This window comes from Ciconia boyciana, chromosome 2 (assembly GCF_034638445.1).
Source record: "Ciconia boyciana chromosome 2, ASM3463844v1, whole genome shotgun sequence".
NCBI lineage: Eukaryota > Metazoa > Chordata > Aves > Ciconiiformes > Ciconiidae > Ciconia > Ciconia boyciana.
Window position 1 is genome coordinate 137,576,777 of NC_132935.1, and position 72,089 is coordinate 137,648,865.

Consider the following 72,089-nt stretch of genomic DNA (forward strand, 5'->3'; position numbering starts at 1 on the left):
TTGTCAGTTGATTTTAACTATTAAACATAATGAGCAAATTATACTCCTAAGAGTATAAGAGTATGGAGGATGTCAGCTATATCTTCAGCATCTTTTTCCAACGTAAATGATGCTACGATTAAGCAGAAGTGGGCTCACAAAGCTGGCCACCAGCTCAGCATGATTCCCCCTCCATCAAGCCCTTTGTCCCACAGTGTATGGGCCGGACAGCTGCTAACAGTGTGGAGTAGACGAGGTGCAATGTAGATCAGCAGTGTACCTAGAAGCAATGCTGACCTCTGGCGTGAAAAGGGTAGGTGCTGTGTGAGCCTAGAATATATTTATAACTGTTTATCACCACAGAAAAGTACCTCTAGAAATCAGGCCCTAGCTCTTCTATATGCAGAAATTGCTTGTACTGATATAAATTCACATGATGGCTGATTTCACACAAATGCCCACTGAAGTTCAATGCTTGGTCATCAGCATATTTGGAAATACATATGTGCAAGTGTTCATGTGGATAAATGGCCAGTTAAGGAGAGAGAGGCAGATGGTATATATATAAGTGTACACTCTCACACTTGCACCACTCCCATATGTATGTTGAATTCTTCCTACAGAAATTCACCATATAAGAAGACGGTTTGGGATTGAGTAAGATTTTATGTATGCTAGAATAATAACTCACCTGTTCGGATTTTTTTTTTTTTTTTTGCTAAAACCCTGCTCTCATTGAAGCCTATCTTTTGGAAGGCTTCCTACAGAACTGATAAATAAAAAGCCTTAACATATTTCTAGGTGCTATATATTGCTATGTGCTAGTGTGCTGAAGAACAGCAATTGCTACTGAGCAGGATTTTGTGGCATTTTATGTGACTTTTTAATTCACTTTTTAATATAAGAAAATACTTAAACTTTCTGCTTAGTGAAAGAAAACGAAGGAAAATCCTCCTTTCAAAGCTGTTCTGAAATGGATTTTTCTTTTGTTTTGGGAGAGAGGGGTGAACTCACACCATAATTGTGTGAAGATTCTTCTTTATCCTTCTTTCTTTTTATGGGTGTCTAAAGAAAAACAGTGAAACAGCTATTTATCCTAGGGGCTCCTTGTTTCAAAGGAACCAACCTCATTTTCTGAAAATGGATCTGCTTTCTTTGCTTTCACTTAGCTAGGCATGACACAGTAGGAGGGGAAAGCTAGTTTAAGGAATTTCCTCTTACACCCATGAGTGCCAGGTGTAATCACAATTTGTGTTGTCCTTCAGAGGTAAGTTTAGACAAGCTCCAGCAATGAGCATGGATAGTTTTCTTTCACCTGCAAAAAGTCATTTTATGCATATGTTTTTCCACACAGAAATAAAAAACCAAAACCTTATGGTGACAGTGTTGATGTGAACGGGAGTTAGCTGAACAAATACCTTTGGGATGCCTTGGGCCAAGTGCCCAAACAGTGCAAAGCTTGATCCCAAGAAGAGAGCAGCAAAGCCAGCATAATGAGAAGGTATTCACTTGGGCTCATGTCAAAAATTCTAGGACTAGTTATTAGTTAAAACACGACATTGCTGTTTCTTGACAGACTGCAAGGTGTGTGCAGAACTGGTTTTATGCCTGTCACTTTGTGCTGCATTCATCTTTTACAAGGGTGCAGTGCCTACTTAGCAAATTCAGTGTGAAAGAGGAGGGCAGGATCCTGTGCCAAGTCATTAGAGGATAAGGAAGAAAAAGAGAGACTGTAAGAGGTGATTTCTCATTTTTCTGTTTCAGGAAGGGTTTATATGGTGTGAACATCTAAGACCCTGACTCACACTCAGTGTATCACAACAATGATCTGCCACAGATTTCAATGATCCCAGCTTGAATTTTACAATAAATTTCAGGAAGTTCCATTTATAGCAGGTGAGGATTTTTAAAACTGTTTAAATTGTCTTGACAAGCCAAAGGTTGGTGAATGTGTGCCACAATAATAAAAAAAAAAACATCAAAGACAAAACATTTTCCAAAATATACCTTCATAAAGACAGTATAAAGCCATCTACTCATTCCATGGTTTTCTGATAAAATCTTGGGTCCATCTATCCATCCTACCTTACCTTCCTCCAATGAGCTGAAGTTTTACCCATATAAATATTTCTATGTATCTCAAGGATAAAAAGATCCACTTACAAAAATTCAGACATATCTAATAGTTACCTTGGAAAAGAATTGTTTATTTAAAATCACTGGATGAAATAACATACAGTGAAGTTTAATAGACATTTTGTAGTGTATGTTATTCAAACTTTTTTTAATTTCACCTGATTGTGCAAGGGAAACTCTCTTAATGCCCAAATGCATTTCACCATTGAAGTTAGATTATGAGGATATACAAAGGGAGGAAGAAAGTTTTTCCTTGCCATTTACACTAGAGGATGCAAACAAAATGTAGTACAGGTTATATTTTTTCTTGCAAGGGACAAATTTGTTAAATTAGGACATGTAAAACCACATGAAGTATCTACTTTCCCCACAAAGTTATTTTCAGGTTATAGGTTTCCTTGTGCTAATAAAAAAACCATAACCCATAGGGGTATTGTTGCCAACTCTGACATTCATGTTTAGGGGTTCCTATTAATTTCTGATTTATTCTTTTAATATCAAAGCTTTGCTTTTGCCATCCAGATAAAAACCATTATGACTCGATGATCCTTATGGATCCCTTCCAGCTTGAGATATTCTATGATTCTATGACTGCTAAAACAAATAAACCTGTAGGCTACATCATCAAGACTGGCATATATGACCTTTGAACTTTAAGAGCAAATGTTAGGGCATACTGACAGGAAAATCAAAACCAAAAATCAAATACACCCTTAATATAGTGTTCCTGGAGAACAGGAGGCAGAGGAGTTCAGGGAATTGCAACAGGTAGCATGTAAATAGAAAGGAAATCTAGGGTAATGCAGCATGAAAGGGGTGCCAAATATGATGTAAAATGGGGAGAAAGACAGGAAGCGGTAAACAGACAACACAAAAATGTTGTAAACTGCAGAGGGAGAAAGTTAAAAAGAGAGCTATTCTCTGTTGTTGGAGAAGAAAATGGTAGAATGGTCATCAGAATTCAGGGGATAAAAGAAAAGGTATATCCTTTCATGAAATGAACAGAATTATTCTGTATAGCCTAGATGGAAATTTAAATCTGAAATAGTTATGCTCAAATCTGGGACATGAAAGAAAGGGACTGGCAGACAGAATAAACACAGAAATCAGGTCAGGAGAAGCTGTGATCTATTATTTCTACATTTCCCATTATAAGCCATGGCTTTGGACGATTTTCATAGCTGTTGATTCTGAAGGAGGGAAATGGCCAATTGAGAAGTGGGTGTTTTCTTTGGAACATGTTTAATCAACCCACCACACACCTAAATATTTAAAAGCTAAGTACATGAGATAAAAATCATAATATTTACATTGCATAACCTAAAGAAACAAGGACCATAAGCAAATGGTTGAAGTGATTATAGAATGAATCAGGTAGCTGAATCAGAGACCAAGCTTTCCAGTTGCAGCCCAAAGGTGGAATTCACTATAACAAGTTCTGAATCAAATTTGTTAATATTGAGGATCTAAATGCAGACCTTCCAGACAGCTTTTCTCAGACTTACAAATAGGAGGGCAGAAAGAGTAAAACACACACCCTAACTCCAAATTCCAACCATAGCCCAAAGGAAAAGATGCCAGGAGATGCCTATTTGAAATTATATTCACCTTACATATCTTTAAAGGTTTAAAAATCAGGCATCTAGTCTAAACCACAAGGGACAAGGGAGACTGGCAATATCTAATGTACGAGTGGATGCACCACCCTTCTGTGCCCCAACCCCTTATCAGGATAAGGTATTATCACACCTTGTGTGCTCTGTTTCCACAGAAAGCATACCCAAGTGTGGGGAAGAAAACGGAGAGACAGCATGGTCTGACCAGATGACCTATTTAGGCAACCAGGAGATCCAGAGCCCAGCCCACTTCAGACCAACATCAATCTCTGTTTAGGCACTGCTACAATTGACTCCAAATGGCAATTCTGACCATCTTTAGGTTGATAGCTCTCTGCAGGTTTCTCCAACAACAACAGAGGCAGTCTATGTGACTAACTTTGATCAAGTTTCTAATATTTAGGTATGTAAAATTTGATAGACCTTATCTAGTTTTATTAGGGAACTGTCAGAAGTAGCTTAAATTAGCACTTGTGGTTCAGTTAGGTGTTTGAGCTGTAGATGTCTATAATACATGGATGGGCAACATCCCCCCAAAAACCTATAGACAGAAATAAGTTCCTGACTCAGCTATATCTATTTGAATCTATCAATCAGCACTGATGCTCCACCTCTTTCTAACCTTTATATACGACATCATGCAAGCAAATCAGAGCATCCACTGTGGGCATAAAGTTTTTGTTACAATATTACAAGACAAGCTATATTCTTAACACAGGCAATGCCAGTTGTTTACCACTGTGCCTAATTTTACAGACTTACCCAATGGAGACCAGAGTTTATGCCATCTTCATTCTCAAAAGATGGCACTTAATCCAGGCTATACAGTGTTCCTCTATAAAAAATAGATTATTGAATACTGATATTTTCTGATACAAAGAAAGAGAGATGTTGAAAAATAAAAGCTAGACTTGGAGTTTAGACTAATACCACTTAGAAATGAATCATAACATAAACAAGCCTGGATTTTGGAAAAATATCAGGGCTTTGCTTTTAGTAGTCTTTTGCAATTGGTGAAATTTTTTCACCAAGAGATTATGACTATGTGGAAGTCTTTATCTTTATTTACTTCTTTACCACAACATTAACAACTCTTAATGCAAGGTGTCATAAACAATCAGTCGTATTCTGTGCCGAATAGCTGTATTAAAGATTATTCTAAATTGATCTTTATGGATTGTCCTGACTATGTGGGTGATCCACTACTTAAAAATTCAGGAATTCTGGAAGAACTAGCTGATAACATTTTGCTTTTTCTTTCTTCCAACCACCCAAAAGCATAACAAAGCATCACCATGAGGTTATTTGAAGTGCTAGAGAACAGCTAGGCTGAAGTACTCTGTTTTACACAGAAGCTAAAACAAACATAAAATGCTTCATTTTCTCAGCTGAAACTCTCTGTCGGTCTAACTTGTTTTACATTATGCAAATATTTAAAAGATTAGAAATTTTTAAAGGAAATGCAACTTAATAGGACAAAATAAATTGTTATAATATCCTCTGTATCATTTTCTCAGGCACATTTACAAAACAGATATTAAAGAATGCTTGAACATCTTCAAGGAAATGGGAAAATACAAACCTAACACTCTAACACATACCTATCTTCTTCTAACACAGAGATCAAAAGGAACAGAGTCAGAAACAGCAGTATTTTATGTAAGTCTTCTCATCACAATGTTCAACCTTGCGTGGCAGCAGTAATGGCGCTTCTATTTTTTTTTATTCACTTTAAGTCATTACTAACAATTCGTCTGTAAACCAAAGGCATTGGAATAGCTATCGTGGAATGCTAAAAGCACTTCCAGTGTTGGGCTTCAAGTCCTGCTACTGATTTTGGTAGACCCAGATTAGTTTTTGATGGACAAGTAAATATACTGGTGCATACCTGCTACTGCTAAATGTGTCTGTTCTGGGTCTACCATTAACTGTTAGAATTAAAAGCATTTTAATAAATTAAATTGTCACTGAATATGGTCACATCAAAACATCTGTAGGAAAATTAATGGATTTGTCAAATGAGCTTGAACAGTCAGGAATCTTAATGTTATTCCAAAGACCAATACTGCAAAGAGCTTTATTTCACCACCTTTCACAAGTACTACATCCCTGTCCCCATCATATATCCAAGCACTCCTTGTTTGTCCCAATGTATGTTTATGAAACTAGTTTCGGTGTCAGGAAATGTAATAGTATATTACACAGCAGTGATTGAAGGTACTAATCTGTGATCTGTGGAGTTGTATGATGCAGCACCAAAGACACCAAAATGAATGAGGAAGGTAAACAGCCTTATCACCCAAAGATCAACGGTGCAGCTAAATTAGTCACCCACTGGGACTGTCTCTCCATAAAGTAGGAGACAAGCAGCACATCCTCTGGCAAAATATTTGAACTCATTTCCCACTCTGCCAACCATTCTCTATTCACACCCTCTCTTAACTTAGCCTATTCAGGAAGTAAAGTCTTTTAAAGTAAATTCAAATCTTGTCCTCCATCATGAGTTAAGAGAAATAAAGTAACGTCATCACAATTTTAAGGTGTGGTACACAGTTTTAGAGAGGCCAAAGTTTCTTGGAGAAGATCAAAAGCTCTATGCATTGCAAGTATATCAAAATTAAACAGCTTTCTTATTTTTCCCTCTAAAACACAAAAAATCCCTATAGCTACACTGGGTAATATGACTAGTATTCTTAAGTTGAAACCAATGCTAAAACAGTGATAGTGTTTTGGACTACTATAATTAACATGTATGGGCAAGATAGGAAATTTTTACTTTCATTGCACTGGCTCAAATTAATACCATAGAAATATTTGAATCAATCTCAGAAAAAAGGTATCTAGCTAGTTCTTATCTCTCTGGCTCTGGGTTTTTGTGTTTTTACTCCAGTTGTGCTTATTATAAGGTAGCTGATTATTCTTCTTTGGTTCTTACATTGGTGACAAAGCTTCCCTATCAAAAGCCATCTTCTCCTATGATTTATAAGCATATTTCTATGAATTTTTAACCTTACAAATTACCACCATACAAAAAAAATAGGTAACAATTATCACCATTTTTAGGCAGGTATATACTGTTAAAAAAAATTGGAAAAGAGAAAAAATATTATTATTATTCCACTGAAACATTACTAGTTTGTTGCTGTCACTCTGCAAGACGTGCAATAGCTTATCTGTACTGCCTTTAGCAGCTGTGATCATGCTCAAGTCTAAGTCTGCAAAGCCAGTTGTGTCCATATTGCCTGGGGAGACAGAACTTGAAAAGGAGTTATCCTTCCTCCCTTCACCCCTGCCCTCCTTTCTGTGACTGAGGTTCCTTGCTAGGAATGCCAATACATTTCACACTACAGCCACCACATAGGAAAAATGAAGAATAAAGTCATGATGTAGCATGATTGTATAGATGTTGCTGAAGACAATCGCATACATCAAATGTGTCTGAAGAAAAGCTGTGGAGTTATCAGAATGTAATAGGAATGCATAGTTACTATTCTACTGTGGCATTACCCATATTTTTGAGGTATATTTAGTGCATCCTCTCAGGGACTCTAAAATACACGCATCACAAAGATGTCACTGTTAGAAGAATACAACATTCTAAATGTTGGCATGCTGAGCTGCATACTTTGTTCTCTGTCATTAGGGTATGACTGCTGAATAAATACAGACGTTTCAGTTGCAGCTGCTTCCCTTTTCTAATCTCTTTTGCTAAGATTAAATGCTTTTAAACAAAGCATTCCTGCCTATGTTGGATTAAAAGGTAACATATCCATTTTGTTTGCTTTACTGTGAAAGCTTTGAGGTCCAGAGGTCACAACTGGACAGTATCATGAGGATTTCTACAATACCAGCTATCTTTCATTTCCTTAGGAAGTTTGGAAGAAGAAAGAATGGATGGATATAATGGGTGTTCATGAACAAGTTGCAAAGTTTTTCACATCAATTGTATATAATAGAACCATAGAATTGCTTGAATTAAATGTCTAAAAGTTGTCAATACTGTACCTCGCATTCAGCTGATCTAAGTCAATGCAGATTAATTGAAGTCAGTGGTCATGCTTTGATTTTCACTGGTTGAAGTCTTGCTTCAAATTGCAGTAGGGTGTGTGGGCGGTTATATCTGTAATAGGATAAGTGGGTTATCGCAAAAATAGCTTAGGTAGCTGTACCTTCTGTGTCTCCAGCAGATCATTTGGCATACTAGCAGGAAGAAGAGCTTGAGGCCAATTCCATCATAGTAATTTATTTTATCAAAGTCTTTGAGTCAGCATGTGCAAACAGTAATTAGGTTAGGTCCATTGCCCAAGAAAAATAATAAAAAAACAAGATAAACATAAAGAGGAATTTCTTAACCATAATAAACAGATAGGGAATACAGTGGCAGACCAACTTAAACATCTCCATAAAGCTCCCAACTTATTGTTAGGAGTCTCAAGCAAGACCTGCAGCCCCCAGTTGATCCAGCAGAAAAACATCACCTGTTGCTCAGCAGAGAGCCAAAGGACCCCTCCCACAGTGATATCAGAGTGCTTTGACTGTTTTAGTCCAGGAAGTTAGCTAGACTTCAGTGGGCCTTTGAATTCCACCTGCTCAGCAATTCACCCTTTGTGAATTTGTTCTGCTCTACTAAGGATGTTCATTCATAGAGCTTTTGAGAAGGGATCAATACAGATTGGGACCTTTAGATTTTGATCATAATTTTGCACGTAAGTTGTGCCATTGCACATGAGGGATCTTTCAACCTAATTGAAATAGTTTTTTTCAGCTGCTTGCATGCCCTGGATCAGACTTCAACTAATAACATTCATTAAAAATCCAACAGTACAGAGCCAGTTTATACAAACTAAAGATCTGGTGGGTAGCACTTTGGGAGCTAGGCAAAAAATTGTGGAGCAAGAGAATTCTAGTCTTCCTTGAACATTTATAACTACTGTATGAGCTCTTATTTGCTGTTCAGGCTTGTCTTGTTATTTTCAAGTAGGAAATGATAATGGGCATTTTCTTGTCAGCAAATAACTATCATTATCAGAAAAAAATGCTGCTAAACACAGGTGCTTTTGTATCCTATCCTTTTGAATGTTGGTAGCTTAGAAGATCAGAACTCTGGAAGATGACATGGATTTATGCTGTACTAGGCTATACTATAGTGCAAAATAAGACATAGAAGTGCACGCTTACAAACAGCCTCATGATGACAAAGTTTGGCATTCACTCCATACATGTGCAAAGGCTTTCCAAGATGCAGTACAATAAAAAGTCGGAACTTGTGGAGTCTAATAGCAAAATGACATGCTAGGATAGTACTTGAACTTCTGTCCACTTCAGAAGCTTAAAGTTTTTTAATAGACTCCTCTTCCATAGCACCAACACTCAGATTCCATGTAACACAGGCCTTCCTAATTATATTGGAAGATTTAATGAGATCAGTAATAAGATTTAATATAGCTGATAACAGAGGTATTTCATATTTGATCAGAAAGAATATTTAATAGAGAACCTCACAGAGGGCAATAGAAATTACATTCAGCTCTTATACATAACCAGAATAAAATAAAGGACTGGTAAAAACTCAAAAGCTAAATAGAGTGATGAATACTGCAAACATTATCTGCTCAGATAAGAAACAGATATGAGAACACAAATTACTTCAGAGCTGGATTTAACAAAACACAAACTATTTTGTACTGCTCCAGCAAAATAGAGGGGGCAAGGAGGGGAAGAAAGAAAGATCTCAATGCAAACTTATTTTTTTTTTTTTAGCCAACCCCTCTTTCTGGTCCATTAACAAATTTTGTCAACTTTGTTAGCAGCTCCTTCTCAGAGTGGAAATTAAGAAAAAGGAAAAATAATTTAAAAAAAATATTCTCACTGTCAGTACCTTTTTCTCCATGTTTGTACTTGTATTAGGTAGACCTAATAGTTAACCTTCAGACGTTGCTGTGAGCTTGTTACATGCTAAGCAAGAGAGATGCATTGTGAAAGCTCTCTTTGATCTTACTGCCAGGAGTTGAGAATCATTCTGTTGAGCAAAATGTATGTACAGAGAAAAAAACAGCCATTATTTTCAAGTGATGACTCTAAGCAGAAGTACTGTGAATATCTTGGAAAACAGGCAAGCCACATTACAAAACATGGCTGGGGACTGAGCAATGGGGAGAAGCTCCTAAACATAGACTTAAAGAAAAAACTCCCAGTTGTTATGTTTTGCAAACCAGCAGGACTTTGCACTTGCCCACATACACAAGCCACCAAAACATTTGTTCTGGATAGGTTCAGCTGTTTTTCAAAGATAAGAATAATTTTTTTTCTCTAAATAGGTAAAAATTAGTCTGCTTTCAGAAGACAGCACTGATTTTTTTTTCTCCTCTCTCTCCTACATGCTTTGCAATTGTACAAAGAAAATGGTTCTGTAAAAAAAAAATCATGATGGGTGGGGGAAGAAACATGCATTTGCAACTGACAATACCTTTCTAGCAGAAATCTACTTCACCTAAGATATGTTTTTAAACAGTAAAATATTCTAGCAATCTTTGCATAAGGAAAGAATAGTGGAATTAGAAGTACTTGAAAGTCTCCATTAACCTGTTTTTATTTCAGGCCGACTGGACCTTATAGTTTTTCAGCTTGGTAGTCAACACAAAGCATAATATAAATTTGTTCTATTGTTTAGCAATACATTCAAAAATAAGACTACATTTCAAATGTTTTATGCACATACAAGGCCAAGAAAATTCCCACAGAACAGTACCAACATTGCTGGGTTTGATGTACTAAAGGGAGCTGTATATTGCTAAAATTCTGGCAGAGAGAAACTGCAGAGAGAAACCCAGTTTTCCTCCTCTTTATAGGACTTAGCCTTCTGGCTATTGCTGAAACAGCTCTGACTTCATTGACTCATCCCTGGACGGGTAAGGGAATATAATCTTACCGGTTTTGAAGTAATGTTTTGCTTTTTGAAACAAATCTCAAATCTCTGAAGTATTTTACCAAAAAGATATTGTCAAAGATTCTATACAGTTTCTCATACAGTACTCTCCTAAGCACTATTTCGTCCTTCTGTTTTTCTCAGGACACTTTTCAGAAAGTTAATGTAGTATGTCTGGCAAATGTGAACCTTGTATTTTTGATTGCCCTAAGGGGATATATTTCTTGGATATAGTTATGAGTGGGGTTTGTATATGCAGAAACCTACTCCCTCGTTTTCTCTTTCTGAGGCTAGAAGTATGATTTAGTACATTCCTAACTGAAGTCTTTGGCAAAAGAAATATCCACATTTAAAAAAAAAAAAGAGTTGTCATAAAACAAAAGCCAAATCTACCTTTTCTCTCCCCTCATACTCTATCAAAACAAGTGTTTAGCTGGCTTATAAACTATTCTTTATTGCTTGATTTCTTTTCTCTCCTCAAAGAAATGCAAATGTAGTATTTCACTTAAAATGGTAAGCAACTCGCCTAACTTCACCTGTCCAAGCTGTATGTACACCGTGCAAATCAGGCAATGAGTCTCCCTCTATATATAATACTGAGAAAAACACTATCTTCCAGGTTTGTACCATTATCTCTAACTCCCTAGGTGGTCCCGTATAGAATCCCAGATCTTCCCTCTGCCTAAATATAATGCAGAAAGTTAACCCAACCGTGAATGCTCTTCCATGCAAAACTAGGATGCAATTTAGATCACTTCTCACGCTGGCTTGTTTACCAGTTTTCCCTTAAGGTTTCTTTCTGACATTTTTCTTTGCAGGTTTCTCCTTGTTTCTTTGGAGCCCTTTCCCTGCTTTCAGCAATAACTTCCTTTCAGGTGTCCACCTAGACTGCCTCTCTGTACATAATGCAATTGCTAAGGTTTCTGACCTATCTGAACACTATTATTTGCAGCAGACTATTGATTTATAAGAATGGACTCTCATGACAAGGATCTTAATGACCCACCAGCAGAAATAGTCTCAGTATTTGCCCTCACTGACATGGTAATAAACAAAACCAGGAAAATTACATAGGATCCACGCTAGGGAAGGATATTCCAATTTACTGTGTCAGGCCTCTGAAAGATAATTCAGGCATGGTGACACCATGAATGGCTCCTTCCTCTAGGCCTGCCTTCTGTTTTTCTACCGTCTTCCCCCTTACTTCAAAATTAAGGAAGCATACTGAATAAAATATACTTTCAGGTCAACAGGACTATCATGTGATGCAAAGTGTTCCCGCTCATAGCAAAGTGCTATGTAAGAGCACCCCATGGTTTTATTCAGTTTGCGAATAGGAAGTATGCTATAAAATCACCACAAAGCAATCTTCATTTCCAATTCCATCTTATTTTCTGAACTCTGGACCTCATCAGATCTTCATATCAAAGTTTATGTGGCTTTTCTGGACATCAATATGAACATATGAACTTTGGCCCTAGGAACAGTAAGGAAAGGCTGACACGCAAAAAGCCAGCAAAGCTAAACAAGGAAAATTACTATTTCACTTTTAAGATCAGTTTGACAATGGGTTTTGTTTGTTTTTGATAGTCACGCCTAGTTAATTCCTTTCAATTAGTAATTGTAGAAACCTTAGTTTGAATTTTTTAAGAAATCATATTACAAAGTAATTTAACAATGGTTATTGCCACTTATGTCTTTCAGACGTGCAATTATGCAAATCCACCAAGCACAGTTCTGACTATATTTTCTTTACTTTGTTCTTTACTTTGTTCCTATTATAATTTGTATTTTTAAAATAAAATGTACGTAAGGTAACTTGTACAACAGTTTCACTATTCTAGATTTCAAGTAGTTGGCATTTTCATTTTTTTCTCATTGTTTAGTAAGGATGAAATGAAGGACTGAGAATGAGCAAGGAATCAAGAATATAAATTAGGATATTTGCCAGTACTGGTCTCATTTCCAAAACACACAATTTCTGAAATAAGTTTTCTACTTAAAAGTTTCCTTCTCAGTTTTAAATGGAAAAAAATCAGCTCTTCTTTTACAGGTTGTCAACTCTTTCTGAATTCTGTGGTATGTGTCCTTGTCTAGAGATATCTAACTTTGTCTCCAACTTCTCCTGCTTTGAGTGACAAAATGAAAATTAGATCAAAGAAGCTGAAGTTCAGCATTGCTGCTGTTGACACAGTCTTTGTGAGTTCTTTTTCTCACCATTTTCACCTAAGATATTTATTTTAGTTACTCTCAGTGTTTTCATTAAAACATTTCATTTTTACATACCTGACATATATTGTGCTTTAGAGTTTCTTGGATATGGAAACACTGCTATTGTGTGGGCTTTCCTATCTTATGAAACAAAATTCTTAAGCTATGAAACATTTCCCAAAATGATATTTCCATTTTTTTGAACTTTGGAACTTATTCTAATATTAAACTTGAGCAAAGAAATGTCTGCCATTCCCCATGTTTCTCTGGAAACAACAAAAGCAAAGTACTGCATGCACATTCAAGGACTTAAATCCCACATCAATATATCCTAACAGCATCAATGTTCAGAATGATACAAAGCCAACTACTAATTGTGTCACATCTCTACAGTATGAATTATAGAAATAAGAAAGGACTCAGTAGGTGATCACTGAATTACTACTAGAAGTAGAAGTGGTGGTTGTAGCATGTACATATTGCCTTGGAAAGTACCAAGATATGCCACAAAGAGTACACAATCTAAATTAGGGACACAATATAAAAAGAAATGCATACAGCCTTTGAATAGCACATTTGCAAATAAATGAAAATAACAGATATTTAATATAAACATTTTGTGCTTTATTCTGTTAACTGCTCTAAATTGACGCATCTTACCACATTGCAGCAAGATGGCTAAATTTGAAAAGTTATTAACACCAAGAAATTCTATGTAGGTGTTTATTTCTGCTTGTAGCATACATTTGGGAACTGTGAGAGAACAATGAGGCTGGGCTAGATCCAGATTTCTCTTGAGTCCGTAAATTTCATGTTTTGCTGTATCTGCAAGTAGTTCAAAAATCAAGTTTCCTTAAACACGGGGCTGATAGCTACCTACCCACTTGTCTTTTGCATTTTAAGCCATACCACTAAATACTTTTTTGGTTTTCTACTTTAAAGAAAGAAAACTTGCATGAGTAATAATAGCCCTGGATATTCCTTACTGGTTTTGCACTTTCTGTAAGTGTTCTAACCCAGAATTTATTGATTTGATAATGGTAACAGGCACTACCTGCAGTGTGAAATCTGGTGAATCAATCAGTATTACCATAGTGCTACATTACAATTCAGTCCAAAGATTTTGTGTTCATTGCACAAAGTAAATGTTTATTGCTGAAAAACTACCAACCTCAAGCCAAGCATGTTGTATTATCACATATTTCATTATAACTTGTGATACTAGACTATGCTTAGCACGCTTATCTGCTCACTGTTTTTCTGAGGGAGGAAACGGGGGAGTCTCATCACTGACAAAATGAACCATTAAGAGGTAGTCTTTATAGCTAAGCCCATAATGAAAGATTGTGTAGTGCCACCCCTAATTCAAGCCGTTCCTTAAATTCCACTGCACTCAGTTTTTAGCCTGAATATTGAACTAGTTACTTTTCTCTCTCACTGACAGGTTAGTATCTTTCCAAACAATTTTTAAGAAACCTGGCAAAAATAATGCTGCTGTTAAACTTGCTCTGTACAATTAGAACAAAAGGTAGAACAACAGAAGATAAACACTCTTTGAGTGTTCGTGCAGGCAGGGCATGTAGGGAAGGCGAAGTCACCCTACTAGCTCAAGAGGTGCATTCATTCGGTAGTCCTCATCCTTTCAGAAGAAACTAAGCTATGGTATTAACTCGTCACAAAGCTATGCCCTTTGCGCTCGCCAGAGTGGATGTGGCTACCCAGATGGAGCTTCCATGAAAACATTATATAATAATGCTTCCCTGCTTGACCAACCTGATCTCCTTCTACAAGGTGACCCATCTAGTGGATGAGGGAAAGGCTGTGGATGTTGTCTGTCTAGACTTCAGGAAAGCCTTTGACACGGTTTCCCACAGCATTCTCCTGGAGAAACTGGCTGCTCATGGCTTGGACGGGTGTACTCTTCGCTGGGTAAAGAACTGGCTGGATGGCCGGGCCCAAAGAGTGGTGGTGAATGGAGTTAAATCCAGTTGGCAGCCGGTCACAAGTGGTGTTCCCCAGGGCTCTGTGTTGGGGCCAGTTCTGTTTGATTTCTTTATCAATGATCTGGATGAAGGGATCGAGTGCACCCTCAGTAACTTTGCAGATGACACCAGGTTGTGCAGGAGTGTTGATCTGCTTGAGGAGAGGAAGGCTCTACAGAGGGACCTGGACAGGTTGGATCGATGGGCTGGGGCCAATTGTATGAGGTTCAACAAGGCCAAGTGCAAGGTCCTGCACTTGGGCCACAGCAACCCCATGCAACGCTACAGGCTTGGGGGAGAGTGGCTGGAAAGCTGCCCAGCAGAGAAGGACCTGGGGGTGTTGGTTGACAGCCGCCTGAATATGAGCCAGCAGTGTGCCCAGGTGGCCAAGAAAGCCAATGGCATCCTGGCTTGTATCAAAGAGTGTGACCAGAAGGATTAGGGAAGTGATCGTGCCCCTGTATTCAGCACTGGTGAGGCCGCACCTCGAATACTGTGTTTAGTTTTGGGCCCCTCACTACAAGAGAGACATTGAGGTGCTGGAGCGTGTCCAGAGAAGGGCAACGAAGCTGGGGTCTGGAGCATAAGTCTTATGAGGAGCGGCTGAGGGAACTGGGGTTGTTTAGTCTGGAGAAAAGGAGGCTGAGGGGAGACCTTATTGCTCTCTACAACTACCTGAAAGGAGGTTGTGGAGAGGTGGGGGTCGGTCTCTTCTCCCAGGTAACAAGTGATAGGACGAGAGGAAATGGCCTCAAGTAGACTGGATATTAGGAAATTTTACTTCACTGAAAGGGTTATCAAGCATTGGAACAGGCTGCCTAGGGCAGTGGTTGAGTCACCATCCCTAGAAGTATTTAAAAGATGTTTGGATGAGGTGCGTAGGGACATGGTATAGTGGTGGTCCTGGTAGTGTTAGGTTTACGGTAGGACTTGATGATCTTAAAGGTCTTTTCCAACCTATACGATTCTGTGATTCTGTGATCTGTGAACACCAGTCCAATACTTACTGATATGTAAAGTCAATCAGTGTGTTTTCTGTAGAGTGCATGGCGGAGGCCTCACAGGCTGATTTCTCTAAACAATGCCTGATGATACAGAAATTATGACTATCTGCTTCTGCTGGACTTTGCCTAAATAAAACAAACTAAGTAGTTTTCACTAGGGACCCCTGCTGAAGTTAAAGGGCAATGGGTCCTCCAATTTCTGAGAAGTTAGTATCACATTATATTTTGTGCCTAGCAATATCATGTTTACTATAAAGTTTATATACATATTCACTGGGTGAAACCCTGCTTAGGGTAGGTGTCCTCTCTCTAGAGGCAGGGAAAATATAGCAGAAGGAACTAAGCATACAAAGAGCAAATGGTGGAGTCACACCAAGAATGAAAATTGCCTTTGACATGAGCTCCATGATTTTTAAGCAACATCCCCCCGTGTTATTGAATTTTTACTTTTGTGGGGAATTTTTTTCACGTTAAGTCACATATGTGCGATATAGACCTCTACATGTCAGCTTGTCCTCCTGAGATTTCTCTATAATCAACTGAGAAAAAAAAAAGAGCAGACTTATGACTTGAGACATCTAACCAACTTTAGATGTCTGCTCCAGAATAAGATGAATCACCAGTTGAAAGTGTCTATTTCTCTCTGCTAACTGTAAGAGGAGACCAGGTGATGTAGTGGGATGCAGGCTTCCACATTCAGTTTGGTGACTAAATTCAGTCTCTTGAGTCTGAAGATTAGAACTGCTATTCATAGAAGTGCTCACCAAAATGGAGTGAGATTTGTTCTTTTCTAATCTTTCTGGCTGTCAACACTGTAAAGACAGCAATATACTTAATATAATATGTTGATCATGTTAAAAATAGGTAAGAAAGAAAAAAAAGGACAGTCAAATTATAAAATCAGCTATGAAAGTAGGAAATAGCACTTTACATATGGAAGTTAGTGAATTTGATTAAGAAAAACTGAATTTTTTGGCTGCTTGCAGATGACATGAAAGGAGTTGATGTCATTGATTTCTGTCAATGCTAACAGCACTTCATGCTGCCAGTATTCTGTCAAGTGGTCGCACTGTAAACGGAATTCATTTTCCAAAGCCAAAACAAAAATGAACCTTAATTTTATACATTAGATACGTGTGTGTGTGTATATGCCCACATGGGTGCATCTGTGTGTTAGTGAAAGTGTGTGCATGCATGTGTATCAGCTCTCTTTCATATCACCTGAAGCTGCTTGCATACAAGGACATTCCCTTCTTTGGGTTGTGCTACTGTTAGATTAATTTATTCTTTAGCTTAAAAGGTCTTATTTCTGACATGGTGATAGGTGAATGTGAATGACAGTTCAGGGTGAAGGATTCCTTTCAGCCTTTTTTACTGTGCAAAACAGAGAAAGGAACCTAATTAAAAAGTGTCTTTGATTAAGACTCCAGTATCTCTTTCTTTTTGACTGGTTGGTTTTGTACTGTGGAAACTGTCCTCACCATATGCACAGATGAAAAATTAAAATAACAACAGAAATCACCTTTTCCCAATTTTCTTAACCTACAGAAAACACTCATATTTGATTGACATCACAGGTCCAGTTCTTATCTTCTTCAGAATAGTCTGTCTTCTTCAGAATAGTCTGCCACTTACTTGTTTTATTCACTTATTTTTATATTTTCACATTAGTCCAGTATAGAAGATACTTTCATTGGAAATGCTGAGAAATATAGATGACTGCTGGTTTGGCCTGAAATTTGGAAAGAAATTCTATTTAGAAACAAAATGAATTTAAATATCTCTGGATCTGGCACTGCTGAAAGGAGTATTACTGAAGCTCTCAATGCATTCCACCAAGAATTTTCAGAATAATATATATTAATAAATATTCACTTTGCCTCAAACCTTTGTAGTTAGATAAACACACTTTTCTTTGTCTAAGTTAGTAAATTCCAGCAAAAAGTCACAGCCCCTGCAGCTCATCCTCTGTAACTCACCACTATAATCAAAATGTTAATGTGAATGAACCAGAAAGCATACGCTCACTCACCATCAACACAAAACCACCTCTGTCAGGCCACATCGGCTTACAAGGTACAAAAGAGGCCACTTCCTCATGCCACTGTATAAAATATTAAGAAAAAATTCAGGAAATATTTGAAGCTTCAAATCCTTTGTTGAACATTTGCATAGCAAAATGCATCATTGTATACAGACAAGAGACAGCTTTTCTCGCTCACTGATGCCCTTCTTGGCCAATGTATACCTGCAAGAGTTTATGAAGGATACAAAGGGTTGTATTTCCCATAAGCAAGAACTTCCCATCCTGCGTGGAGAGTGTGGAGTCTTTAGTCTTAACAATTCAGTCAACTCACCTGAAGGTACATCTGGTTATGACTGCTAGGCAAGTCTTGGGAGGCCAATTCCCAACTTTGGCAGTGCAATTTATTTACATATAGATGATGAAAATTCAGCTCAAAAATTTAATACAAAACAATAAATCATATAACCAGATACAGCTGTCTGCCACAAATAAAACCACCCCAATAAAAAAAATCAGTGAAATACATTTTAAACAGAAGTGATCCAAAAAGCACAGGATCCAACCACTTAAACTAAAATCAGTTCTCACTAATACCAAGACTTATACTATATTTTGAGAGCCAGTCAGTAGAGACTGGGAGGATTACAAACATTTGTTCTTATCTCAAAATTAAGGCACAGGTTTAGAAACCTGGAGATCTGGGTTCTGTTTCTGTCTGGCCTTAGACAATCACGCTGGGAGGTTTACACACTGACTACATTGCAACTGTCTTTGCAGTTTAGTGGGCAAAATTTAGGGGCTTCAGTTTTCCATGCATTTTACAGGAGTCTTTGGAAGGCCAAATGAACTCATCTGAGCGGGATACTGAGTGCAAAAGGTATCAAATGCTCCTACCCATCACCTTACTTTATCCATGCTTCAGTTTCATTACTGTGGAAATTGGGATATTTTCCTCTTATACAGGAACTGAAGGAAGCTAAAATAACTGATATTCGGAAAACATTACCCTGAATACTGTTAACTAAAACCAGATTTCTTAATCTGTGGAGAAGGACTGCCAGAGAAAAGAAGAGAGCATCGCTGTGCTGGTCCTTAAACATGAACTTCGTATCCTCAGTCATGGGACAAGAAAGAGATAAATGCAGTCTTTATTTACCACTCCATGGCACCATCAGCCACAGAACTCTCCCAAGTCCTGTCCCCAGTAATCGCCAGGTTTCCATATAGCTTCCACACCACCAAATAACCCAGATGAAGACCAGGTTTTTCATAGAATCATGGAATAGCCCAGGTTGGAAGGGACCTCAAAAGATGATCTAGTCCAACCTTTCATGAGAAAGGGAGCCTAGGTGAGATTATCCTGCATTCTGTCCAATCGCATCTTGAAAACCTCCAGCAATGGGACTCTACTGCGTCCCTGGGGAGGTTGTTCCAATGAATGATTGTTCTTACTGTGAAAAATTTCTTTCTAATGTCAAGATGAAATCTCTCCCAGTGCAATTTTTACTCATTTCCCCTTGTCTTCTCCATGCGGCTTTTTTAAAAAATGCACTTAAAAATGCTCTGTCCCTTCTAACACCCAAGCTGATATTTAGGACTGTACATTTTAAGGTTCTGAAAAGTTGGATATTTATGTTTGTGTTCAGATGAAACCTGAACTTTGAACAAAACACGGCCCCAAATCTTCCCCAAACAGCAACAGCAGCTGCTCAAACCATTAAAATTCACGTGCCATTAATTACAAAATATCTAAAGGAAGAGGAAATCCACCAAAGCCATGTAAAATTTTCAACTTAGAGCACTGCCTTCTTTTACACCAGCTTCATAAATATCTAAAACATAATTTCTTTCCAAAGTATCAGCAAGATCTTCAGGGATTTAGTGCATGAAGCATGTGTGCATTTTGTTTTACTCTCTTTGCCAACCTTCCCCTCTAAACACATAACCAGGTTTAAAGGATGATTAAATAGGTAATGGAACGAGGCATAATGTGACATCTTACTGAAAGATAAGAGGACAAACACAAGTATTTAAACCTTTCTTCTAGCTCTTGATAGATAAAATAAGCATCATTAGGTGGAATAGTCTTCATGTTACTTTAAATATCCTGTACATCTCCAATCAAGCTTTTGTGTAAAATCCTTCCCTGCATATATAGAAATGAATCATATCACATTACAGCTGGCTATGCATTCTTCCCTGAGCACACTATGTTTTAAATTGAAAAATCCATTTTTATTTTCTTTTTCATTTGTCACCTCACCACTGGAAGGAAGGTTTCCTGGAGGTTATTCCATTGCATGTCTGACAATACAAAGTCTGCCTTCAATACATTAGTATAAAAATTGAGGATAAACGATTACATTTACATGAGGTCAATGAACAAGTACAGGAGACAGAAAGCCTAAAGGATTCATTGTGTCTTCTGCTATAAGCCTGTCAGAGACTTCTTGGTGAGAATACAGATGTACAAAATAAGCAGTTAAGGGGGAAATAACTCATTTTTTCATGCTCAGATATTTTTCAGATAATGTCATTAATATTTGGGTAAATAAACTTGATATGAATATGTCCTCTTTGTTATCTGCCTTCTCACAGTGCAGTAACACACTGCAGTGTTAGCCCCTCTTTGTCCTACTATAAGTCAGCCACTTTGAGATGAGGTACTGATGGATTTTATCTCTGAGGTGTTCTCCTCTTTAATTCTGAATTACTACATTCCAATGAATGTATACATTCACAACATGCTAATTTAATAAGCATTAAAAGCAGTCAGTACAAACACAGTATAATGCTTTGTCACGTATGTGTTTGAAAAAAATGAAGAAAAAGAAGAAAATACTTGTGAAACCTATCTAAAGCAGAAAGGCTGAGCATCCTTTTCGGGGCTAAAACACTCTTCAGGATCCTGAGAGAATCTGTAAATATTTAACATTACTACAAGAAAAGAGATTAACAGAATAGAGCTCTTTGATCAATACTTGCAACATCATGTATTATTTCTAGCGGGCATGAACAGCAAATGCTCTTTATTGACTAAAGTATGCTACACATCATTGAAGCTTAATAGAAGGGTACATGACATTTTCTCTTGATCAGGAGTAAGCCACTAACCGGACCTTAGCCTAATCAACCACTTCTTGCACCACAGTAGCACTTGATGGTTCCCAGCTTCATTTGCTTCTGGGAGCTTTCCAAACCATAGATAAATTCAGTCTCTGAAATCAAGAAGTTAAAGTATTAGATAACTTAAGACGAAATTAAATAAACAGAACAAATGGAAGTATGAGCAATGAGAAGGTAAAAAGCCCCAAAACATTTGGGTTCATAGACTAATGAGTTGTTCAATTTGTAGTTCTGACTAAGAACCATTTTACTTTCATTTTTCTAGCTTATAAAAATGGCAAGAAAGAGTTATAGTAGCTTTTGTCCCAGTTTCAGTTTATACAGGGCCATGTAAGCCCAAAATGGACAGCAAAGGGGAACACAGCAGCCAGGCAGAAGTTAGCACTTGTGACAAACCAGGAACCACCCGATCATATCGGTGCCCAGTCTGCCCCAGAAAATGTTCTGTATCAGATATATAAAAAGAAAGTTCAAGAAAGCAAATTGTAGACATCTGTGAAACAAATGGCCTGTAAGAAAACATTTGCCTTGTCATCATGAGTCTCTCAAGATATATTGCAGAATTATCACTCATTAATCTTATTGAAGTACGTATGAAATTACCCAGCACTACTTGGGAAAAATCAACCTGTGAACCTAATTCTGCTCTTTTAAATTTCACATTCTTCCAGTAGCTGAAATGCCTTGAAACAAACAGTATTATTCCCATCTTTCATGCAAAACCCTGCTGCACATTTGACTGTAAGGGACAAGCACAAATGAGGAATTTCACATCAAAGTGATTGCTAGTGCTAAGACCTTTCAAAGGTAAATTGTTGCAGTCAACATTTTCCTCAAAGTCAGCTCCCACTCTCCACCATTTCTGTTGTTGTAACATGTAACATTTGTTATATTTACATGAAAGTTTGGACTAGATAATACACCAGATGATTAAAAAAAAACAACAAACCACATAATAATACAAGTGCATTACTATAAAGCCTGGCGACTTGGACCTGCACAGGGGCAACAAAGGCAAGAGATTTAGAGTCCGTATGAATCTCTTTTTTCTCGATGCTGAACATGGATGAAATCATCCCATTACATTATGCACCTGAAAACTGTTCTCATCCGCTACAGAAGAGATAGGGGAGGGACTTTCAGTGCAGGTGAGCCCAGCTCCCTCCAGACCCACAACCTCCCAAGGCTGAGCTCATTTCCCATAGTCCATAACCTATGTTTGACAGTGCTGCACAGTGCTGAATTCAAACTTATACTGCTTTTTTGGAACTAGGTAATCTGAATAAAATGAAATAACTTTTGCTCAGAAGGGACCTCTCTCTCTTCACAGCTGCACTTTCTGTTACTCAATTTCAAGGAAGCCAAAAGGACTGAACACACCTGTCCTAATCTTTTTAAAAGGCTCATATATGGCCTTCAATCTCTTCCTTGCTGACTGATGCTGTATCATATCCTAGCAAAGAGGAGTTTCCCATGTAACATCTGAATAAACTTTTCCAGAAAATGTATTTCAACTCAGATTTCCAACAAGGAAAAAGTTTAGTCAGGTAACACTCTATATTTCACTTTTAGTTTCATATATCATGTACCTCTCATAAGGTTTTTAAGCAATACGTGTCAAAAACTAAATGTGAAAGTCCAAGGAAACCAGGTAGACACAATCATATACAACGTTATATAAAATGTCATTTATTCCTCAAGAATGAATCATGAAGATAATTCCTTAAATTATCATTTTTTCTTTTCAAATATGGACCTCCTTTTCCTCTCAAAGCATTCTGAACTTTCTTAGGGTAATAAACTTTTCTTATGATTCATCAAGAGTTATGATAACATTTCATGATTGTTTTTAACAATCTGATCTCCCTTTACTACTACTTTAATGAGGAATCACACATAATCCTAAACACCTATGAGGGATTTTAAAGAAGAAATTTCAGCAGAGTCACTGAAATAAGAATGCTGACAGATCTCAGGTGCAGATAGATAGATCATCCTGATGCAGACAGATCTCAGATCTGAAATGTCATGTACAATTACCCTAGAGACCTTGACTCTGAATCTCCAAATAACTCCCAGCATTATGCAAGCTCTTGTCTTTCCCCTGACAACTTTCAGGACCTGATTTCAGGGAAGTACAAGATTCATCCTGCAGAAGTACTGGCTAAGTTGAGAGCTGTAACTTAACGTGGGAAAAAACCCAACATCCATTCTTACAAATTAAGCAGGAGAATGCAAACTATTAGGAAATAAATGCTAAGAATGCCTCACTATGCAGGCTATATCTAAAGCTTCCCAGACTATTTTTTATTCAATCCATTGTTTGGGACCTCTCTAATGAGGACAAAACATCCCTCTTCCTGATGGTGGAGTATAGAGAGACCAGTTTTGGGAATCCCACATAACATCAAATATTTTCAAGTAAGTAAATCTGACATTAAAACATTAAGCCCTCCTGCCTTCTCAGGCGTGTTAGAGAGACCACAGACTCTAGGTCAGGACAGGCAGCCACCAAGTCTCCTTGGCGCCACAGGGCTGACAAGCTCTGACCTCCTCTTCAGGACTGACCTCCTCCTCCCTGTAGCACTAAGGAGACCTGGAGCAAGCATGATCCAGACAAGAAGAGGCAAGTGGCTTCTGTCCTTTGGGTGGCATGCCAAAGAGGTATTTGGCAAGCTTGGCAGGGGAAGAAGAGGGACATCTGGGACATCATCTTTGATGAGTCATTGGCAGTGCCTGCGTGAATGACGACGGTGTGGAGTCCATAGAGCCAAACAGCAGGGTTGAACCTGTGGAGGTAGACCCACCAGTATCTCCTATTGGTATATGTTCTCACTCTCACTGCACACAGGCAAGAGGGCTGGTCATTCATGTGACTAATGTATAAATCTCACTGTGCAACACCAGTAATCACTAATGCTGGCTTGAGCCAGGGAGTAGAATATCAACAGCCAATACAAGCCCTCCTTAGAAGAAGGCTAAGAGGAGGTGGGCACAGGAGATGTGCTCATGAATATAGGGAGTGATCACAGCCATTGTAAAGAAAGCTGAACTGAGCTCAACACAAAGGGCACTGCAAGTTGGCCTTTGTTTCAGAGAAATGGCACTATCAATTGAGTGGATCACCTGGTTGTGTAAATGGCCTTTGTACTGAAATTTAAGTTTATTGTGTAAAAATGTGATCATTCTACTTTACTCAAAAGAAGTCTGAGAATAGTCGTTATATCTATTCTGTGTTTTACAAGCAGTCCTAAGGATAGGCTCTCGGCGAAATATACAGGCCCTGTATACGTGGGGCACCTTTAGATACAGGCTTGGCTGAGACATCTGCACTCATAGGAGGAAAATTTTTAGATGCATTGTGCACTTTAGAGCATCAAAAGTAAATTTACTGGTTGTAAATGTATCCTTTGTCTTGCCTAGCTGTCTCAATTTATCTTGTCTGATCTTCAGCCATTAGGAGGCACCCATCAGGCAACAAAATCTTTGACATCAGACAGACAAAATGTCCTGTATTCCCTCCTAAGAAGGATTCAACATTGCTTGTCCCATGTTTACATGGTATTTGTAGGTATCTGGAATTCATACTGACTTCATGTCTTTTACAAGATCCGGAGGATCTTAGGACATGAGCTTGGGGTGCATGTCAAAATTCAGGCTACTCTTGGGATTAGCTGTCTGAGAGCCAGGCTTGTAGACTTTTCCTTTTTTATGTAAAGGACTTTATGAACCATGAACAAAAGGGGCTTCTTCTCAATAGCTATGCATCTTTTAATATGGAATTATATTTGCAATCGCACACAAATAAGTTTCTTTTGTATTTCTGATAATTTCATTCAGAGGTCTTGGTTGTGTTAAGTACTGTAACTTCAGTGGTCTCTTGCACACATTTACCACTGGTTAGCGTTTATTTTCAAATAAGGTGGTATGTGATTAAATCAATAGCTTTACTCCAATCCCATGAAGCAAAACATGGATAAGTCCCTTAAATATATTTTGCATATAGGCATAATTGGTGATACTCTGAATTCCAGCCCTACATATCCAATGGGTACACAAAGACAGATAACATCCAGGAGTCTAGACTTAATGGATTATGATGGATATTAAATTAAATACTTACTTTTGGCTATAAAATTCTGTCCAACTGGCATAACAATTCTGCACGAGTTTCCACAGCACGGAAAAAACACATCAAAAGTAGAAGGAGAGGTAGAGGCAAGAAGAGATTGCTGGTTTCTGCTCAGTAAAGCATGAACTCTGGGTCTTTTACATGCATAAAGTGCTGTCATATTCCTAAGGAAAAGACGAAAGACAGATAGAAAAGTTAAAAATTACATCTCTGTAGCATCATTTTCCAGGGAGCCAGAAACTGTATTCATTAGAAAAGGTTATAATTTTGTTTGTCAAGGCTGATATTCATAGCATTAACCCATTAACTGCACTTTGCTAGAACTACTTAAAAAAGATAAATACTTTTTACAGTTTGTCCTCCCCAAAGAATGGTCTTTGTCCCAGATCATCGTACATGAAGGCAAACCAATGTTTTTCAAGATGGTTTAATATCTTCCGATTTCCTTATCAAGAATTAGGAGAAAAAAAATTAGTTTACTGGAATATTCCATTATAGATCAGGATGGTAGGTAAGGATGCATGCAAACCCATGCACATCACCATTGATTTCATCTGCTATAAAGTTTCTCATGGGAGACCAAAGATAATACATGCTTACCAATAAAGATAGGCTTATACACTGTGTAGAGGTGATTTTACTCTATGCCCCTTACATTTCTGCATGGGCATGGCTATTTTGCTTGATATTGACCTACTACAGTTTTTGTTGTTGTCTGGATTAATGCTGACCAGATGGTTTCAGGGAAAGACAATTTGCATATGTTACAAATTACAGCTGTATCCGTTTCTAATTTTTAAGTTGCTCTATATTCTATTTCCTTCATGAAACTCTACATTATATTTCCTTCATTAAAAGCATAAAATCAGCATGGCATTATTGTGCTTCGGATTGATATCTCAAACAAAACCATTATTTGCACATCTGCAAAATATTCTACCTCCTGATTTTTTGCTTCTGGTACACAATTATGATCAGCAAGAGGCTACAAATCCCATTTGATTATTGAATCGGATTTAGGTAAACCTTCCAGACTATAGGACAGCTGGTATATGCTTTTAGTCTGAACACCGGTCATGGGCAAAATAGTCTTAACTAGGGGATTTTTTACTTAATTTAATTCATTGACAATTAACACCAACTTCTGACTACTGATTCAGGTACTGGGATAAAAAAGAACACGAACAATAAAACAGAAACTTAAGTAAACACCTTTCTTCCCTCTTCTCCAGGTTCAACTTAAACCAAATATCTATATTTCCCTCTTCCTCCTTCAACTTGTTTAAAGCTTTCTATCAGATGTTTCATTAAATGGGGAGTTTGCTGAAGCTGCAGAAGTAGGCAGAGCCGCTGCTCTCTTTCTGTCTGCAGGACCTCAGCAGCTTCCACTGGTCCCCTGGGGACTGTGGTCCTGCGAGGGGGCTGCTCTTAATAGTGACAGGCACTTTGCACTTCCATCTGAACTAAGGCAGCCTGAGGGAGAAAATGATCAAAAACTCAGTCAATCTAACTGAGCCTGGAAAAACAGTTTGAATATTGATTTGTGGCCCCTTGACCTTTTTGAAATTACATAATTGGCCCTCAGGAAGAAAAAGCTGCATACTGCTGATGTAAATAAAGATATTAATTAGGTCCTGACAGAATGCGTTCAATCTTCTCCTAGTTCTACAAATTAATTTCCATGGCAAAGAGTATATAGCATAATCTCAGAGTTTTTAAGCTAATTTATAAAATGTACATTGGATTGAGACAGGCAAAGTTGAAATATTAAAAAAAAATTCAAATTGTAACCTGGGTTCAAGTCTTCACATCTGGAATCTTTCTCAGATACTCTTACTAGAGAAAATAAAATTTTAAAGACATTCTTAAAAGGTAATTCTAGATTTATTATCTACATTAAGGTAAAAGAAAAATCAAGTTGTTAATAATACGGAATATAATTTCCCATTACCAAGAAAATAACAAGGGGTATGTCTGATCAATTACTGTCTTAGCGTTGTCTGCTTTATATTAGATAATGCCCAAACTCTATACAGCAGTGGTTAGAAGAATTTATTCCATAGTAATAAAAGTTAGATACATCATGTTCCTTACAAACAAAAAGGTTCTGATCTGTTATTTGTATTTGATAACTTCTGATTATCCAGGCCCCTCCAGAACCGGGCCTCAGTGCCACCACCATGTTATCTCTTCTCAGCAGACAGAACCATCAGTGATACAACCTGACTCAATTACTGCGAAAATTGTACAAAACATCCTGCATTCTTAAAAGTATACACTTTACAAGTAATTTTCGATCTTTGGCTTCAAGAGCTTTCATAGGCGCAGTGTAGAAGAGGAATGGACCAGGGAGATGTCCGGTGGGCAGCTCTCACCCTGGGGCTTGCCTGCAGCGCAGGGGCAGCTCAGAGCTGGCACAGCCAAGGGTGCCCCATCCTGCTGGGACCCTGGGGAGCGGCTCCCGGACACGTGGCTGGGAGGCCACAGACAGAGCTGATCCCCGGCCCAAGGGAGCTGCTCTCAGCTGAGGCCCCACTGGGACCCTGCCTTGGGCGCTAAGTTGCAGCTGGGCCTGGGCCTGCTGTGAGCCCCACTGAGCCAGACCCCAGCCCCAGCTTCCAGGCAGGGGGCCTGGCCTGGCCTGGCCTCAGCCCAGCCTTGTCCCGGGTCCCTTCCTCCTGCCCATCCTCACCCTGTGTCTGACCCTGGTTCCCCTCACCAGGCCTGTGGGACAACACCCCAGCCCAGCCTGGGCCCTTCCCTGTCCCTGGAGAGGTACCAGATGGCCGGGGCTGGGACTGCCCTCAGCTGCCCCCAGCCTGCCGGTGGGATGCACACTGGCTGCAAGGCCCTGCCCTGCTGCCCCCAGCAGCCCCTATGGCCCCTTGTCCGCAGCAAACCACTGACCCTCACTGCACCCCAAAAATGAGTCCCTGGAAAGCTTTGCTTGAGCTAGTATCTCTTTCCTTCCTCTCCTCCCCTCCTACCTCACTCAGGAGACACTTCCTAATCTTCCACCATGTACCTAAGCTTGTACATATATATGGCCAAGTAGAGTTACCTAAGTCAATCTTATTTACTTCAAAACTACTCAGCTGCCATAGTGCTTACTGTACACTGCATAGTGTAAATCCAAAGATGCACTATATTAAATGATGGGACAATCTGGTTTCTAACTGAACCTCTGCATGAAATTAAATGAAAGGTGAGGTTACAAACTTGCAGAGGTAGAGCTCCATGGGCTGATCATACAGGGAGTCCCACGAGGAAGAAGGAAGATAGTGATCTATGTTCCATAGCGGATATCAGCTGGCTGACAGCAGTGGAAAATTTGAACCAAGGAGAGAATAACTGGAAAGCTGTATGCATTAAACTATGATTAAACTCTTTGCCCTTTTCTCCATTGGTGGGATCAATTCACCTCACACATAAATAATTTCCAGCCAAGCAGAGGTTGGAAACTTCATGGGAAGCCTTGGGACAACTGAGCCTCAGGTGTGGAATGACAGCTCACAGAAATAGCTCTATTTTCTGGTTTTCTTAGTTTGCAATCCAAAAGAGAAAATAACATTTATAAATCGTAACAGCTGTTGCTCCTGCTGTGGTTGCACTCTAAGTCAACATCATCTAACATCATCACTATTAAAAATGGTATGTCTGTCTCCAGGTACAGCCCAGGATGTAGAACTTCTAGAAAACAAAAGCTGTTCTAAGGTTATTATGCCCTTTTAAAGTATGGTCTCTTATAATTACATTCCTTCAAGTGAATGTACTACTGCACATTCATTCAAGTTTTAAAATCTCATTGAACAAAAATCTAAGCCATAAACTTGCTGTATAACAAGATTTCTTCAGAGACTCTGCTTTAAATCAGTAGTTCTTCCATACATCAAATGATAGTCACATCATATTTTTTTCCCCATTCAGTCATTGAGATATGACTCTGAGCAAAGAAAGTATCATAAAGACTTATTTATTTTAAGCTTTGCTACGTCTTAAGAACAATCGCTCATCCTCCACATAAACCATTTTGCTACAGATATAACATAAAGAGCTTTATTCATTTGGAAAAATTTCTCACTATACCTTACAACAATCATTCACACAAATAACACAAGAGCTGCAGTACATATCTCTTCAGTAGAGAACCATTTAGAAATAGATTTGGACCTCAGAACCCAGACAAGAAGAGTTAAGAATTAATCACCTGAAGACCTGATCAGAATTTATAGATGGCAGGAAGAGATGCTCATAATGGCAGCACTGAGTTGTTGGCCTGTTGGCTACTGTAGTGTCGTAAATGATTAAGAAAATTTGCCCTGAGGAGACAACAAAGGTATTTGAAATGATCATTAAAGTTTAGAGGACTGACGATGATTGTCTTCAGTAGTGCAGCTGCACAGCTTTTGTATGTCTGTGAAGTAGGTGGACACTACCAAGGTTTTCCTAGATAACAATACTGAAAACATAGTTACAGTTCAGAGTACAAGCAGCAATAACTGAAGTCACAAAAAATCAGCCTTGATGTGGCAAGGGCTTTTGTTATAAGCAAGCATTTAACTATTAATTATACTGATCGCTCAAGGTATTTTGCTGGTTACAAAATTAAAACAATAGATAAGTTGTGATTCAAGGCCATACCTTTTTCTTAAGGAAAAAAAAAATCCAAAACATTACTACAGACTTTATTTATTTCATTAGACTCAAGACATGTTTCCACTTTCTTTTTGCATTTCCAGATGTTGCTACTATAAAGCATATAATAACTCAGCTGTATCTTAGTAAAACCCTTAGGGCTTGTCCTCCTAAAGCTGTCTGGCCTTGTTCATGGCAAAGCACTGTACTGTCACCAAACAGCTAAACAAGCCTTTTAAGTTTTCTGAAAGTGTTTCTTGCCATAATAGCTTCCAAGATTACATTCACTTGAGAGGTGACATTAGTACTATTGATTAGACCTCTCAATCAGCTGCCAGACAAAGAGAAATCTAAGTACGCCCCACCTGAGGGGATACAAATACCAGCATAGCCAGTGCCAATGCAGTGTAGCAAGCAATCTGGCTGCTGACAGTCCTACAGACTTCTGCATTTCCCCTGGGAAATAACATATTCAGCTGCTCTCAGATCTAAGGGAATGTACAAATCCTACCCACTTCTTACACTGGAAAAAGAAATAAAGTCAATAAGACTTCTAGTCATTATTTCAGATACATTCAGAGGTTAAACAGACTTTGGCCCAAATTCTCTTATATATATCTCTCCCTCTCAGCAAGAACTGTGTACCTCTTTTTGAGAGCAAAAATAACTTTATTTACATAAAGCTTTGGAATGACATTATTAAACATATTTTGCTGTGACTGTACAGTGCTAACTAACAGATAGGTAATTGTTATACAAATGGTTTATAAATAGTCAGAAAGCCAGCTTCTAATATTTCACTGATTTGCTGGTGATTTATAGGTACACCATAATATTGGGAAGAGGTTAGTCAGAATCACCTGGAAGGTGACTCATTTCAGACACAAGGCAGGGTGGAGGGGAGCAAAAGCAGGGCCTTGCTGACCTGCCACAAACAGGGAAATGCTACCTGAAGACAAATGAATGAATGGAACATCTCTGCTCCACTTCTAAAACAGAGGCTGCAGGCTCACACAGAGTAAAGTCAGAATGTAATCAGAGTCGAGATAATCTCAGCAACTGAAAACATGTGAAGGAATTTGGAGCTGAAAGTAGCTGCACATAGAACCAAAGAGGTTTGTTATCTGCTATTACTGTACGTTCAGCGATGAGGTGTGGGGGAGAATTCACTGCAATTTATTATTAGATGGAAATTAAATTTGAAGAATCATTGGGATCTATTCAATGTAAAGTGCAATCCAAAGCATTTTGGGATATTCATACCACAAGAAGTTTTTCAAAACATTTCTCCTTTCCTAGTTACCAGGACTAATATTAGCTGCATATGAATATCAAATGTAATTCCATTTCAAGTATTTTTTTCTTGAAACAGCATCCCAAATTCAATCTCTCCTATAAATGGTTCTGTTAAAGGCAGTTGTTTCAAATACCAACATACCAACCCACATCTCTACTGGGGAGGAGAAAGAAAGGGAGTATGAGGAAAGGAGAGAATTTATAAGTTCCAACTATAGATTAGATATCCCCTCTTCATTCTTACATTCCATGCCATTCATCTAAATATCTCTCTCCTTCATTCGATCCTCTGTATCCTCTCCATAAGTATTTTTAAAAGAATTGAAAATAAAAGTGCTTAGGATTGCATTTGGCTATCCAAATTCAGACAGAGTTTAAAAGTTCAATAAATCAATTAACAAACAAAAGACTTCGTCCAACCAACCAGAGTTATTTTTTAAAGTTTCGTTTCGATTTTTACCTATTCTTTAACATATTATGATAAATTAAGTTGTTTTTACAATTTCTAAATTTTTTCTTAAGAAGAAATCAACCCTTCCTGGGCAAGAAACCCACCAACTCACACAACTCTAACAAACTGGCATTACTTTTTCAGTGTGAAAACATTTACTCTATAAATTCCTGATCAACACTTACTTTAAATTAGCACTATTTAGTTCACATTATATTAGCCAGATCCTACTGCACTTTTAAACTGCTTAAATGCTACAGAAAGGATGCAATCTGACTATGGGCAGCAACTTAAGATTATTTGTCAGAGGTACAAATAGTGCCAGGTTTTATGGCTATATCACCTACGTCTCTCCACTACTAGTCTGTCTCCCAGGTGTGCCAGAGAAGAATGGAGTGTATTAGAGCAAGAAAGGAGGCTCCCCTGATGTGGCTTTACTAGGGATATTGCAAGAGCGTTGCAATTTAGAACAATCCAGAAACTGCTCTAGGTCAGTGAATACACCATATTTGAAAACTGAGTATCCATAAGGTGACCTATAACATAACAGGAGCCTGGGGAAGACCCTATCCCTTGTTTCTTTCACTTAATGGAGCATTAGTGCAGGACCTAATACTGAAACTTCTCAGAGAACCTGTTAAATCTTGTTTATAGAGATAGCATAAGATAGAAGAATATTTCTAATATAGGAGGAGGTAAAGCTAGAAAGGAATGAACGCTTGCCTGTGGGAAAGAGAGACTAAGAAAACCCAGTGACGACTTTTTTTTTTTTTTTTTTAATAATCCTATATATTGCAGTATTTTTGAGGAAGAGTCAGACCATTACAGATCCATGAATTTGAGAGGCACTAAAAATGCTTGATCTGGACTTCTTTTCAGTAAACCTTTGGCTTTCACATCATTGCCTTACATCTGCAATTTCCAAATCGTTATTCTATTGCCAAGCTATTGTACACATTTCAGGATGCCAGCCAAATTCTAATAATGGCATCATTAAGAGAGAGCTATTGCAATGGTAAGTGCTGTATTACTTTGCTCATTTTGCCAATCAGTGATGTCAGTAATATCCTGTTCTTTAGGAACCCTAATTAAATTCTTTCATTGAAATAATCAACATTTGTGTTTCCAACCACTTTACAACTACAGTAATTCTTTGTTTGCCAGCTGTGAGAATTTCCTATCCTACCCTCTCACATCAGCAAACTGAAGGGGAAAAGTTCATTTCACACTTATATAATGTATTCATGGTTGAGGTAGGTAACAGACATATTTTGCTTGTAATACTAAAGCCTAAGCCACAAACTAAGACAGCTTGGAATAGACTCAAGTCAAATAAATAGTTTATCAAATGCAGACTTAACAAAGTGTCTTCAGAAACCACTGTCCTTTAATTAGTAGATCAAACAGCTAATCCACTCACCGACACAGGAAGAATATGATCAGTCTCCATTTGGATCTAAATCAAGCAAAACTAACAAACAGTATACTTTAATTATATCAAGTCATTTGCAGAAGGTTTGCATATGAGTAGGACTCTGGTTCATGAATTCTAAAATATGAAACTAGCCATAAACCATGCCAGCAAAAGAGATTAAAAACAAAGACACAGACTACCTGCAAGACAAACTTCAGAGGAATGTTCTGCTGTGCACTTTTGGCCCTCTTACTACTATGCAGAGTGTTACACTGCATAATGGCTTGAACCTAGAGCCAATAATTATTTCTTCCATAACACAGAGCTTGATGTCTGAGCTTTAGGCTGAATCCACTGCCAAGGAGAGCCATTGGCTCACAGCAGAAACCCAGAGAAATGTTCTGGCTAAGCAGAAAGCAAGCTGCCAAAAACTACCATATAGGAAATGTGAAACACAGGAACATGAGCACCCTTATCTGCCCGGGATCCACAGCTTAGAATTCTCTTATGAAATAAAGGGATCTATTCAAAAGGTTCCTTTAAAGAAAGGCTCATGTTTTTCTTTGTACATAGCTTTTCTATCGGAGATAATAGCTAGAACCCTCCTTCTTGAAAGCCCCATGTCTTGGGAGGAATGAAAAGTTAGAAACCCACCTCTTCCATTTCACAGGAGGGTGAATGAAGCCACCTTGCACCCCGTCTGTTGAAGCTTTGATACTGTGCAGAAAAGAATGCAGGATTCTACATGCAGAAAAAGCCTAGAATCATACAAAATTTTAAGCTGTAAAGGACCTCTGGAGTAGATAGTCTAGTGCAACCTCCTGTTCAAAGTAACCTGATCTAATTTCAGAGCAACCTGATCTAACTTCACAGCCACTCAGGGCTTTGTCCAGACAAGTTTTGAAATTGTCCAAGGTTGGAGATTCCACAGCCTGTTACACTTCTTGGTCATCCACAGTGAGCACAATTTTCTTTCTTTAAGTCCAGTTTTGTACTGTTGTTTCTTGTTCTTTCATCGTGCACTTCTGGGAAGAGTCTAGCTTTATCTTGTCTATAACTCTCCATTAGGTACTGGAAGACTGCAATTAGATCTTCCCTTTACAGGCTAAACAAATGCATTTCCCTCAGTCTATCTTCAGCACAATTGGCACCGTTATTAACCACTGAGATATGCCATTTAAAATTGCTTGGAATGGACTTTGATCACTATGCCTGTTGGTCTAGCCAGTTCTCCACCCACCTAATACTTTACCAAACCAGTCCATATCTCTCAATTTGGCTAAGAGGATACCATGGGAAACTATGACAAAAGTCTTGCTAAAGTCAAGTTAAATGGTATCTACTGCACTCTCCATACCCACTGAGTTAGTCATTTGATCGTAGAAGGAACTGAAGCTGGTCAGGCACAATCTGCCTTTGATAAATCTGTGCTAACTGTTCCTCTTCCTTGCCCTTCCCTCACCATGGAAAAGACTTCTAGAAGGATTTGTTCCATAATTTTCCTAGGTACAGAAGCGATGCTGACCAGGCTGCAGATCTCCAGATCCCCCTTCTTGCCTTTTAGATGGGCATAACATTTCCTTTCCTCAGCCAATGGGGACCCCCACAATTGTCACAAGATTTCAAAGGCAATAGGAAGTGTGGCCTTGCAATGTTGGCTGTTTCTTTCAGCACACTTGCAGGTACTCGACCTAGTCCCAGACCTGTGTATGTCCAGCTTACTTAAGTGGTCCATAATTTGATCCTCCTCTACCACATGTAGCTCTTCTCTCCCTGAAACAGCAGACCTTGACAGTGAAGACTGAAGCAAAGATGGTGCTGAGTACCTCAGATTTTTTCACACTTTTCATCATAAAGTCTTCAGCCTGATGACACAGCTCAAACCCACATTTTCTTCAGTCTCACTGTTGCTGCCAATGTACCTGCCAATGTGCCAATTACTTGTTACCAAATCCAGCTGAGCTTTGGCCTCTTAATGACATGCCAGCATGCCTTGGTGATGCTTCTGTATTTCTCCAATATTCAGTTCCCACTTTCACTCACCCATAAAGGATCGTGACTCCACAGCTTGGTGGTTAGCGTACTTAATAAGGTGGGAGAGTCCTAGGTTTTGGCCCTGTTCCAGAAATTAGTTCTGCAGTTTAATATCAATAAGCTAACAATACTTCTTAATTGAATTCACTGATCTAGCTCTATTTTGTCATCCTTCTCCAGCCCATAGGGCTGGCTTTCTATTCTGTACTGTTGTTGTACTTTTGCTGTGAAGGACTAGAGATCACCTGCGTAGCCAACATCCTCATGAGTAAGGTGCTCCTGAAACATGAGGGATCTAGCTGTGAATCTCTTCAGGACAGTGGGGGACTTGGGTGCATATCTGAATTCAGAACTGGTGAGCTTTTCTGACCACCCAATCGGAGTACAAAAGGATACATTTTTCTTCTGTTATAGTTCAGAAACAAATGATTGGTGCTCTTCCTAAGGAGGATGCTACAGTTTGTTGCTATGTGTGGCCTGAAGATGAACTGAATGTCTCAGAGGTCTCAGGTAGTAGAACACATACTAGATGGATGTCAAGAGGGTATAATAGAAAAGAAATCAAGAAATATTTCACTTTGAGAAGAAATAAATCACATCCTAGAGAGATTATACAAATTGGATCAGGAGGATTTAAGATACAAGCTAGTAGTGGTCTGAGCCAAACATGATCTGCAGGTTTTAGGTCTAAGTGACAGATGGCTGATATTGTCCGCAGTAACTAGAGAAGGCAGGAACAGACTTTGGAATACGGATGAGCTTTCTCTAAGCTGATGTCTGGACATTCACAAATTAGTGACAGAAATATATGTCAGGATTTTACACTGAACAGGAGACACTGACGTCAAAGAGAGAAAATGTGTTTCCAGGTGTGCACAGTACTGAAAGATACCAGCCTTACTAAGCATCAATGCTGTTGTATATCTGTGACACTTTGTGTCCCTGTCCACATCAGTCTGTTCAGCCTCTGCTCAGAACTGAAAGGTACAGGGGAACTGCAGCGATAGGTAGGTGCCCATGCAGAGGAGTTTGTGTTGGGCAAGGGGATTCTGTGCCCTTTGGCAGAGTGGTGAACAACAGGAGCGTTTGTTCAATGCTTCTAGCACAAACATGAATGAAGGACTCAGCCTAGGGAGACAGGACTGAATGAGGATCAGAAAGGGAAAGGTAAGCCCCAAACTGTGGTTGCCCCTGAACTCACTTGTTGCGCAAAAGGCCTAATAATATTACTGTGTTTTCAAGTGGTGTCAGGATGCTTTTTTGATAGCAGCAGGAGGAAAGATTCAAATGGTATTTTCTGTGACTGGCACAGATAGAGTAATGAATTTGGAAAAAAGACAAAGTGGCAGAAGAGCCAGACACACAGTCTCACTGGAAGCAATAAGCTCAGAAGAAAAGGACTGAAACTTTGACTAAAGGAACTCACCAAAGATGAATTTGGAACTCCACCAACCTCAGTTACTATTAAAGAAAGACAAGACTTTACTCTCTTAATTGAGAAGCAGAAATAGAAAGGGTATTCAAAGCGCAATTCAGAATTACATATTTGAAAAACAATTTAGGAAAAGCCAACACTGGTGTAAAAATAGTCTCTCTATAGTCAAGATACACTGTTTTACTTAATGTTCAGAGTTATTGGCAGCAATTTTTATCTCTCCATGCATCAAGTAGAAGCACTGTTTTAGTGCGAGAAGGGAGGGGAGCAGAGAGTAAAAGATTTGGTGCTAAACCAAAGTTCGCTCTCTCTTTGTTACTTTTAGTAGTGGTCTGAGAACAAAAATAAATACCCATGAAAATATTCACTAGATGTTATCAAAGCAGAAGGCAAAAGGCTATCAAGCCATCAAATATTATTTAGTTCAAGTGTAAAGTCCCTATCAATGGAAAGTTAGTTAATTAGCACTAGGCACAGACGTTTCTTTGGATCACATTCAAACTAGGGGTGAAAAAAACATTGTTCAAAGTGAGCAAGTCAGCTGTGAAGGCATGGAAAGGTTGTTTTACCAGCAGTAGGAACAAAAGAAAATTTGTACTTTTTAATGGATTTTTTTCCCATTAAAATAACAGTTTCACTGCACAATTAACTAATAGAAAGCCTGAAGAATAGCCACATATTTTGCCAGTTACAGTAGTAGAAACCAGAGATCAGATGTTACTATCTTCCTTTCTATTGTATTGTGTCTACATATATCCTTTTTATTTGCAGTCTGACTGCTTAGTCTATGCATCCTTTCAACATGCATAGCTTTCAACAGTGTTATTAGAAACAAAAAAGGTCCAAAATGAAAACAGGATTTGTCTTTAACTGTGCACTGGAAAAGACAGATTGCCTTAACATGGGAAAGAACTACATTTTTTGTGGCATGATTAGATTGTTTTGCTTTACCTGGTGTTCCCTGCCATAATTGCAGGGTCCCCATCTGTCAACAGAGACGCTGAAATTTAGCAATGACTTGATAAATGTCTCTCACAGTGTAAGCTTTGTTAGCGTTCCATGTCACAGAGACAGAGTGATAATAACAGCTATTGTTTCTCAGGGCAACAAAATAATTTTTTAGATTTGGTGAACTGCTTGTCAGTGATTACACTAGTTATATGCACCTTTTAGTTGAATTCCATTCAACTCAAGTGGATGACTGTTTTGAAAACCATGTATTGCTTCCTGTATATGCTTTAAGCAAATAAAAGGATAGGACATTTACACAAATCAACTAAGAATTATTTGTGATCTCCTAGAGAGAGACCAAATATTTCTGGATTCATTCTAATAGCATAAAAGTTGGGCAATACAGTTGCTGACTTGTTCCTGGCCTGAAAGTCAAAACTGGGCTCTTGAGCTCTTGAGAGGCTTTCAGGTGGATACAAAACAGGAGAGTCACGCACAGTCCTTACATTGAGCATGGAACTACTTAAAATTTGCCAAAGAAAAAAATGTATAGTTTATACAGTACAATATTGTATAATTTTATACGATTTCCAAGGAGCTAGAGAATCCAACCTAAAAATGAGACTTGCACAAATTTCTTTCTCACAGCTTAAATTTATGCTTCCCATTTAGAAAAGTCTCCTTACCATCAGTTCATACATTATTTTGGATGACAGGGGAAGGAGAAATGCACAGTTCAACCCAGGAATGGTCAAAATTTTTTCATTAATACATCATAATTAATATTTTTTTTAAAGTTTTAACTTTTCCCTTTGATTCACAAAGACATAACAATTTCTTTGTTGTTTTTATAGGATTATTTATCAGTTGGAAAGCATTTTATAAGGAGTTGGAGAATGTCATATTTGTAATTGGAGCTGTCTGTGTTGGATTCAGTGATAACATGATAAATTGATGTGCCAAAGCTGAGAATCTTGGAATCATATTGCTGGCATGCAGAATGAGCAATATAAATTTAAAATTTGCTTTCCACATTTTGGAATAGCTAAAATTTGCTACTTCATGGGATCCACTAGCAAAAAAGTTCATGAAGCAAGTAAAACCATTCAGAATTTTGCATATTTGTGGAAAGGCTGTGTACCATTCAACTACTTTTAGCAGTTCTAAATCCTGCAGATTGCATGCTTTAGAGTAGGCTAGAAAAATGAAAGGTGGAAACAACTTCAGCAATTTCTTCAAACTTAAGCTAACCTCGAAAAGGAAAGTGAATAATCAGAGAAATTCAGAAAGAGGATTCTGTATCAGGAGCCATTTTTTTCCTGATTATTCCCTATTACCTGGGAAATCATCTCTGTATAAACGTTTGACCAAAACACAGTTTAGTCATGCAGCCTCAAAGAAAATCTTAATGCCTATATGTCATGTTTTCATAAGCTGATAGTGAAATGTCTACAAATTCTGCTTGGAGCCACTGAGTTCAACACATTAGCTCTCTGTGACAGATTGCATGATGGTACATCTACATCTGAAGTTAAAGGTTTTCTCTCTAGTCAAACCTGCTCTAGTTTAATTAAAGGTGTGATTTCAACTCCACAAGACAAGAGATGTGATAAGTTTGTCTTCTATAATTCAATTCACACTTCATAGACATTTTTTAAGTCATTTTCCTCTCAGGTTAAATCAACGCATGCCAAGATTGCACTGAGTGCAGCCTCATGGACGGACTAACTCGAATCCCTTTTAACCAATATGAAACTACACTGGTAAAACTGCAGCAAGGTATACGCTAACAGGGCTGGTAGCTGTAGCAAAAAAAAGGTTATATGTGGCTCTTAGATGATATAGCCAACTGTGGAAATCTGTACGTCTAAAAAGGAGTCTGTGGAAAAGGTAGCATAAAAAACCAGAACAGCATTGCCTAAATAGCATAACAAAGATTTCCAGCTTGTACTTTCTGAACCTTATTTTCACAATTCCTTGAACATGATTTCACTGTTCTATTTTTTATTCCACAGGCTGTGTCAAGTATTAAACAGTTTAATCCACCTACTCTTTGGTATTGCACAATTTTCATAGCTGAGATGAATAATTAGGCTTTGATTTGCAGTTTCTAATTAGTAGCAGAAGCAGCATCTTCAAGTAACAAGCTGTAGTACAGAACTACCAGATTTAAGGAGGCAAGAGGCATAATAATTTAAATTACTCCTACATATTGTTGGATCCTAAAAATGTAAGCACTTAGGAAAAAGATATGAACATATTGTAGGCAAATCACCAAAAAACCCACATGATTATAATACAACTGAAGTTTTAAAAAATGAAGTTTAAAAATTCTTGTTTAAAAATCCAGACTTGGAAATAATTTTGAAAATCTGTAGTATTACAAACTGAGAAAACAAGCATAATTTCTTCAAATATGTTGCTCTATCTCATAAAAGATATAGCAGATGAAGAAGGAGTCATGGGATGAGAGAAGAAATTATTAGAATATATATTGAACGTTCCTAGTATTAACTAAATGGAAGATCTTTTGAGACATTGCAAGTATGTGCACACTGTCAGCATAAGAATTTCTTAAACTCCCATACTAGAGGATCAAGGAGTCCTGGATCTGGCCTGAGATCAGCTGCTATGCTGAGGAGTGGGGGTAGGGATAATTTCACCTCCCAGAGAAACTTGTTTTAATCTTCAGTTACTGGATAGAGATCAAATCCTGATTTACAAAGTTTTTTATTCCTTGTAATATCTTTTTGTTAGTACTACCTATTCCAATATCTTGTTCAGTGCCTCCTTGAACTTTGCTAAATCCATCGATTCAAGGACTCATAACTCTCAATGCAAGAGTTCCTTTTGCTTTGTGTCATAAGAACAGATAAAAGAGACAATCTGAATTACTAAACCATTCAACTATTGAGTTCACTATCATTTGCAGCTTTTCTAAAGTAAACACAACTAGGTTTTAGAACTGTCTTCAGGTTAAAGTGTTTCTCCCTGTACCACTTCTTGACACCTCTATCTGACCTCTCCATAGTCTTTCAATATCCTTTCTGAGACTGAGTAAGAATAACAGTATCATTGCTGAGATCAGATTGTTGATTTATTGATATAGCAGCATTATAATGTATTCCTTACTACTCCCCATCCTATTCTTTATTACCATAACATCTTGTTTCCATTTTGTGCAACTGCTGCTCATTAATCCAGACTCTTCATCCAGCTATACTCCAAAGCAGACAGGCCCATTTCCTGAGTTAATACAGGTAATTTGGAATCCTGTATAGCAACTCAAAAATTTATGTAACAGCTCTGGAGTTGTCTAAAGAGATCTTTTCTCCCCTCTAGAACTGCAGGGAATAAATACTGCTTTCAGATCTCCTACAGGCCATAAATATCAAGCCAAACATGTGATCCAGAAATCAATGCAAAACATGAAGAAAATATAAGAGACGGATTTACTAGAACTGAAATAATGCTTTGTCCTGTCCACTGGGACAAAAAAGTGTATAAACTTTTCCTTTCATAGAATTTAGTTCATCCAGAGATCAAGCCACATTGGGAAAAAAACAAACACTACTTGTAGTTCAGGTCTTGATGAGGAGAAAAATGTTCACCTAGGTTGGAGAAGGTAGGCACCTGGAACTTAATGCACCACAGGCATCAAAGCGTAACCTCATTTCGGTCTGTGTTAGCTATGTAGGAAGTGTTCTCTGGATTCAAATATGTTTTTTCTTCATTCAGATAATAGTCCTAAATTTACTCTTCCCTGTCTTTACTCATTTAGAAACATCTCTTAATTACAGAGCCCAAATTAATGCTGATAATCTTTGTGTTGCAACAAATGGGATTGAAATCCCTTCCCATTGTCATCTACAATACTCCACAGTACCTATAGCACAGTCATAGCCCAAACAAGTTAGCATTACCCTAGCTGGCTCAGACACCAGCAATGGCATTAATGTAGCAAGAGAAGAGCACAGGCACACTTTGCAGCGAGAGCTCAGCTCTGGGCAGCTGTGACTATATTTTTACCAGTACCTAATACAACTAGGTTAAAGTAGTCAGGGTTTGCCTACAGTAAGTTGGAAATAAGTCCTTTCAGTAAGTTCAAAATAGATGTGCTCACTGTTGATTGAAGTAAAGCGACAGCAAAAATCAGTTCCCCCTTCAGAACTGGATGCAGCTGCCTGGGCAGCACCATTCTCAGAAAGCTCAGCTGATTCATCTTTGGCTAGAATTACCTGCATTTGGATTCTGTTAAAAGTGATTAAATTATAATCACCAAAGTTTTTCATCCTTTACCTACTTTCATGCATTTGACATCAAATTATGGTCATGCCTCTTATGACCAAGCTGATGATACTGGCTGCTCATGGCTTGGACGGGTGTACTCTTCACTGGGTAAAGAACTGGCTGGATGGCCGGGCCCAAAGAGTGGTAGTGAATGGAGTTAAATCCAGTTGGCGGCCGGTCACAAGTGGTGTTCCCCAGGGCTCTGTGTTGGGGCCAGCCCTGTTTAATATCTTTATCAATGATCTGGACGAAGGGATCGAGTGCACCCTCAGTAACTTTGCAGATGACACCAAGTTGTGCAGGAGTGTTGATCTGCTTGAGGAGAGGAAGGCTCTGCAGAGGGACCTGGATAGGCTGGATCGATGGGCCAAGGTCAATTGTATGAGGTTTAACAAGGCTAAGTGCAAGGTCCTGCACTTGGGCCACAGCAACCCCATGCAACGCTACAGGCTTGGGGAAGAGTGGCTGGAAAGCTGCCCAGCAGAGAAGGACCTGGGAGTGTTGGTTGACAGCCACCTGAATATGAGCCAGCAGTGTGCCCAGGTGGCCAAGAAAGCCAATGGTATCCTGGCTTGTATCAAAAATAGCGTGGCCAGCAGGATTAGGGAAGTGATCGTGCCCCTGTACTCGGCACTGGTGAGGCTGCACCTCGAAGACTGTGTTCAGTTTTGGGCCCCTCACTACAAGAAGGACATTGAGATGCTAGAGCGTGTCCAGAGAAGGGCAACGAAGCTGGGGTCTGGAGCATAAGTCTTATGAGGAGCGGCTGAGGGAACTGGGGTTGTTTAGCCTGGAGAAAAGGAGGCTGAGGGGAGACCTTATTGCTCTCTACAACTACCTGAAAGGAGGTTGTAGCGAGGTGGGGGTCGGTCTCTTCTCCCAGGTAACAAGTGATAGGATGAGAGGAAATGGCCTCAAGTTGCGCCATGGGAGGTTTAGACTGGATATTAGGAAATTTTACTTCTCTGAAAGGGTTATCAAGCATTGGAACAGGCTGCCCAGGGCAGTGGTTGAGTAGCCATCCCTGGAAGTATTTAAAAGACGTTTGGATGAGGTGCTTAGGGACATGGTGTAGTGGTGGTCTTGGTAGTGTTAAGTTTACTGTTGGACTCGATGATCTTAAAGGTCTTTTCCAACCTATACGATTCTGTGATTCTGTGATTTCTGAAATATTTGCAAACAGAAAGATTGGTCCATTTGCCCCCAAGGGACATCACGTTCATCAGAGGAAGAAGCACATCACATGGATGTCACTGTGTTCTTATGCACAGTTTACTGTCTGAATGCAGTCAGGAGGGTGGTGTTAATCTGTGCTGCACTGAGAAACACTTGGAAAAACACAGGTTTTCCCACCATTGTGAACCCATTTCTGGCACTTTTTTTAGCCTCATGTACCCTTACTGGTTCCAGTAAGGACATTTGGGACTCACAGAGTGGGGGGTGATAAAGTGCTATCAAAAAAAGAGTGGTGTCCTGGCCATAGTAGCGTAGCTGAAAGAAAAGTAATAATAACATACAGAGTAATCACAGGCAGACTATGCTAGTGATGAGCTTCAGCTGTAGCCTTTTCAAGAGCTGTTACTCAGCAACTGAATTACTGAGAGCTCTCTGCCCAGAATAATGACCCAATGCCTTATAATATAATTATATGAATGTTCAGTTCTCCCTTTGCTATCTCAGGCAAGATGCAACAAAAAGAGAAATAAATAAAAGATGATGTAACCAGGTAACCATGTAGTACAGTATTGCCATTGCTAGTAACAGGCCATAAGCTTTGTACAGAATTACAAGGCCTCAGGACTGAGGCTTGTCAGGCTTGCTCTGTCTGAACTTTTCTTGACCTGCCTCCAGCTTTGTTTTACTTAGTTTAGCTGTGACAGCAATTTCTCTTATTGACCATGTGTTTATGGCTAATTTATTTTACTTCTGTTTATCTTTGTATAGTGCAACTTTATATACTGCTATATAGAAAGCAGTAACAAGCAGTTATCCTATGCAGAATGAGGTATTTATGATTCTAACATGATGATGCAGTGCAGAGAAAGACAGGCCTGGTACGACAGCGGAGTCCTTGAGCAGTGAAGACAGGATGCAGTGAAGAGGGCCACAAGCACAGGATGCTTGAAGAAAGGGCACAGGCTGGCACTGGAGACCCCTCGACTACAAACAGCTTACCCATGGTCAGTTAAAGAAATGCAGACCTGGAGCTGTACAGAACTTGTTTTAGTGGGTAACAAAGTAATAGTATCTAACATACAGAAAAGCACCATGTATAGTAAATTCAGGTGTAATGGAGAACTGCGGATCAATAAAGACAGAGCAAAAGTATAAAAGCATGTTAGCAAATGTATAAAAATCACTCCTAATCAATCCTAGAGTGAGCAAGAAGAAACCATCAACACAAACATTATATTCTCATGGCAAAGGACTCAAGATGCTGACGGTTCACTGTAACACCCCACCAGTGCCACCAGCATGAAACCATCAAGCTCAGCACCCACAGAAGCAGTGGAGACATGAGCCTAACACTAGCAGGTGGAGTAGGAACTAGGAAGTATGTGTATAACAATTTTAACTGTGTTATTATTTTTTCTTTCTTTTTCTGTAAGAATTAGAACTAGACTAATAGTGGTTCTTGAATTAGACTGTTAAATTTTCAGTTATATTAAGAATGAGTTCTTGAGTTTATATACAGGGAATGTTTCTTCTGTGCCTGTAAACAAGATTTTGAGTGTAACAATGAGCAGAAATTAAGAACACTTCTGTATGTGCTAAGAATGAAAAAAGCCAGCTCTCTGGAATAGGAATTATCTCTATTTTCCATCAATAGTTGAATATACACGGATTAGCCCAGCCGGCTAATTTAATCACAAACACAGGTATGAATACTCTCAATTAAGATGAGCTATGATAGCAGCACATAAAACGTAGTGTGATGCAGACAGAAGGTAGGTCAGAAGCTTCTGGTTGCATTTTGATAGAACACAACAACACAGAAGGATTCAGTGATATCAAAGCATATTACATTTAAGTCTGGCCACTAACATAATTGCATATTGCACATAATTAACCTCTAATATTCATTTCCATGATAGATTGTAGAAGCCAATCGCTTAGCAGGATTCAGAGAAAGTATTGGATGTTTATTTAAAGCAATCTCAGGAAGGATAAGATGGACCGAAAACAGAGTCTCTATTCCTCTGCCAAATATCAGATTCTCATCTGAAACAAAATGGCATAAAGCTGCTGACTTCCGTCAGGGGTGATCTGTTAGAGGCATAACGACTCACATGCTGCAGGGCACAAAACAATCTCTAGTGGAGGTTAAGGAGAATCCCCATCGCTGATGATGTTACTCTACTATTGCCTGTTTGCTCTACTACTGCCTCTTCCTCACTGGCAACTGTTCAAGACACTATTCTAAACTGCAGAGACAACTCATCTGATTCAGTATAGCAATGACTAGAAATCCAAATAATATCCTGAAGAGCTAGAAAAATTCCTATGTTTTTGATTGTTAAGACCACTGTTGATCAGTGACACCCAGTGCATAAGTTCCTGCATTACACAAGCTCCATCACAGAAGAGCAGTCATTCCTCTTCTCAACTTTGAGTTATCACATAACACATTGTCCTTCTCCTAATAAACAACTTCCTCAGGAAAAATAACAATTTAGCACATAACTGTTAACAGGAAAATACATTTAACAAAGGTGATGGAGAGAGCCAAATTTATAAAATCTTTACTTAAGCCATAAATAATAAAGCCTACATTTTAGTTTTTATGTAACTGTTTGATGAATGTAGGATTACTTTATTATAAAAATAAGCCCCTTCACGCAATTATTACTACATAGTTACCTAGATGTCCTGAATTATTTGGGGTTCATTCAAACTATACCTGATAACAAGGAGAGGAGGAGCACAAAGAGGCAGTAGCCCTTCTGACACCAGCTAGAAAGATTGGTGAGTATGTAAGCAAGGCATAGATGACAGAAATAAGATTTTTATATAAATCTGCTAATGTGTAGAATTCAGGTTGTCAAGATACACTGAGAAAAATCATTCATATCCTGTAACTAAGCCAGATGTTCTATATATAAAATTGTGATCAAATGTAAAGTACAATATCTGTTCTTAGCTATATAACTGTGTTGTCTGGTAAAATATTGGTTATTAACCTAGCAGAAGGTGCCCTCTAACATAGGGAGACAAGAATTTGTTTTTCCTAACATTTCTCTGGGCTGAATATACCTCAGCTTTCAGGAGTCAGCTATCTGTTTTTCCAGGTATAAAATTTCCACCGGTAATGTTTCAGTGCCTTGAATTTGGATCCAGAGATAATCCAATGCTATTTCTGGAAAAAAGGGAATAGGGTTGTCAAGTTTCTGAAGCTGGATTTGACAGTACTGAGAAACAGGAAGCATGCTTCCACTGATTGCTACTTGATTTCATAACAATAATAATTAAAAGACCACACACAGAGCCTTTTCCCGGCACTTAGAAAAACATGGCAGTTTGTGGTAATCCTCTTTCAATTATTGGTGAACATTTTTGCCTTTGAGTTGCTGGCTCCTCTTTGCTGACAAGCAAGCAACTGTAAAGTAAAGCTTTCTGTAACCTCTTGGTCTAATTTCATCACAGCTCAAAGGCAGGCACTTAACCAAGCACTTGGGAACCTAAAATGCTATTTGCATACTCAGGAGAGCAACTCAGGAAACCTTCCCTAACTTGTTTAGACACTCAAGACACCTTAGGAACCTAAAGTTTCAGGCTTTTACAGTGCATCAATAGGAGAAAATAATGGTCTTTCAACAGGATAAGAGTAAGCTTTTTTGCCTGTCATTTTGCAGGAGTCTAGCTTTAGCCTCAGTGCTTGGACAAGCACTTTGGCAGCAAGGTGGGGATGGCATTATTAACATTCTCCTGCAGCTCATGTTGGTCCTCTCTCAGGCACCACAGCTGCTTCCTCTGCTGCCTCCCTGCATTTTCCACTGCTCACTCAAATCTTCTGATTGTAACAGAACAAGGGATATAATTTGTATCGAGTATTAGGATAAGCCAGTTTTGTGCCCAAATAACATTAATAATCCAAAAATCCCCAGTTAAAACCATCATCTTCTATTTGTTCACAACCTGAAATTTGCACAGGGGTACCGAATTCATCCCCAGCTGTTTACAGAACTGGCAACAAAGTCGATTCAGGTTCTCCACATAGAAAAGAAGGTAGAATCTGCCACTTAGCTCTACAAGCTTCATTTCTAAAACTCTGCCTTCCCTCCACAAGGAGCAATTTGAGTAAGTGGTTTCTCCGTAGGCAGTCTTCAATGGCCTTGTCAGGAAGCAAAAAGCAAAACAAACAAACGAAATGAACAATACAATGAGAAATAATGGCTAATAAACAAGGAAATGCAGCAATCTAATCCTATTGTATTTTCTATTTTTATACACTGGGGACCAAATCCAGAAGTGATGTGAATCAGTTAAGACTGAAATTGGTCCTAATTCTTGTTGTCAAAATCTCTCTCAGTGAATCAGAGAGGCAACTGGAAAAAAAAAAAAATAAAAGCTACCTAGTTGAATATTTACCTCCCAGTAACAGAAAGAGTGAAGTTGCTATTTTTATGTAGGAGGCTTTTCTACATGTAACATTCTAAAACATTGTTAAAAAACCCCTTTATATGCATATACATACATAGATATACATATATATACATGTGTGTATATATACATATATATACACACACACACGTAGGTATTAAAATGCATTTGTTTCAAAAGCCAGATTATTTTTTTACTGTCCCAAATCACTGGAATACCTTATGCAGACAATGTGTACAGTCCAGGAGGAAATACATGATGATGATCCATTAGCATATCAGCAAAGACAGTGTTTTTTCAATGCACACATGTTTTATCAAGAAAAGCAACAGAATTAAGACATACCCAACATTTTGTCCAGCCTGCACTTAAATCATTCACCCATGTCGTAACATAACGGTCAGCTGTCATAACATAACCAGATTTAGGGTACTGAGGCTTTGCTCATAGGACTGTCTAAAAGTAAAATAACATAACATTCCCAGCACTTGCCCTAACCAACGGGATAAAGAATTTTGTATTGTGTCTTCTGCTTCCATAATTGTGAACAATCAATTTACTTCAACAGAGGGATGGAGAAAGACAGCAGATAGCAAGTGGTGTGTACCACCACCTTTTTGGGTTTGCATGTCAGCATCAGTTCTGGGGTCTGATTCTTGCCAATGCAGTTCTGCTTGCATGCCATTACTGCTTTGCCTTCCTCTTCTAATCTTGCTCGTCACACACTGTGGAATGCTTGTTTTGATTTTTTTAATTATGATTTTGATTATTTATTTGGTAATGGTCATTCCCACCTCCTTAACAATAACAAAGCATTCAAGCAATAAGAACATTGTATCTCTTACCATTCTAACTCTAGAGGCTGTTGGCAATTCCTTTCTTGGTGAAGGCTTGGCAGGCATTAAGCAAGTTTGGCCCCATGAGTGAATAAAATATTTCACTTTTTCTTCCTGACTGTCCTGTGGTCTGTCCTGGGGAGAAAAATGGAGGTGTTTTTAGGTACTGCTGAGAGAAAAATAGAGTCTTTTTGTACCATTTTATTTCTGCTTTGTTATGAATCTTTCTCATTTCATGTGGCATTAGTAGATGGGTTTGGTGCTCTGAACGGTAACTAAAAATCCTCTCAAAACTGGACAACCTTTTAATCCTCTGCTGCAACACAATGTCTTGTCATTGGATTACCTTTGACTTGGGAGGAAAATAGCCCATCATTAGATAATCTGTGCTTTTGCAAATTCAGCTAGATTTAACAATGGCAAGTCAGATGTTGAATAATGGGGAAAACATGAGAATTTCTTCCTGTAGGAAGAACAAATATGAGACTGTCCTATAGAAAACTATCTGTATAAAAGTATCACACTTACTTTACCTTATTTACTTTACAATGATTTCCCATACTATGATAAAGTTCTCAGACTACTGTAACAGTATTGGGAACATTTCCACTGGTCAAAAATTGTGAGATCTTAATATCTGCCTAATGGCTTTTGATACCAAACATGTATGTCAGCAGAATACAGCCTGCTCTTAATGAAACTAGTTCTGAGAGAGAGAGGTGAAATCTGGGCCCATGTTCCTCATACTTTGGTGGGGGGGGTTTTGGGGGGGATTGGGTTTGTTTTGGTTTTGGTTTTTTTTTTAATTCTTCCCTGGTAACCAGTTATAAGTCTATCCTTATGTACATTTTATTAGTCAGAATCAGTCTTATTGAAGTGATTTTTATTAGTGAATTCTCATGCTAAATTGATTCAGGAAGGGAATAATTCTTTTCAAATATCTCTTTACTTCCAACAATTATACATCATTGCTCTGACTGACTGTTGTGTGGATGTTCTTTTACTGTCTCATACTCACAATTTGGGAAAAGAGATATTGATCACTATTAATGAGGTCAGTGTGACAGGCAGATAGGTCTTACTCTTTAGCACCCTTTTCTAATCTCAGACTATGAATTGCCCAGACAGCTCAGCTATTGAATAGCATGCATTCATTCGATGACTTCTAATTGCTTTTCTAAGTATCATGTGAAGTATTCAGTCATAATAATTTCACTAGATTCCCATTAGTTAAACCACAGTTATTTTTTCTTTCAAGTTAAACTAAGATGTGTGGGAAGGAGTTGGAGATGAGTCAAATTACTCTCCTATAACTTTTTAAAAAAAAAAATTGTTTAAAATTTCAGTCAGCAAAGAAGCCTGAACCCAAATGTTTCTAATCACAGTTTTATTGAACTCTAGGAACTAAAGTTATCACTTAAATAAGTGTTTCCTCTCATGAACTCAAAGACTTAATTGACTTTGTCCCAAATTTGTAATCTGATGTAGGATTCTCCCATTAGCTTCATTTCAGTCTTCCTACATCTGGGTGCTTCTCATAAACCTTTTGCATATAGTAAGGAATATTTCTTAGATCTGAAGGGTAAAAGGTATATATTGGCCATTAAGACAAATTTTTCAGACCAATGTAATATCATGTATATCCATATTCAGGCTTCTACACAAAATTGGCTTAAATTTTGACACTGTTTAACATCCATGACTGCTACTTACATTAGAAAGATTGTCAGAAAAATCACGCTACTTTTATTGAGACACCATACGTCAATGGGTTTATTCAAGGTCCCTACACAACAGAGAGATGGGATTTGTTACACTTTAACCACCAAACATTAAAACAATGCTACAGTTGTTAGAGACTGTTATAGTAATTAAAGGACTCTGTTGATAGAAGATGAAAGAAAACCACAGCTGTCATCTCTCCTGCAGAACCTCACCCATAAGCCAGGTGCAAGGGAGGCCACCTCAGTCTCTAACCCTCTGTTAATTAGAGTTTCCCAAAATCAGGCCATAGAAAACAAAGGTTATCTGTGTCTCTGCTGGTATTTCCTTTTTCCTACCTGTGTCTTTCTAAATAATATCTTTGCTGGATGCTGAAGACAGGTTATTTTCCCAACCTCAGCTTGGCTTACCTTTACTTTGTTCAAGAAATATTAATTCCATTTCCAAAGAAATAAAGCGTAAGAGAGAAAGTCATACTGTGCCCTACAGGCATCATATACAGAAGTTGAGATAGTAGCTCTGCCTTTTTTTGTACCACTCCCAGTTACAGCCAGAAAGCCATCACATACCAGCAGTTGGTGAAAACCTTTCAGAGCTATTGATGCCTGCAGATTGTCTCGCAGAATTTCAACCATATGCTTTCATAAAACAGGTTTGTTTGTTTTCCTTTGTAACAAAAAATATGCTAAAAGAAATAATCCAGAACTTCCTCAATACACTTAAAATGTTATTGTTAAAAAGTAGAAATTATTAATTAATTATTAGTAGAGAAGTCCACACTATGAAAAGATATACCATAGTTACAGGTACACTAACTAAAAATGTTCTGGATTCTTCATCATTTGAAATACTTAAGCCAAGGTACTCTCTAGGACGGAAAACAAAACTCTTCCTGTCCAGTCCAGCTCATGAACTTAAAAGAAGATCCTTCTGAGTACATAATCCCAATTAAGAAACCTCTAATTGCAAAACACTTTTTTTTCCCCCATAGTATCTCTGCTGCCTTTCATTGGTTAGTTTTTGGATAAAGGTCAAATTATGTGTTTCTTTAAAGGAGCTGTCACTTACACTCAAACGCTTATCAACATCCTAAATAAAACTATTTCCAATTTGAATTAGGAAAACTGGAACCATTTTGTGACAGGTATAAGCAAACATTGCGGGTTTTTTCCCCTGTTAATTCACCTACAAATATCACTGACATTCTTTTTAATCTCTCACAGTTCTAACTTCCTGGGGTGATATGAGCTAATGAAAACAGGAACCGTTATCTTTTCACCTTCTACTTATTATCGTTAATAATAATACCTCATTCTTACATATAAAACAGCTAATCAGAATGTACACTGAAATAACACTTATTCCATTAAAATAATACATGCATATAATCAGAACCTTCAGAACACATCATTTACATTTTCTTCAAATCACTGGGATGCTGGCTGTTATTATATTTGTAAATGGGGTAGAATTTCATGGTCATTTTCCACTTGCTTTCAATCCAAACATGGCTTATTACTATGTGGGAATGCTAAGCCTTTTGACGGATTTACACACTTCTGTGATGTTACACAGGCATACCCCTATTATGAACTTTTATAACCATCCAGTTTGTAAAAGCAATTTTTTGTCAAAAAAGTTAGGTTCTTAACAAAACTTCTTTAATATTGAAAAAATTCCAAGGCAGAGAATGTAGAGTGATCAACTTATAAGGATTTTGTCTTCAATTCTGTGGGAGAAGCAGCCTGCTGTTTTAATGAATAACCACTAAATGGCTGCTATGCTAGTGGATATTGATTTCAGCAGGGGCTACTTGTCTCCTAGGCTGACATTTAATATCTGTTAAAGGGATTCGCCTGCTGAGTGACTTCAGCAAAAGCATTACATTAGGACTACAGCCAAGCTTGTTGGGATTAGTAATTCTTATTGAAAACATCTTTCAATCAGCACTGTGAAAAGCCAAAAGCAAGGCAAAGTTTTGATTTGGCAAAATTAGAATGAATGGCAGTAGTTTACAGAAGAGTGAGAAAGCCTCAACACTTAACTCCAACAGTTTTATACACAGCACATAATATATGAGGTAACAGATCACCTAATGGAAAGCATCCTGCCCCGATAGCATTGAAAATGCACTCTGCACTCCCATGTCACTTGCTATGACTGTGTCAGCGTAGCTGCATAAACTCTGCTATTCAGATTAGGGATGAGAGCTGCCTTGTCCTGTAAGAAGCAAAGAACTCATAGACACAGTACAACACATGTTCTTTCTTCCCTCTGTTTAAATCAATGGAGCAACTTTAGTTTACACCAGTTTGTTTATGTTTTTATTACATTTGAAGTGTGAATTCAATCTTAACCTGAATTTCTTTCCAGAACTTAGAAGTTTTGCTTCAGCTTTACTTTCATTTTTTCCTCCACTCTGGCTACTAGCAAGCTGCGTGGCACATTCACATATGTAAATCTAAAACTGAGAGTTTTGTAAGACTTCACATAAAGGCTACCTAATTTTCGTAAAATTCTTAATTTCATTTCTGCTCTTTGATGCAGTCAAAACTATCCAACTCTTGTAATGAAGAAGTTGGCAGCAGCTTTTCAACTCAGGCATTCCTGCACTTAGAATTGGATTTCTCCACCTTCAAAGTTTGATTCCCAGCATTTCTTACCATCTGCCACAAAACAGAGACTATCACAGTAAATTTCCCTGCTTCACCTTAGAACAGAGAGAGTAAAAGAGAAAAAGATGTTACAGTCTGATCTTCAAACATTTCTGTCCATCATTTAATATTAATGTTTGGAACAGCTTTGACAGAAATGCTAAATCCAGAATACCGTGAGATAGCCCAGTACCAAGAAAGCTTACAATAAAAGGATAAAAGAGTTAGCTGAAAGGTGAAAAACCATGTTTAATACCACTTTTCCTAGTTTGGTAGAAGAATAAGGATACAGGTCTTCCAAATCTGAGGTAAATGACTGAACCATAACTGTTATGTTTTAGGAGAGAAAGACACCACAACTCAACTTTCTCTTTTCATTTCTTTTGTGAGAAAGATTCGATGACTAACCAGAGCTGTGAACTTTAGTGACAGGTATAATAGGATTTGCTCATTTTGAGGTTTTTGTTTGTTTGCTTTACATTTTGTTCCGTAATTATGTCTCTCTTCCGTAAAGGAGTGACTGGGTGAGATGGAGTGCTCTGGGATGGGAGTTGGGCACTTCTACAATTCCTGTCTGCTCAAGGCAACATAGGTTACAAGGTGGGCCAGATAGGAGAATCACAGCAAAGACTTGGGAACTGGGTGCAGACAGCTGGACTCAGGGAAGACTCCAAAACCAGAGGGCACAGTGCATAGTTTGCTGCCACTCAGAGAGCTATTGAGTTGGCTGGAAATGAGGACCTTCCTGAAAGGTCCTATGGTGGGTTAAAAGCTGTTCATAAGACCTTTATACCTGTTCTTCCCCTGAGCTACTTTGAGTTTTCAACTTTAAAAGGCTCTGTTGCTAGTTTTCTTTGAATTAAAATTGGCTTTTTGAGTTAAGATATCACAGAATCACAGAATCACAGAATTGTATAGGTTGGAAAAGACCTTTAAGATCATTGAGTCCAACCGTAAACTTAACACTACCAGGACCACCACTAAACCATGTCCCTAAGCACCTTATACAAACATCTTTTAAATACTTCCAGGGATGGTGACTCAACCACTACCCTGGGCAGCCTGTTCCAATGCTTGATAACCCTTTCAGTGAAGTAAAATTTCCTAATATCCAGTCTACTTGAGGCCATTTCCTCTCATCCTATCACTTGTTACCTGGGAGAAGAGACCGACCCCCACCTCTCTACAACCTCCTTTCAGGTAGTTGTAGAGAGCGATAAGGTCTCCCCTCAGCCAGGCTAAACAACCCCAGTTCCCTCAGCCGCTCCTCCTAAGACTTATGGTCTAGACCCTTCACCAGCTTCATTGCTCTTCTTTGGACACGCTCCAGCACCTCAATGTCCTTCTTGTAGTGAGGGGCCCAAAACTGAACACAGGATTCGAGGTGTGGCCTCACCAGTGCCGAGTACAGGGGCACGATCACTTCCCTACTCCTGCTGGCCACACTCTTTTTGATACAAGCCAGGATGCCATTGGCTTTCTTGGCCACCTGGACACACTGCTGGCTCATATTCAGGCGGCTGTCAACCAAATATCTAATATTCTTTAAAAGTCTCCTAGGAGTAAACTATCATGCGAAGATCTAGGCAGATCCACTTTAAAGCTGGGGTCACCTCGATCGTCTGATCAGAATCAGATTAAGTAACTCTCCGCCTACCTTATCCATAGCTGACTTAACATCTGCTATTATGTGTTTTCCCAAGCACTTCATGAATATAAGCTTGACGACTAATTTACAACTGAGGATTCAAACTAAGAGGCAGGAAGCCTAAAAGTTAATTCTTGCCATCCTGAGACTAAGGCCTTGCAAGGATTCAACCCAGGGTCTCAAAAACAGAACACTCAAGCTTTACTGTCTGTGTTTCCAGTAAGTCCGTATAAGCATCAACTTAACAACTTTTTTCCTGAAGCTGGTTTATTCATTGCTGTGCACTTGTGCAAAACTCCTATTTAGATTATGTTCATGCTACCACAAGGCTAGGAGCATTATGACTCACTTTGCACTGGCATGAATGACGACAAAATAGCAAGGAGTGAATAATGATCTCAATAGATAGGTTTCCTAGGAAATGGAAATTGTCTGAGCTTTTCCAGTATCAAATTTAAAATAAAATACAAAAATAAGTAAATCGTTGTATGACTTGTTTCCTTCTTTTATTCCCATGATGGTTCTAATGGGATCTCTTACAAGAATTGTCTCTTATCATTGAAGTCCTTGCCATAAATCTGGATGAATGTCCTCTGAACATTAGTATGTATTGTAATAATCTCCTGCAGTTCTGTTCCAGGTTAACAAGCAAATGGGAAACTGTGCCTTTTATAAAGATATATAACAAGACTATTTGTTTTCTATCAAATTCTAAGAGGTGAACTTCTGGGAATTTTCTCATAAAATATTGCCAGAAAGTCTGTTTTTTGTTTAGAACAAATAAATCTTATGTATAAAAGCCCAGAGGAATACTGCAGGTGAAAAGAGTAAATTCCATTTCTGGGACATGCTGTTTCTGATTTTAACTTCTTTTCACTAATGACAATTGAAGAAGTTCTTAAAGAGCTTGACATAAATACATTTTACAGACTTAGAGCAGTAAATCAGAGACAAATGTTTTTTAAACTAACATACCACAAAAGACTATGTCCTAAATTGGACTGACCTGATGATGGCCATGATATCTTTTAGTATAAGTCCGCCAAAACAAACATAGACAGTAGTGTTCTTTTGCTTGTTTGTTTTATTGTTCCATATATTTTAGGACCAGAAAGCATTGCTGCGACTCTCATGTCTGAGCTCTTACCTAAGACAAGCACATAGAGCCTCAATGCAGCATAAAGTTCAGTTTGAAGTTGGTTGTATCCTTTAGAAAAACACCCAGCCTTGATGTAAGTGTGCAATAATGGAAAATCCACCTCACCATCCTAATGATTTCTTACCTAAGCTTTTAAAAATATGAACCCTTTTCTGTATTTGTCTAACTAGCTTTAAACCAGATCTTGCTGCACTGCAGTATTTATTTATCGGTAGGTTAGAATGTCAAGAATTATCTCCTTCCAGAAACTTGATTCTGTTCTAACTCTCCTCAAGTCATCATTTAAAGATGTCTTGGAAAAAATGAGTAATATTCATTTTCCTAGGTCTCTCAAGGCAGGTGTGGCCCATCAGGTAATGACCTTGGACCACCCTTACTATTCCTTCAAGACCCCTTCTGGTTTGGAGGAAGGGGCATTCCCATGCAGGAACGTAGGGCGGAACTGCTCATATTCTATGTATGAGGCCAGACTCAATCCTGTACAAGGACTAGCTCAGAGTTATGTTTGCCTGGCAAAAAAACCAGGTGGTGTGAGTTATTATTCACTGTGCTGTGAAGTGATCACAAATGTGACACAGTTAACCCATTTTCACGTGCTCTCTTTGGCCTTTTCTCTCTTTCTTCTTGTTCTTTTTCTTCTTGTGTATGACAAGGATTTTTTTTACAACAGGTAAGGAAAAAAGGTATTTTTTCATTCATATATCATGAGTAGGAGGTAGGTGGAAAAAGGCAGATCATTTATCAGGCACTTTAGCAGATCATTAAATAATAAATAAAATGTTTATCTGAATTCTAACAGTTAAAACAAAAAAAATTAAGCTATATTTTCTGTTGAATCTAAAATATCAGTCATTGTAAAGATAGCCTGAGTTTTACTGAATATTCCAGGTTACTTTTTTCTGTTTTAAAATACAATTGCAAAGAGACTTAAAACAAACAGTATCTAATTAACAAATCTGCACAATCTACAAGGGACAAAGAAACTTATTGTGAGAATGGATGACCACAGGAGAAGCACTTGGATATTTACCAGAAACAGTGTCCAATGTTACTTTAACACATTTTTCCACAGCCTACTTCTCTGCTGAAGTACACTTCTCTTACAAGGTTTCTTCTGTGCAGTCCTTCCTGGCACTAGGATTTTAATCCAAAATCCATTAAATCCAGTGGTAGTCTATATATTCACTTCACTGAGTCCCGGATCAAACCTTACATGAGCAGAAAGCAGCGAAAAAGGCTGCTGAATTTCTTGTCATACTTGCATTATAAAAGCATTTCGATCTGTAGTACAAAGACACCCCAAAGAGCCAGATATGATTTGCAGTTTCTAATTACTTGCTCTAGGAGAGCTCTACATCTCATTCTTTATATTTGTGTAATCTTCTCCTGAGAGCAGTTCCCAACATAAGCAGCACTCCCCTATTTTCATAACACTTCAGAAATGTGCTGGGCTATTGCCCCTTCCACTTCTGTGTCCTCAGGGCACTGTTCAGCTCAAATTGTACTACTGAGAGTGAATTTGGCCCTGAGCACTATGTTAACAATATATTAGCTAAGATCCACATGCTATAACTCAAGCATGGTGAGTCTCTATCCTACAATCCTACTATGCCCCTGGGCTTGCAGCTAAGCACTTTGCCATCTCAAGCACTCCTTCCATTAGCTCTGGAGCTTGGGGTGCTTTGGTTTTTTTTTTCTCTTCTCTGATGGTATGTGGCTTTGTCTTGTTGTTGTTTTTTTCTCTTCAGCTTCTGGCATCCTTCAGCTATGGAAAGATACAGATTTGTTTATGTGCAGTAAGGCTGCTGCTTTCAATGAATAGCTTGCACTATAGAAAAAATACGAGGGTCACAAAGTGCTCCATTAGTGAAGCTTTCTTCAGTCAGCTGCCACGCGGATGTAATATTTCCAGTGTCTCTTTTTATGTTTTTCCTGAGAGTTTGTGCACTTTCAAAACTGCTGTAACTTTCTCTTATACTTGATCTTTCTCGGGTAGGAAGCTGGAATCTGGGAAGAATGCACACCAATGGGAACAATGGTTTGCTTGCACATTCCCAGTATTTTTTACCAGAGGCTCTCAGCATGTTTTGCAAACATTAATTAATTACTCATTCTGTGAGGCTCGCACACATTATGGTCTAAATTATATAGTTGAGGAAACCAAGGTTCACCAAACATCAAGTCCTAGCATTTGCAGAGGCTGGGTACCCATTGGTCCCAACGAATCAGAATTACAAGCATTCAGTACCTGCAAATACCTTCCTGCAAAGCTAACCATAAAAAGCACTGCAGATCTGGAAACAACCCAAGAGTCCCGATTCCCAGCCTCTACACTCATCAGATCATTGCCTTTCCCACAATTAAAAGAAAATGAAATGGATGGAGACAAACAGCATCAACACGATCAGACATCTTCAGTTACTGACCACAGCCAAATCAATTATTGTTAGCAGGTGTTTTAACATGGACTACTTAATGCTTATTATCATAGACTGTAATGCTTTTCTATTATCAAGAAGAGCATAAAGAGACTGGCATTCATGACTCAAGAAACTAGAAAAGAAAATTAAAACCCATCTAGTTAAAAAAAGAAAAAAAAAAAAATTTCTAACCTGTCTCTGACAATATTCTATGTTGCTGGCAAAATACTCTGCTTAAAGTTCTGCATCTAACAGTATTTCAGGACAGGGGAATTTCAAGGGGAGTTCCTCCTTTTTAAGGCTAGACAGTTCTACTTTGGTCTTAGTTTCTTAACTGCTTTAAGACACAGGTACAACTCAGAGCAAATTCCTCCCTCGCTGCCCAAGCATTTGGATGTGAGCTGCCGTAGAGTCTTCTGTGCTGCATTTCCTTGAGAGGCTGAAGAGAAGATGAGAAAGGACTGTGATTTCTGGAAGTGACTTTTGCGCACCACAAGCCCAACCAGCTACAGGCCTGGGAATGGCACCAAACATCTTTTAATTATATTCACAAACTTCTCGCAGTTATGGTGGCCTCCCCAGATAAATTCCATATGCACGACCCCAGTTTCACTCAAAACTGGCACCCCTCTTTCAGGGCGGGCAGGAGCCTAGGGCAAGGTAGCGCTGCTGTGTGAAGGGAGGGGCTGATCTCTCTCTGTGGCCAGGTGATGGGCACAACGAATAGATAAAAACACAGGTAATTCTCTGATACACACTGGAAGGACCCCTCTATGTATTCTTACAGGATGGGAAGAGGTATACGCTTGGAGTAAAGCCTAGGGGTTTTTGCTGTTCACACGGTGGAAGAATCCTTTCTATGTGCAACCATAGATATTGGGGCTCACAGCAACCTTTTACACTGCTTTTTTACACTGTGTGGTGATTTTGCCCAGATTTTCAAGCAGAGCACACTGAAGATACCAAGTAAGCCCAGGGAGAATAAAAGGAAAGGGATTTGGTCTTTGTGCATGCTTTTTAGATCTGAAGGCGCAGAAAATTTTTTTATGTTTATCCATTTGATTCTCATCTGATCAGGTGACTCCAATTTTTGAATAAAAATTCCATTCTCTTTCCATCTGGCAGCAATACACAAGGAAAGAAAATATCCATCACAGAGGTACTAGGATATGTAATTTCTGCAGACCCTGGTTCTATTCCTTGCCACTGTGCTAGAGATGTAAAAAGACAGTAAACATAATTTGAATATAGATGCTGATATGATAATAGGGATCTATGTTGTTTGAAATCTGAAGCCTTTATAGTATGTAAGGTTTCATAACACATATGGTTTAAATACAGTTTCCCACTTTCATTGTTTCTACCACAATCATGTAAAACTGTCTCCTTAGACAGTTAGAGTTTTTATTAGGCACTCTTTTCCTTCTACGCTACCCCTTCTACCCTGGCACTGTTTATAACTTTTGTAATAAATTAAGAACATCGTTAATACTTTCTGCAGCACTTTTTTTCCCCTCAGCAGAAAGATATGTGATTTTAACAGAGATGAGCTGTAGTAACCTTTCTCACCTTTGCGTGCAGGGAGAGTGGAGGAAGGAATGAGAGGGTTGTGCAGAATGGAGGCTTTTATTAAAAGCCAAATACTATTCATCCATTCATTTCTCCAACCTGATATTTGTAACTAAATGCAGCTAGAATGTGGACGTTATCTCTCTGCATGTGTGAATTTAAATGAATTCTTGTGCCATGGAGAACATTAGTTTAATTTTGTTATTTAATTTAAAGCCCAGAAATCCCTCGAGCTCTTTATTTTGGTCTCTGTGTTACAAACTCTTCAGGCTAGATAGCATGATATCTCTGTCTTGCACAGCACTGAACACACTATTTTTTAAGCAAATAATAAATAAAAATAATGCTAACTGTTATCCACAATAAAACACCATTTTCCTGGCTTTAAAGTGTGCCCGGCAAAATTTCAAAGGTCTGGAAGTTCTGTCTGGATAAATATGTTGAGTCAAAACAAAGCTCCAGTGACTTACTTTAAAGCAAATCCATCTCTCCAGAATGTTTCAAACCCAATTGTGAAATCCAGACTTCAGGATTTAGTAGCTGGATCTATGTGATTTATTTCCACATTTTTGGTGTCTCAGTTCAGCCAGTTACAAAGAGAATACTAGAGCTGATGTCAGTGTTACAAGAACATTTTCTATAATATTTTTAACATGAAAACGTGTTGAATCTTTGGAATATGTATTTTGTTGTTAGTTGCTTCTATTGAGAGAGTCCATGGACAGAGAATTGTAAAAAAAAAAAAACAAAACAACCAACCAAACAAAAAAAAACCCAAAACAAAACAAACCCCAACAACCAGACTTTGCTTTTTTTCCTTAGTCTCTGATTCAGAGGCAGTAGCTGGAGCTGCTGTCTGGAAACTAAACACATAAATGCAACTAGAAAAACTGGAAAAAGAAGACCATCTGCATGTGCTTGACCTCTTTTGTTCGGAGTCTTGTGTAAGTGTATGTGTGGAATATATGATTCTTAATATGTATTATAGTTCCACACTTTTGTTTTCTCTGGTTGTGAAGCTGTCTTGAAAGATCCCAAATATCTGCTATTATCTCAACAGAGAGATAATATTAGCATAGGTATGGAAGAACAGATATTTCCTGCTGAAATCTGCGTCAAAACTCAGGTATAATTCTGAACTTTAAATGCAGATATTTTCAGAAACTTTTAAATCATGGTTATCATGACCACCTCATGCTCCTTTTCTAAGCCCACAATGGTTCACTTGCCATGGCCTCTAGGCACTGGACAACCTTTTCTTTTTTATGGTTAACCATCTTATGGCTGACATAACCTTGTTTCATAAAATCCCCTGCCCCCTTCTGACAGGCACAAACTTAGCCTCTAACCAAGCATTCCTCCTGATGTCTCCACTGAACCACTCCCATCATCTCCATCTTCATTACATTCTAATGGGACTCCAACCTAATGCACACGCTCTCAAAAAATATCCTAAATTCTACACTGTTTGTCAATGACAAACAGACTTTTTGAAATTTCATTTGTTAAAAGGCATTAATAGAAGAGCTAGCCTTTCCCCTATGAATTCGTTATTATCCTTAATCTTATTTCTTACTTGGATTATTTTATTGATGAAAAATTATAACATACATTTTTCCTCTGCTGATTCAGTCTGTTGGCCATGTGGAGTGTTCTGGATAAGATACTATTTTTAATTTTAGAAATACAGCAACAAAATACAGTTAACTGAAGCTGGCAGATATCTTAATGAAAAACTACAGACAGAAAGGGAACTGTAGAAAACAATTAGAGGTTGTTACTGCCCCAATTCATTGTCCGAATCATTTTAAATAGTCAGCGGGACCTGTAACTAAAATAAAATTGCAAAATTGCATTTTACTTAATACTAAGTTCAAACAACTGCACAATAACTACTGTCCAGAATTAATTTTTATGGCATTTGGATAACTAATTCACCAAAGCTCCTTTGAAAATCCCAGCCTGAGCTATGTTAATTTACACTTGAACAAGTGAAAGGAATGTGTATGCTGGTGCAAAGGTTAATTAAGAGGTGATTTTACATCCCAGATAAATGCTATTTTTTCTGGACTGTATTGGATGGGTACTAGGAATACATGACACCCAGATTTTCTCCTGCACTGGGGATCAAAGCAAAACCAAAACATGTCTCTAATCATGCACTCAGCCATCAGAACTCCTTTCCACAGGACTCACTTTCACCCTCAAGTTAACCCCTCCAAACACATTACAAAATCTGCTTTGGTAAGTCTTTTCAGTTGCTTTTTAAAATAAGTAATTTCTATTTTACTTTGTTCTTAGAGTAATAGGTTTTTTCTTGAATACATACCCCTGCCACCCATGTCATCAGTTCACAATTTTCCACCACTCTAATCTACAACAGTGCCTCCACTAAACTCTTCTAAATTTAATTCCTGGCATTTCACCCAAAAGAAGCTTCTCCTTAAAAGAAACACTGATATCTTTAGAACATATGCAAATGTTTAAGAACATATGAAAAGCAAATACACTAAATGCCACTTGTTTCTGGTTACTTCGGTCACAGCATTTTAGAACTTCCAACAAAGCATCTGAGTAGCAAATGCTGTTTACAAGACTGAAATCACCAATAAACCCAAGAGAGACAAAAGACTTTTGCCAAGCCAACATTTAATCGCTATCGTAAAATAAAGATCGACATTCCCCTTCAGACACCCATGCCAGGAGAGCAGCGGTAGAGTAACCAAATAATAACTTTTTGATAGTGTTACATATATGGTGGGTGCTTCCCATGTTTCTCTGTAGCTCCAAATAGTACACAGAAAAGAGCAGAAGGTCCTTGACATGGCAGAGGTTGCCTAACAGAGGCACAGTCGACTCAAGCGGTTTCAGGATCACAAGACAATTCTGGTAGCTGCAGTGGGAAAACCCCTGAACCCAAATCATTTTGTAATCAGTGAGAAAGACACCCTCAGGAATCCTTAAGGCAACCACACTGGGTACTCCAATAATTTTAGTGAGTACAGAACATGAGACAAGTTATATACAAACACAGCCTAATTCCTTGCTGACTCATTAGTGTGTTAAATTATGTCAGGCATGGACAAGTTGTTGTTAAATCTGTGGGAAACTTGTGCAAGGAGCAAAGGGGGAGGGAAAAAAATAATCCCCATTCCAAGAGAAAGGACAAGAAAAAACTCAAAAACCTGCACATGTCTGAGGCCAGACTATTGTTTTAAGTGGTTCTGTGTGGTAGAATCATACTGTTCCTCACTAACTCAGGCGATACAAATCAGAAGGAGCAGTGAAAATCACAGCTCCTTCTTCACATGCTCAGTGGCTACTGACGGCTGCTGGGACCCCTGCCTTTCCTTGTGAAGTGCCTCTGCTGACACCAGGCAGGAGAGACTGGAAGGACTGCAACCTGCACAAAGGAAAAAGCTCTTTACTCCTTTTTCCTTCCTTGCATAGCCGTGCAGAACTGAAAAGCAGAAAACAGCACTTGGATAAATGATTTTATTATCCAGGATACAAGAATAGGAAAGGGCTGAGTAAACACATGCAAAGAATAAAATTCCAAAGCTTGGTGTCATTAAGAGGCCCAGACTCCCCACTTCACGTGTCTGTATATCATTTCCTTTTTCTACAGAGGCTAAAGTCAGTACTGTGGCTGTCAATATAGGAAACTGGAACAGTCGCATTACTGGGCAATTGTTAGCAGCAGCAGAGCTTTGTCACAGGGGCAGTGGACTTCATGGAAGAAAGCTCCCAGCGCTTTTAAGAGTTTGCCAGTTGGCTAACACTACAACATCGGGTTCACAGAGCTCTGATTTTTTTTTTTAATAGGAACTGTATTTACGTGCAGAAAGAAGGAAGGTTTTGAGAGTGCAGGATAAAGGTGTGTTTATTTTGTGCCTGATTTCTACCATACAAAGGACTTTGTGTTACTTGCGCAGTCATACAATAGTCTGGAAGGCAATAGAAAAATCCTGAATAGAAGGAAAGAGAATGGCATTGGAACAGGAAGACAATCAACGATTCAAGTGAAATACAAAGGAAGCACTGTGAAGGCCTGGTCTGTAACCTTGACAAAGTTTTACATCATCTATATTTGATTCAACTTCATGATTTATCTGTCCTCTGAAATGAAATGGCTTCAGTAATGTTACTTTCAAAAAGGAAGTGTATAAGAAAGGGGAAGGGGGGTTTCCAAACTCACCGGTAAGATACGCCTTTTCTTTTGTCTGTCGTTAAGATGTAGTGTGCAGTCTACAATGATATTGAATGTGCCTCTGGGTTTCCCGTTTTGAAGAGAGAAATGTGATCACAAAAGACTTGTCCATTGAGCCTGTTAAACCTGGTTCAAAACCATCTAGATATTAGGACACAAGTTCACTTTCAAAATTGCAGGCCCCCAACACAAGCTCAATCCAACAGAATGCTTTGGCTGCATCTAATAAAGTTTTTTAGTATACGTACAGTGCACTGGTAATAGAGGCAGCTTCATACTATGGCACCACTTCCTTTGTACATGCAACGACTGAAACCACAGCTAGTAAGCCAGAAGAGAGAAAGATGAGCTGTGTGATGGAAAGCAAAAACAAGTTAGAAATCTCTTTTATGATTTTCCTATCACACAGAGATTGCTACAGTTCCTGGTTTTGCACTTTGCAAAATACTTGATTATCTTCTAATTATTCATTTGCTAGACTCTGCGGATTAACGATAAAAAAATCATGTTTAACAACAGTTAGCACTTGCTTTCCCCAAGACATGCTAGAGATAGTGTGAGGAGAGAGGACGTAAGTGCTGCAGGGTGCCCAGCAGAAAGAAGGTCGGCACCGTGTGTGCAGGGGATCTATAATTTCCAGCCTGGTGAAGTCTGACCTTATTTCCGCTAGACTTACGGTTTTCTGAATAGAAATTTGGCAGTCAATTTGGCAGTGAATGGAAGATGGAAAAGTTGGTTCTGGGCCAAAATCAACTTCTAGATCAATTAAACATGCTGTGTAACACAGTCTGGGGATTTTGTTTAATCTATTATAAATACAAACACCTACAGAGTTCCTCTCAGTGCTGGGATTTCAAAAGCAACTGGCCAACCCCAGTTAAAGAGATGAGACAGTAGCCCTGCTTTCTTGGTTCAACATGAGCAATTGCTAGGTAATGCTCCAAACAGGACTTGCATCTCGCTGCCTGTTATGTGACTCCTGACCCTCTCTCTTTGCTGCCCTGCCCTGGCACTTTTTCCAGAACGAGCAGAAACCTTTGCCCATAGATCTTTCATATTTAAAGTCACTGCAGGAGCAATGAGATCTGCTCTTTCATTTGTCTTGTTCATGGAAAAGTACCATTTTCTTTGACTTATGCCTATGAGTGACTGTGAGTTTTGATTTGTGCTTCAGTGAATATCTAGCCTGAATCTGTCTCATCTGCCGAGTACTTCAAGCTTAAAGTAAACCCCTGGCAGGTCGTGTTGTGTAGGACTCCTGTGTTCAGTCTGCAGAATCAAATCTTTCTTGTTAAGACTAGATTTGTTGAAAAATCAGAGTTTGCAATGCTTGTACTTTTCCACTATCAAGAGATAACAGCATGCAGATGCTAGCATGTTCCTACCTGGAAACATTGTAGTACTCAGACAATACATCTAAAACATTTGCTAGGTTTTGTACTGCAAAATCTTGTGAAGAACGGAAGAACAAGAAAATGGATATCTATGGCTTGTTTATCTCAAAGACATGTCCTGCAGTTCTTATTCTCTGATTTTATATGGTGGGGCATTGGAATCTCTGGGGCATGACACAAATGTCTCTTGCCCATGTCCGAATTTTCTTCATGGAAACAGGGCACAGAAAGAGCAATGGTAGATGATTCAGTCTTGTTCCAGCATGAAGCTGATCTGCATCCAGACTCAGGAGCTACTGTCTTAGAATGTCTAGGTGTACAATCCTTCCCCATCAAGGAAAATCCAGTGATGACGGCTCTTCTGAATCTACTACCGGATGCTTTTTGAAGGAAGAACGATTTGAGGGAAAGACAACTTGAAACTGATACAGTTTCATACACATTAAATAATATGTTAACATAACTATTTGAAAAAAACCCTGTGATTTACGTCACTTGTGGAAATACAGAGACCCAATCCCCATGTTTTATTTCTTACTACAGATAGGATTAATAAAGACTATAGTGCAGAAAGCAATGGCTATAGTTATTACAAAATGCAGTTCCTTCCCGGAAGTGTTGCCTTACAGATAAGAAGCGACAAATTCATTTTTGCATTTAGACCAGAATAAAATAAAGATTTTAAAAAATTTACAGTATTGCAGCTGTTTCTCAGGTTTCATCCCAAGAGTCTGGAATAAGCCCACTGAAGCACATAGCTGCAGTGGCTGGAGATATTACCACACCCACTTCTGTCTCCTCTGTCTCTTTGCTTGAGACTGCTAAAGGCAAAATATCTGCCCACAGCTTAGCCACTCTGTTTCATAGTTTTCACACAAACGGTCCTTTGTGAGTAGTTTAAGCTCATGTGTGAATGGCAGCAGCAGAGGCCTGAGCATGATCCTGCTACTGCTACTCAAGGGCAGATATGCTAGGAAATCAGCAGAGACAGTGTTAGCTGAAAGCACTGCAGCAGGGTGAAGGATGAAGGTGGAAGACCACTGGGCTAAGAGCTATGTGGGCATAAGAAACCAACACCCACCCCGAGCTGTGCACTATCATTGCTCTGCAGATCTGCTGGAGGAATCACCTGTGTGAGGTCCCGTAACTGGCTTTGGCTTCAGAGGACAAAGGTTAACCACAATCTAATATTTAAACAGTTTAAGCTTCAAGACAAGTTGTAACTCAAGTGGCTTAAGGAGAGCTTGTACAGGAACCTCCATAAAGACATCTGAGAGAGAAACAAGAGCCCTGAGAAGGGGGGAAGCTCTGCAAAAGAGTGTCTATCCACACAGCACTAAACCTCAGAAGGAACAAATTTTGACAGAATGAAAGAAACATGGCTACTAGCTTTTGCTGATGTGAAGCACTGCACATTTGTGGTATTTCTGGTTAGCTGGCTAACATTCTATTAAAGTAAGAACTATGGTAAAAGAAAGCCCTGTGACAAATGGAATATTAAAAATGCAGAATAACAGTTCTGCAAAAGAAGAAATTAGTTTACAATCTTTTTTAAAAAAAAATTATTGATCAAATGATTGAATCAGCTTGATTGTTCATATACTGCTGGAAAAGTTTAGTCTGGAAGGAACCTCTGCAGCAGGCCCATGCTCAGAGCAGGGACAAATTTAAAGTTGTATTCAACCTGTAAATTAGACCAGGTTGCTCAGCTGTGCTCAATGGCTAACCAATCTGAACAGAAATTTCAAAAACAGCTATTTTCTAAGGGGCAGCTTTATAATCCTTTAAATACAAATAATAAGCGTTGACTGTGCATCTCATTTTATTTCATATCAGGATGAAGAGACCACACTTTATATGCCTTATATTACTATGAGTTTCACCTTAGAAGAGAAGAGTCCTGTAAGAACTGGGTTGGGAGAGCAATGTGCACACCCATCCTAACTTTAAAGCATCATGAGTACAAGAGATCTTATGCTGAGGTAAATTGCAGTGTGCAGCTCTGCCTGGGATAGACTTCAGCAAGTGTCTCTCACAGCACAGCTAAAGCACCTTGTTGTGGGATGACTCACAGCGTTAGGCAAACGGAGGTAAAAATACGGCTTCTTTAGCATCTAATTAAAGGTCTTACATTAAAAAATATATATATAGAAAAATGTTTTAAACAAAAAAAAACCCAGTTCTGTACCACATGGAGAAGCAAGAAGAGACATGCCTCAGCAACTTTGCTTAAGCATCTCAGATTGCATCTGCACTGTTTTCTCTGAGATCGCTATGCAAATAGAAGCTCATTCTGTGTAGTCAGCATTGACTTCCCCTTTATGCTCTCAGTTACTAGGTAAAAAAGTCAATAGAAAAAGGCCTGTTATGAAAATCTTATCTTTGACTGTAAGCTTCATTGAGAATTCACTGGGGTCCTTAGGAGAAAAATACTATTTGATCTTATGCAGACCACGGGCACACCTGTCCAAGCTTGGGGACTAGTGGAGAAAAATAAAGCTTGAGAAGTCATGTTTCCATGGCTGACTGATAACAAACAAAAGAGCGTACAGTGAGATATTTACAGCCTCAATGTATCAAAGCAGGTTTGGCACTGTTTGTGAGATCTTATTTTTAGACCAATGTTTCCATCTCAGAAATAAAAAGACTCTTATTTTTATTAGGCCAGTGTTTGAAAAAAAAAACTTCAAATAAAAAAGACATTTAAAAGCCTATCTGTGTAAGAGTAATTTTATTGCTGGTTGAAACACTTTTTTTATTTATTTCTCGCCAGCCTGAATTTTTTTGCAACAAGCTCTAGTTCTTCTAATCTCTCTACTTCTCTGAGAGCTGCTGATAATGGGCAATATTTCTGGTTCTGCAGCTGCAATTAGGAGTGTTATTCTTCCCAAAAGAAAGGGAAACATCTGTGTTTGTATCACGTTATGTTAACCACCTAGCAGCTGGATCACAGCACTAGAAACACAGCCTAGCAACTCTAAAGGACTCAAGAGAATTAGTACCCAGAGGGCATAAAATACTGACAAGAGTTGGGTACATAGCCATATCAGGCTGTTTTGAAAAATACCAGGCTTTTAGGGGTGATTCTCCTGGCATCAACATATGTATGGTATGTTATGATAAATCAGCTTTACAAGATCTGAAAAATTATATTGCAGGGTTTGAAACCATAATGTCAAAACTTCAGTCTTTTTTTGTAAAATGCAGGTATATTTAAGTTTCCTCCCAGAGGACTATTTAACTCCTTTCTCCAACAAATCTTAGGTTTCTGGACAGACAGGCTCTGAAAAATCTTCCTGGAAAGGTTTAAGGAGTGCTCTGTTAGTGCTCTGCTACCGATCCCACTCCTCTGAAGGAAACACTGCCTGGCCGTGGAAAGAAGTGGTTAAGCCATGGCACGTGTTACGTCCTGCAAGGAGGACAGCAACATCCAGCACAAGGGAGGTAACAGCTTAAATGACAGCAGCTCTTTTCTTCACTGCATATAGCTTGGAAGCTGGAGGCTTATGAAGACCACACCTACTCCAGCCAAGACAACCTGGCAGATTATCTTTACTAGAAACTTTATGTTTTGGTAGTCCTAAATGAGTCTAGTTTGATGGCTCATAAGGCAGAGTGTGAGCACTGATGATTATCCTGATGCTCTGATGCTTTCTCATATGTCAGCAAGGTTCACTAGGCCCTTGAAAAGTAGCTTGATATTTAAACTACTTATGTTTATGCTTTCAGACGTTTAGCTTCTGTAACTGTGACCTTAACGGTGATTTTTAACTTATATTTTAGCATTATTTTATTCATTTTCACCTATGAATTACCACTCTCATCTCAGTTTTGACAGAATTCTTGGAAAGTTATTTCTGAAGGAATATACACATTTTAATGGCCTTAAATGGAACTGTGGTTCAGAATAATACATGGAAGCTTGCTGGCACAGTGCACTATACCAAATTAAATAACAAAAAGTTTGGGGGTTTTTGTTTAGTCATTGGTTGACAGAGTTCTGAAAATCCCTTACCAAACATCAGCAAAATGACCTCTATAAAGTAGTTTTGTATTTAAGTAGCTTCCAGGTTAAATAAAAAAATCCTTCTGCTCGCTCCCTGAAAGCACACGCAAAACAGAAATCTCCTCCCTATAACCACAAAGCTACCTTCTCCACAGTCCTTGTCCTAAAAGCAGTTTATTCCTTCCTGAATGAGCAGCTACCAGGTACACAGTTCTGCCCCTCCTGCAGTGGGATTTACACCCACAGTGGAAATAGATGTAAATGGCTCTATCAGATGCACAGCTGGAGAGGTCCCGCCTGCTGTGTGCGTGCTGGAAAGCATGAAGGTGTCCAGGCTGAATGTATGGCTATGTGAATACCTGAAAATACGTGCTGTGTCCAAATAGTGACTTCATATGAAAGTAAACTTTTGCTTTTGATAAATCGGCAGGGAACAAACAGTTTCATTGCATGTTAAAAGGAGAAGGCATTTCAAGGCAATGCCTTTGAGATGTTTTTATTTTCACTCTCATTAATTATTGTTTCCTATGTCTTCCTCCACTCATAAATTTAAAAAGAAAAAAACACATTTTATAGATCTGTCAGCTACAGAAAACTGTATATTTATTTGTGCACTGGGAATTTTACATACTACAACAACACAGAATTGTGCAAGGGCTGGTAGGAAATTATGGCAATATTTCTAAAACTTACATTAAGATATCATTAGAAAGGGGTATAGGGCACACTTTCGCTTCGATGCTAAACATAAATTAGACACAAAATTATTTCTGCTGCTAATAATTTCACTAATTATTTTTACATTCAAGCGCTTATTAATTTTGTTTCCACTACACAAAAAAATATATTATTATTCAGCATCATATAGGCTTGAATAAAAGTATGCAATATATGTTGTTCTTTTCCTAGCACAACTAATATGCACTCAGTATGTGAGATAGGTCAGCTCAGGCATATCCATTTACTTCTCTCCTTTGGAATGTGCCACAGGGTCAGGCAGTGCACAAAGGAAAGTGGTTTGTGGGTGTGTTTTAACATTTGTAAACCCAGTGCACTCATATGTCTGCATTGCTCTCATGTTTTAAATGTTTGTCATATGTATTGCAGCAACACCCAGCAGCCCCAGACACACACCAGGACTAAGTGCTGTACCTGCAGAAACCAACCAGTGGCCCTTGTTTCAAAGACCAAGTCTAGAGCTTGTCTTCTAGGTAAAAGTTTGCTTGCTTTCCCTCGCTCCCACCCACCCCAATGTTAAGTCTCAGTAGTTCAGCTAACAGTTCCAGGGGGGTCTATTCACAGGACACTTCAGCAGCTTGGAGGTAGGACTTGGACTTTATCGTTCTAGGCCCGTCTTACATTGGATCAAATCAACACACAGCTGTGTTACAATTGATCTAGTTTCATAAAACTAGCCAGTAGAGTACTAAAAAACTACTATTTCTAGCAGCAGTCCCACACAATGCCATTGCACAGCCAGTGGATACTCACTTGCTCATCACAAAATACCCCAAAGATTCAAGGAGTTAGTTGCTATGAATGTCAAGAAAGCGAGTTAGCCACTGTGTGCGCCAGGGAAGGTAGCCTTTACCAAAGAGCGCAAGAGAAAGACTACCTCATTTGACAACAGATGGCTTTCAAGCACTTCAGAAAATCACAAGGACAATATCAGAACAAAGATAACCATGAACAATTTTCAATACCTTAGCCATTTTTCCAATTGTGACGTTTCCAAATGTCGAAATATTACAGTGCTGCCATGCAAAATCCATTGCACAGACTGCCTGACTGAGAGCGCTGCTCTGTTAGGCTTTGTCATAGAGTAAAAAGAAAGCCTAGACACTCTAAGGTAACTTTCCCTCCATGCCTAGAAGGTATTGCTGGCTAGGCTCTAGGCCAGATGACGTCACATGATGCAAATGCTCTCAGTCACACGGACAATTGCCTACTAACATTCAAATCCACTCTTCTAGCCTTTCGTACTTGTGTTATTCTCTTGGGTTTGTGCCTACAGAGATATCATTTAAGATCAGATCACATAGGCATGACAAGCAGGGCACCTCACCCCAGCCCAGTAACTGAAGCTTTGACACCATTTCTGAAGACTTAAAAACACAGAAGGAAAAGAAGACAAAGGACACCAAGGCAAGGCTGGAATTCACTGGATATTCTTTGTGATAAAGAGATGGTAGAAAGAGTTGTCAATACTTAAAGCTATGTACAGATATGTCTGAGGCTTGTTCTCCACATCAGCACTTTGACTACATCTTAAGAGTAAGTACTACTTGCCAGGTACAAAATCTCCATTGTCCTCTAAAGTCAAACTCATCTACAGCCTCTACATCGAAGACTGACCTTAACTGTCCACCTACCTCACAGCACAGGTCTTCCATCCTTCCACATTCCTTTGAAATAGGGCTCCTCTTTCCCTGACCAAATGGGAACTATGGATCCAGACTTCCCCCCCCCCCCCCAGAAGATTTGTTCATGGTATTGACATTAAAAATACCTATTTTATAAATTCTGACTCTTCACTAACCACTCTAAATAACTAAATAAATGTTAGAAGGATAAACTATATTTTGTTTGGAACACCTATATATGGATAGGTGTTCCAAACAATCTCATACAATTGAAACACTATAATCTATTTAAAAGGTAGAAATTAATAATCAGATATAACACACTGAGTATAATGGAAAATACTGATAACTTAATCAAGCACTGATAAGGATGAGATTTCCAGTATGGACTCTCAGTCCATGAAATGTCCATTTTTCTTAGCATACAGTATCAGCTCGTAGAGAAATACATAAACTCCCTAGCTTCCCCAAAGCATAAGCAGAGGGGTGAAATAATAGTGAAACACTTTGACATAGCTCATCTCTTTCTATGTGTGATTGAAAATGAACAAGAGACTGCATTTTTCATGTCAGTGAAGATTTTAGTTAGGATTTTCTTTGGGTCTGTGGTTCCTTTCTGATACCTTTTATAAACAATTCTGTCATTCTTCGCTCAGGATGTGAATATCAGGTACATTCCTATACTATATAGAAACTGTAGAACCTGTAGCTGGAATACATATTTACAGCTAGGCCCAAAACTGGCATATTTTCCACTGAAGCTGCAGAACATCTTCTAATGGCTTTTTGTTAAATGGAAAACTTGACCAGTTTAAGAGGAGTGCCACTGTTCTGTGAAAGGGCATGCATTTCTTACAGGGTCTG

At 38.6% G+C, this 72,089-nt stretch overlaps 1 long non-coding RNA gene across 1 annotated transcript; it reads right to left on the reverse strand.

Annotated features, from left to right (window-relative positions):
* Positions 1-23,638: 23,638 nt before the first annotated feature.
* On the reverse strand, positions 23,639-48,211 carry LOC140647122 (uncharacterized). The gene is made up of 3 exons (XR_012040677.1): positions 48,090-48,211; positions 25,129-25,301; positions 23,639-23,794 (listed from the first exon to the last, which is right to left on the reverse strand). It is a non-coding gene; the product is annotated as an uncharacterized lncRNA (long non-coding RNA).
* Between the last annotated feature and the right edge of the window lie 23,878 nt (positions 48,212-72,089).